Source organism: Onychostoma macrolepis, chromosome 22 (genome assembly GCF_012432095.1).
Source record: "Onychostoma macrolepis isolate SWU-2019 chromosome 22, ASM1243209v1, whole genome shotgun sequence".
Lineage (NCBI taxonomy): Eukaryota > Metazoa > Chordata > Actinopteri > Cypriniformes > Cyprinidae > Onychostoma > Onychostoma macrolepis.
In genome coordinates, this window is record NC_081176.1 from 37,023,800 (window position 1) to 37,095,888 (window position 72,089).

At 39.0% G+C, this 72,089-nt stretch overlaps 1 protein-coding gene and 1 pseudogene across 1 annotated transcript; one reads left to right on the top strand and one right to left on the bottom strand.

Moving 5' to 3' along the window:
* Positions 1 to 7,715: 7,715 nt before the first annotated feature.
* LOC131531079 (uncharacterized) lies at positions 7,716 to 12,102 on the top strand. The gene is made up of 6 exons (XM_058761626.1): positions 7,716 to 7,911; positions 9,197 to 9,403; positions 9,609 to 9,707; positions 11,127 to 11,171; positions 11,270 to 11,512; positions 12,056 to 12,102. The coding sequence occupies exons 1-6, from the start codon at positions 7,716 to 7,718 to the stop codon at positions 12,100 to 12,102; spliced, it is 837 nt and encodes a 278-aa protein (XP_058617609.1).
* Positions 12,103 to 12,783: 681 nt separating this feature from the next.
* LOC131529887 (cytolytic toxin-alpha-like) lies at positions 12,784 to 31,774 on the bottom strand (annotated as a pseudogene).
* Positions 31,775 to 72,089: the final 40,315 nt, after the last annotated feature.

Sequence of the window (72,089 nt, forward strand, 5' to 3'; positions counted from 1 at the left end):
CTAATCACTGCTCGGCAGTTTTCTTTTCTTCCATCAGTATGTCACATGCACTACATCTCTAGTAGTCCAGCATCTCTCCCCAATGAGCATCTCCCATCAGTTTAGCTGCACCCTACACTTGAGTAAACATTTAAAGAAATTACAGATGTTGACAGATGAACTCGAGCCTCCTTTGGACTCATCCCTGCAAACAAGCCTGCACCGGCCCTTTACGGGCCCACTTAAGGCTGCCCTCATTTAGCCTCCAGAAAGCCTAAGCACTAATGATGGTGAGATGAAGCTTCATGAAGCTTTAAGCTTTTCAGCCAAGTGGTTCACAAAAGGGTTAATTTCTGGAAGCTTCATTTGCTCACAATACCACCTGGTGGCCAAAGAGTGTAAAACAAGCAGATATATTACAGACAGGGGTGTAAAGTCCAGGGGTCAGAAAGTAAAAGTCCTGCCATGTGTTTATTCCACCCATGAACTCAGCAGCTGATTTCACCAGAGGAGGAACCAAGTCATTCCTTTCAAGACACAAACGAGTCTCGAGTCAAATCTCAAGTCCTCAAAGAGTTGGGTTTTACAGTGTGGACAGGTAACAGTAATAATTCAGAGAAAAATCCTCCACAGCAAAGGAAATGGATACATGCATGGCAAGCACACAGACCTACACTGTAAAACCATGACCCTCTTTCATCCTTTTCACCCACAGCTAAGTGATGTTATCTTGATTATGCCTTTGTTAGTAAGTACTATCCCCACCATGTACCTAATACACCTAATGGATGGTTATCCCAGTGATTCCCAAGATGGCGGCGCGAGTACATCGCGAGGCTCTGGGTCTCTCCAGATTTTGCAATTTTGCTGTATTTTTCTTACTCATCTCGGGCCTGTTCGTGCAGAACAGTTGTGCCTTTACATCGTACACCCGTTGTGAGCTTTTGGATATCGGTTTGCGAATTTCCGACACTTTTATGGACAATCTTCGACTCCTTCCTGAGATCGCTAGGACACCCGAGGCTATGCACCCTACCCGGCCGGGCGGAAGTGCTCGCAGGCGGCGTCGAGATCGTAAACAAAGGCGGGGGAAGCGTGGAGGACTAAGAGCTAAGGCTAACACCACACCGGCTCTCTTTACCCAGCATTTTCCTTGCCAATGTACGGTCGCTAGTGAACAAAATGAAGGAGATTCGACTCAGCATCACACACAGCAAGAAACTTTTGAACTGTAACGTCCTAATCTTCACGGAAACCTGGTTAAACAGCGGAATACCGGACACCGTTATTGAGCTAGCGGACGCCACACACTCGGGCGGATAGAACATTAGATGGCTCCGGTAAGACCAGAGGTGGTGGATTGTGCATTTACATTAACAAAGCTTGGTGCACAAACTCTGCTATTGTTGGGAGTCATTGTTCAGCTAACCTTGAGTTTCTCATGGTTAAATGTAGACCGCTTTATCTACCGCGGAGTTCACTTCCACCATTATAACTGCAGCCTATATTCCCCGGATGCTGATGCCAAGCTTGCTATGAAAGAACTTCACGCAGCCATCAGTAAACAACAGACTGATCACCCGAAGCGGCTTTTATTGTTGCAGGTGACTTTAATCACTCAAACTTAAAGTCAGTGCTACCCAAGTTTCACCAGCATGTTTCCTGTCACACCAGAGGAAACAAAACCTTAGACCATGTTTACACAAACATGGCTGGAGCTTACGTTGCGACACCCCTCCCCCACCTGGGACAGTCAGATCACCTTTCTTTGTTCCTCACCCCCAAATATGCACCCCTCATCAACCGTGTGAAGCCATCAGTGAAGACCATCAAGGTGTGGCCTGCGGGGGCAGATTCCACACTCCAGGAAAGGTTTCTACACACAGACTGGAGTATGTTTGCTTCTCAAGCCACCAGTGGCGCTCACACAGACATTGACTCCTACACCTCCTCTGTATTGGATCATATCAATATCACCATTGACAGTGTTACAACCCAGAAACAGATCACCACATATCCAAATCAGAAGCCTTGGATGAACAAGGAAGTGCGACTCCTGTTGAAGTCACGCAACACTGCCTTCAGATCAGGAGATGCACAAGCCTACAGCACATCCAGAGCAAACCTGAAGAGGGGCATCAAAAAGGCCAAGCACTGCTACAAGCTAAAGATAGAGGGACACTTTTCCAACTCTGACCCTCGACGCATGTGGCAGGGCATTCAGGCCATCAGTGACTACAAACCCACCCACTCCACCCCCGCAGCCACTGATGTCAACTTCCTGAACGAGCTAAATTACTTTTATGCTCGCTTTGAAAGAGACAACAGAGAAACTGCCACCAAGCTCAATCCCTCAGATGACCACCCACCAATCATACTCTCCTCCACAGATGTCTGCAAGGCACTGAGCCGGATCAGCGCGCACAAGGCTGCTGGACCAGACAACATCCCTGGTCGTGTTCTCAGGGCATGTGCGGAGCAGCTCGCTGGGGTTTTTACAGACATTTTCAATCTGTCTCTTGCCCAAGCAGCCGTACCAACATGCTTTAAATGCACTTCCATTGTGCCAGTGCCAAAACACTCTAGTCCGAGGTGCCCTAATGACTACCGCCCTGTAGCACTCACACCCATCGTCATGAAGTGCTTTGTAATACAGACTACTGTAATGCTTTATTAGGTGGTTGTTCTGCACGCTTGATCAACAAACTACAGTTAGTCCAAAATGCAGCAGCTAGAGTCCTTACTAGAACCAGGAAATATGACCATATTAGCCCGGTTCTGTCAACACTGCACTGGCTCCCCATCAAGCATCGGATAGATTTTAAAATCTTGTTAATTACTTATAAAGCCCTGAACGGTTTAGCTCCTCAGTACTTGAGCGAGCTCTTATCGCATTATAGTCCTCCACGTCCGCTGCGTTCTCAAAACTCTGGCCGTTTGATAATACCTAGAATATCAAAATCGACTGCGGGCGGCAGATCCTATTCCTATTTAGCACCCAAACTCTGGAACAGTCTACCTAACACTGTTCGGGAGGCAGACACACTCTGTCAGTTTAAATCTAGATTAAAGACCCATCTCTTTAGCCTGGCTTACACATAACGCATTAATACGCTTCTATTATTCAAATCCGTTAAAGGATTGTTAGGCTGCATTAATTAGATCAACCGGAACCGGGAACACTCCCCATAACACACGATGTACTCGTTACATCGTAAGTTGAATGGCATCTACGCTAATATTTGTCTGTTTCTTTCCTAGTCTGTTTCTCAGTCCGTATCCGATCAGATGGTGGATCAGGATGTCTACAGCCCTGATCGTCAGCGGAGACCAGGACACCCAGATGACCCCCAGAGATATATCCCTAGATATATCAACCAAAAATAACAAAATAACTAAAATATAATAAAATACCTAACTACATAATACTACTATTGTTAGAAATTGCAACAAAATTAAAATAGAAATATAAACTTTTGAACTGCGGGTTTCGTCTGGTCAGAGGAGAACTGGCCCCCCGACTGAGCCTGGTTTCTCCCAAGGTTTTTTTTTCTCCATTCTGTCACAGAGGGAGTTTTGGTTCCTTGCCGCTGTCGCCTCTGGCTTGCTCAGTTGGGGACACTTAATTTCTAGCGATTATCGTCGATTTGATTGCACAGATACTATTTAAACTAAACTGAGCTAGACAATGACATCTCTGAATTCAATAATGAAATGCCTTTAACTGAAAATTGAGTGTTTAATCTTATCATTATACATTACTGACACTCTATCCTCCAATTTGATACTGTTAAGTGCTTTGACACAATCTGTATTGTAAAAGCGCTATATAAATAAAGGTGACTTGACTTGACTTGACTTTGAGCGGCTGGTCCTGGAACACCTAAAAGACTCTCTACCATCCACATTGGACTCACACCAGTTTGCCTACCGTAGCAATAGGAGCACAGAGGACGCAGTTTCCATGGCACTGCACTCTGTGCTCACTCACCTGGACAATAAGAACACTTATGCACGTATGCTGTTTGTTGACTTCAGCTCAGCATTCAACACTGTCATCCCAACCAAGTTAATAGCCAAACTTGGAGACCTGGGCATCAATACCTCAATGTGTAACTGGATTTTGGACTTCCTGACCAACAGACCCCAGAATGTTCGATCAGGATTCACCTGCTCCACATCCATCACACTTAACACTGGTGTACCACAGGGCTAAGCCCGTTTCTCTACTCCCTCTTCACCTCCGACTGCAAGCCTGTGTATGGATCTAATTCCATCGTCAAGTTTGCAGACGACACCACGGTGATTGGCCTCATCAGTAACAACGATGAGACTGCCTATAGGGAGGAGATCCAGCACCTGGCCACATGGTGCACTGAAAATAACCTGCTCCTCAACACCACCAAAACGAAGGAGCTCATCGTGGACTTCAGGAAGGAGTCAAGAGGCACACACGACACCATCCACATCAATGGAATGGCTGTTGAGCGTGTCTCCAGTTTCAAGTTCCTGGGGATCCACATCTCGGCGGACATGTTGTGGAAAACCAACACCTCCAGCCTAGTCAAGAAGGCTCACCAGCGCCTCTTCTTTCTGAGGACACTGAGGAAGAATCAGCTCTCCTCGGCTATCCTGGTGAACTTCTATCGCTGCGCAATAGAAAGCATCCTGACCAACTGTGCCGCAGTATGGTGTGGGAGCTGCTCTGTTGCGGAGCGCAAGGCACTGCAGCGGGTGGTGAAAACTGCCCAGCGCATCACAGGGACTCCACTACCTGCCATCGAACACATCCAGAGGAAACGCTGTCTGCATCGAGCTCACAGCATCCTTAAGGACTCCGGCAGGCGTTTCAGGTGCCTCCGGACCAGGACCAGCAGACTAAAGAACAGTTTCTTCCCCAGAGCTGTCTCTTTACTGAACTCTACCCCCCGTTGATCCACTTCCTCATATATTATTAACTCTTCTCTCCTACCTCACATCTGCCTTATTTGCACTACTGAATGTAAATTTTTATCACAGTAACAACTGTTAACTTTTGTATCTTGCACTACCATACCTAAATTGGATTATGCTCATTTGCACTGCCGACTGTTGTTACATTATCAATGCTTACATTAACATTTTGCACCGTATGTCTAATTGTAATATGCAATCACTTCCACTGCACTTTTACACCTTGTTTATAGTAATAGTCATCTGTATATATATTATATTGATAGTACATATCACCTGTAAATTCTGCTTATAGTAATAGCCATCTGTATATTTATTCACTATACATATTCACTTGTAATTTCTGTATATTTATTCACTACACATATTCACCTGTAAATTCTGTTTATATTAATAACCATCTTTCTATATATATTTATACATATACTCAGTACATATCCTTGTCCTGCACTTATTCAACCATTGTATATACTGCACTTGCTACTATTGCACTTCTGGTTAGACCTAAACTGCATTTCGTTGCCCTGTACCTGTACTTGTGTAATGACAATAAAGTTGAATCTAATCTAATCTAATCTAATCATGGGCGTAACCACCATATACTTTAGTGCCATGATCAAAAATACCGCAGCAATTTTGAATAAATGTGAAAAAATATCAAGCTTAAATGGCTCAGTATTATAGCTAGGTAACTAGCATGATACCCTGAAAATAGGCTGAATAATGAACTGCTGGAGTCACAGACCAAGGAGTTCCCACACTTCCCACTCCATTGATAAGCCTCTATTCATTCGTTGATGGCCTGGCCTGTTTGTTTTTACGATCTGATCCGCGACTGAACGGATTTAAATTGACAAATTGATTTGAATGGAAACCTATCTGATCCGGTGCCGTGGAGCTTAATTCTGGTGGGGAAAAAACTTTTAAAAGGGGTCCATTTACTCTGTCATCAGTGTGTGTAGTTCTTTTTTCCGTCTCCCCCGTGTGTCGTGTGTGTGAGAGAGAGATCAGCTGATCCAGAGCTTCAGTCCTGATGCTTCACTAACATCTACTGATGCTCTGAATCACATCAGAATCAATCAGATTACTGCACAAATCAGACTCTGCCATCTCTGCTGCTTGTTTAGATGAGGTAGGGTTATTCTGCCTCACCCATGTCCTTGTCTCTGGGTTGAGTAACTTGAGGAACTGTTCTAGCACTATCTGGTCACCAATCTCCTCCTTTGTTCGACTCTTAGGATTCATCCACTTTTCATACAAGTCTCTTAGTCTTGCTTGCAGCTCTCTTGGAGTCTCATCTTCTTCAGCACTGCACGATCTAAAGCGTTGTCTATATCTTTCAACATTTATCTCAAACTTGTCAAGAATAGCCTGTTTGACGAAGCCATAGTTTAGTGAGTTGTCGGGCTCCATGGCCACATAAGCTGCCCTCGCCTTACCAGATAAGAGAGGTAACAAATGCAACACCCAGTCTTGCCTTGGCCATCTGCACGCTTGAGCAATACGTTCAAAAGTTGTCAGATAGTGTTCTATGTCCTCATCATGGGTCCAAGGAAGCATTCTCGGAGTTTGGAAACATGGCATTGCAGGTCCTTGTCCCTCAGTTGGATTCTCACCTGATGAAGCAGAATCATCATCCTGCAAGGGTTGTCGGTCTTGATGAACTTCCGACTGCAGCTGTGTAAACTGATGATGAAGCACCTGCCACTTATGCTCTTGGCGCTGCGCCTCGCTCCAAGCGATCCTCTTTGATGTTGCTTGCGTAAAACTTTTGCATCGTATCCATAAGTTGGTCGATTGTACTCCCAGCTACAACTTCACTTTGGTCTGGAATTATGCACGTTGATTCGGACTCATCTGGAACTTTAGACTCATCCCTTGCCTTTGCTGCATCCTGCTTCTTTGGCGGCATCTTCGTTTAAAAAAAATAAACAGTTTCTTCTGCCACCCAGCTTGGAAAAAAGGGTTTGTTGCACAACAAAACATGCAGCCTGCTCATGTACTAGCCTCCTACCCAGTCAGCAAACAAATTTGGCCCAGACTTGGCATTCATCCGCACTGGCATACAGCATGTGGGCCAAACATGGCCCGGTTCGGCAGAGATGGTACCGGGTTTAAGACGGCACACAAGACATGGGCCAGATGTCAAATGCAGTATTTGGCCCAGATGTCAAATGCAGATATGTGGGCCACATAAGTATTGCCGATCTTGACCCATATTTAAAATCCATTTCAAATATTTTTGAGTAAAATGCCAATGTTTTCCCATACAGAAAGGTAATATATTCACATAAATGTGAAACTGTTAAATATATTTTGAAAATATATTTTTAAAATGCATAACATAAAGCTCATATTGTGTTTAATGGTGTTTGCGTGTGAAATTATATTCATGCCTCATATGATATTATATTATATGTTATATTATAGAATAGTATATCCTGTTGTTTTATTTAGCCTATATAACTGACTTCAAACAATGTTTTGCATTCACTGCTTTCATATTCTCATTCAGTTTACAGTTTGATGTAGGCCTACTAAACAATACATGATGAAGTTTCAGGACATTTTATTTGACTTTTGTACTATTTATGTAAATGCTTAACTTTGATGTGTTTTAGGCCATGTTGGCCAATCAGAAGCCTGACAAAGTTTCAAGTAGGCGGAGATAACAGCGCAGGCTCTGACGTCACAAGCCAAAAACTCTGGTTTTGCTGTCTAACGTTACATGATAACACTGCAACCGGAGTTTTTAAATCTTCACCCTGGCAGGAGTTTTCAGAATGTTCGGTTTCAGTGACCTGCTGCAGTGTCTGCGTGAGGACGAACGGAACAAACCGCAGAGAAACGACCGCGACTATTACAGGCTGCCAGAAGCCACTACTCAGCTTGCTAAAATATCAAAGCTACTGATAGCCATGGAAAAGGGCTGCCTTCCTAATCTTCAAGGCAAATCGCTTGATGACATTGAGATTGAAGGTACGTCCATCTTAGTGTAGGTTGCACAGAGGGTCTTTACACTCACAGGGAGGTTTAAGGAAGCATTCTCGGAGTTTGGAAACATGGCATTGCAGGTCCTTGTCCCTCAGTTGGATTCTCACCTGATGAAGCAGAATCATCATCCTGCAAGGGTTGTCGGTCTTGATGAACTTCCGACTGCAGCTGTGTAAACTGATGATGAAGCACCTGCCACTTATGCTCTTGGCGCTGCGCCTCTCGCTCCAAGCGATCCTCTTTGATGTTGCTTGCGTAAAAACTTTTGCATCGTATCCATAAGTTGGTCGATTGTACTCCCAGCTACAACTTCACTTTGGTCTGGAATTATGCACGTTGATTCGGACTCATCTGGAACTTTAGACTCATCCCTTGCCTTTGCTGCATCCTGCTTCTTTGGCGGCATCTTCGTTTAAAAAAAATAAACAGTTTCTTCTGCCACCCAGCTTGGAAAAAAAAGGGTTTGTTGCACAACAAAACATGCAGCCTGCTCATGTACTAGCCTCCTACCCAGTCAGCAAACAAATTTGGCCCAGACTTGGCATTCATCCGGCACTGGCATACAGCATGTGGGCCAAACATGGCCCGGGTTCGGCAGAGATGGTACCGGGTTTAAGACGGCACACAAGACATGGGCCAGATGTCAAATGCAGTATTTGGCCCAGATGTCAAATGCAGATATGTGGGCCACATAAGTATTGCCGATCTTGACCCATATTTAAAATCCATTTCAAATATTTTTGAGTAAAATGCCAATGTTTTCCCATACAGAAAGGTAATATATTCACATAAATGTGAAACTGTTAAATATATTTTGAAAATATATTTTTAAAATGCATAACATAAAGCTCATATTGTGTTTAATGGTGTTTATGTGAAATTATATTCATGCCTCATATGATATTATATTATATGTTATATTATAGAATAGTATATCCTGTTGTTTTATTTAGCCTATATAACTGACTTCAAACAATGTTTTGCATTCACTGCTTTCATATTCTCATTCAGTTTACAGTTTGATGTAGGCCTACTAAACAATACATGATGAAGTTTCAGGACATTTTATTTGACTTTTGTACTATTTATGTAAATGCTTAACTTTGATGTGTTTTAGGCCATGTTGGCCAATCAGAAGCCTGACAAAGTTTCAAGTAGGCGGAGATAACAGCGCAGGCTCTGACGTCACAAGCCAAAAACTCTGGTTTTGCTGTCTAACGTTACATGATAACACTGCAACCGGAGTTTTTTTAAATCTTCACCCTGGCAGGAGTTTTCAGAATGTTCGGTTTCAGTGACCTGCTGCAGTGTCTGCGTGAGGACGAACGGAACAAACCGCAGAGAAACGACCGCGACTATTACAGGCTGCCAGAAGCCACTACTCAGCTTGCTAAAATATCAAAGCTACTGATAGCCATGGAAAAGGGCTGCCTTCCTAATCTTCAAGGCAAATCGCTTGATGACATTGAGATTGAAGGTACGTCCATCTTAGTGTAGGTTGCACAGAGGGTCTTTTACACTCACAGGGAGGTTTAAGGAAACATCTCTGAAATATGTCTTGTGTTCACTGTAGGATGTAGTGTCATTTGGCATGTTTCACAAAAGGGGTGTGATTGTGTTATTTGACTTCTGAATGCAGATGTAGATGTTTTTCATGTTCTGAATTTCATTTTTCATTGAAGATGAGATCAGAATGACGGATTCTGATGACAGTGATCCTGAAGAAAGTGATTCTGATGATGATGCTCTTGCTGGAGCTGCAGGAGACTCCAGTAATGCTGGTATGTCAACTAAGTTGTTGTTTCAATGTAATCAAAGTCAAAAATTATATTCTATTAGTTTCCAACAGAATATTACTAAAATTAGGGATGCACCAGTATTCTATTGGTATCTGTAGGGATGTGCCCAAATCCGATATACGGTATTCGGAAAGGTAATGATTTGTACTATGGTAACCCTAAAGGGAATACATACGATATATAGGAGATATACACGCAAAATATATTTCAGTGCTTTCTCTCACAATTATATTGTTGGGTAATTGTCCTGTATATAAATCGCAGCATCAGGGAGCCATTTTTAATATGCAGGACATTGAAATCACTTATGAATGTGCGTTTGATTTTTACTTCCACTTTTGAGATTTGCGATCACACAGCCTACATTCTAAAAAATGCTGGGTTAAAAACAACCCAACTGGGGTTATTTGGCAACCCAGCGCTGGGTAAATATTGGACAGAACAAATACAGGGTTATTTTGACCCAGCTGGTTGGGTTAAATGTTTTTAACCACCATGCTGGGTTGTTTTATTTAAGTCATCTATTGTTTAAAAATTATTATATTGCTGGCTTATAATGGGCTGGAAATTAAAAATCACACACAGAGTTACTATAGGCAACAGCAATAATCAAAATATGGACATTTATTATCAACCAAGAACACAAAGAACACACAAAATACATGACACATTGAATTTATTTGGGTGAATACGGCATAGTTTACTACATTACATACTTTTAAACTTGTTTAACACGCATTTTAGATATAAAAATTTAACATTTTAAAAGTAGCATTATAAGTCTATTTAACCATTCGCTGTAATCGCTTTTTACGGAAATAGCGCTAATTCTTATGCCGGTGTGTTGCCGATATCTCAGCCGGTGAAGAGCTGCTGTTCGCAGCTGCTGGCCTGGGTTGTTGCATAGGAGACAGGCTCAACCCAGCGGTTGAATAGAAAAAAAATAACCCAGCACCTGGGTAAAAATATTATAAACAACCCAATATAATGATCCAGCAGGCTGAACCCAGCACTTGGCTTAAAAAAATAACCCAGCATTTTTTAGTGTACTCTACTACGGAGCGGCACTACTTACCACACATTTCACAAGATTAGATGTTTGTCAGTGGTGCTCATGATCTGCAAATCATTCACCATTGTCCTATCAGTCATCTCTCCTTGCCTCTCTCTGTTTATGTGGTAAGTGACATTTTATGTACTGTAATGTAACAGGCAACTGCTAGCAAGTGGCTAACCATGTCCCTTTTGTGGCTCCGTAGAACGCATTATTCGTTTTCCGTGCCTTTCCGAATACGGATTGGCTATTTGGGCACATCCATAAGTCTCAACCTATTGGTATAGCCAGATACCAAATATTTTTTTTTTATGTTTCCTGATCATTATATGACTGATTTTCTGCAGGTGTTCAGAAGATGCCCATTGAGAGCACCACTGAAGTTCCTGAAGGTACCAGAGGTTTAAATTGCAATACCACCATCAATGTAAGTACATGAGCACACACTCATAGTGTTAGAACTCACTAAAGTATGTATTCTTCTGTACAGAGAGTGAGAGTGAGGCAGAAACTGAAAACCCACGGAGAGGGCAGAAAGTGGCCTGGTCAAATGCTGAAATTACAGCTGTAATGAAACATTTTAAGGGCCATATAACTAAAGGAAAATTGGCCACATTGACTGAATGCCAGCAGTGTAAGACTGCTGAGGATCCTGTTTTGGCGAGACGCAGTGCACAGAATATATGGGATTTTGTAAGAAATCGAGGAATTAGCTTAAAAAGGAAAACCCAGAGTAAATGATGTTACATTACATCCTGTGTCTCTTTTGATGCCATTCTATTTGATTGTTGTTATTGTTATTTTCCATAATGCAAACTGGTATGGCAGCAGTTCATACTGATATCTCACAGTAGAAATCGGTTTAAGTTCAACTGATAGTTTGTCAAAAAATGACAATTCTGTCAATTCCTCAATCTCTTGTTGATTTTTGGATGACCAGTCTCTCTACACATCTGCAACATTTATTGCGTCCTGCGAGAGTTAATCTCATGTTTACTATCCGTTTAGTGAGGTACTTACAACATGTGGCATGCCTTTTAATTTATTGTTTTTTTTTTTTAAGTTGGTAGATTTCATTTTTTGTTTTTAGTTTTTGTGTGGCATCCCTTTTTAATAGGAAGATTACACTATTTATTTACTTTATTATTATTATTTTTTTAAGTTGGTGGATTTCACTTAAGTTTTTGTTTGTTTGTTTATAAGTCACAATTTTAAGTTGTTATTAAAGTACTTCTAAAACACATTGATCCCTGTTGTGTTGTGTATTGTGTTTAAGATCTGGTGCTCTTTAACCACCTTAGTCTTGATAATGCAGCATATTGACACGTTTGTGTGTTGTGTATGGTCATGTACCAGTAAAACACATTGGTCCCTGTAATCCAGAGAACTGACATGTTTTGTGTATTGTAAAAGGAGTGTCCTCATAAATCGATAAGACCCTATAAATCCCAATTATGTAATAGGCGGGAACATTTTAGGAGGGGCGTGGCTGTCCTTGTTTACCACCAAAATATCATGTTGTCATATTATCCGTTCTATTGTGTGTAAAGAAAATCCAAAGTGGTATTAGTGTTCTGCAGAGTAAAACAAAATTTATGATAGTTTTATAATTTCTGTAGGACATCGGGAAAGGTGTGTCCCCTTAAACCACCATCCAACTGGTTTGGCCATCAAAGTCCTGCTAAACCACAAAAACCAGTATGTGTGTGTGTGTACCTGTTTTTATATTCAGCTGGGGCCTTAAACCTGAATACACACAGACTCGTGGGGACTCGTGTCACGGTAGGGACCTAAATTGAGGTCTCCATGGGTAAACAAGCTAATAAATCACACAGAATTAAGTTTTTTGAAAATCTCAAAATGCAGAAAGTTTCCTGTAAGGGGTAGGTTTAGGTGTAGGGTGATAAAATATACGGTCTGTACAGTATAAAAACCATTACGCCTATGGAAGTCCCCACAAGGATAGCGAAACAAGTGTGTGTGTGAGAGAGTGAGAGAGAGAGAGAGAGAGAGTGTGTTGTGAGTGTGTCATTAATCAAATCATCATTTATATGATTAAAGTTTTCCTGCTTGTTTTAGTGACTTACATTGTAGGAAGTCGTTCCTGGTCCAGTTGGTGACTGTGAAATCAAGAACAGAGTCACATTCAGTCAGTAAATAAACACACACACTCACTCACACACACAGTGCAGTGCGATTAATCAGATATCTTCAACTATGATTTTGGCTTCTAATAATTGTGAAAACAATATTATAAATATAAAATGCCTTTAAAACATGCTTTAAACAGACGAGCAATATTCTAAAATATGTTAGCATCATGCTAAGAAAGTGCTAAATACATGCTAATCATGTTAATCATAATGCTAATTGTGTTAGCAACCACCCAGCAACTGGCTAGCAACTATCATGAACACCCTAGTAATACCTTAGTAACCACCTAGAAACCACTGAGAACACCCCAGCAACCATCCAGAAGACTCTAGAATCCACCTATCAACCACTCATATTATCCTAGCAACCAGCTAGAATACCTTAGCAACTGCATAGCAACTGCCTATTAAGCGCCCATATTATCCTAGCAATGAGTGAATTTATTTCTGTGCTAAACTTATACTTAGCCTCCAATTCACACACTGGCGAGTAAAATCTAATAATTTATTAGCCATGGCTAATGTTAGACATCATTAAGATTTAGCCGCATATGTGAGTGATTTACTCGCATTGTAGAAGGTTGCATGGTTATTTGGTTATATTTGTAGTAAAAGCATGGTTCATTTTCGTGAGAGTATGATTACAGTCAAACACAGAGAAAGCATTTTGTTACCCACAATCCATTTCAAAATGTACAAGAACGCTTTATCTGGAAATGATTTGAATTCAACCTCTTGCGTAGACTTGCTGGAAAACAGTTTCACACTCATTTAATCTCACTCAGTCTCTGTCTTCTGGATGGTTGCTTTAGTGTTGCTAGATGGTTGCTAGGGTGTTCTGAGTGACCCTGGACCACAAAACCAGTCATAAGTGTCAATTTTTCGAAATTGAGATTTATACATCATCTGAAAGCTGAATAAAAAAGCTTTCCATTGATGTATGGTTTGTTATGATAGGACAATACAACTCTTAGACTGAGATGCAACTATTGGAAAATCTGGAATCTGAGGGTGCAAAAAAATCAAAATACTCAGAAAATCGCCTTTAAAGTTGTCCAGATAAAGTTCTTAGCGATGCATATTACTAATCAAAATTTAAGTTTTAATATATTTATGGTAGGAAATTTACAAAATATCTTCATGAAATATGATCTTTACTTAATATCCTAATGATTTTTGGCATAAAAGAAAAATGGATCATTTTGACCCATACAGTGTATTTTTGGCTATTGCTACAAATATACCCCAGAGACTTAAGACTGGTTTTGTGCTCCAGGGTCACATATGTTTCCTGCAGGAGAGTAAAATGTGTACATTGTATGGGGGTAGAAGGACTGTGTATGAAATATGTTGAACACACCTCGAGGAAAAACTATATAAAGAGTGTGCAGACACAGACTCGACAGATTCTCTGCAGAGTCTCTCGGCTTCATTGTCTCTGATAATAAAGTCTATCTTCTGGCATCAAAACCTCAAGACTTTGAGAGTGATTCTCACAGAAGCGGCAGAAGCCACCACATTCTTTGGCTGCTAATTAGTCACATGGAAGTTGTGTTTGGAACATCTCTGTGACTAGAGATTGATATGGACTACACAATACTTTTTTGGACATTGCTGTTTTTATATTTTTTATATTGTTTGGAGCATGTATTGTGTTTATCAACTGGACATAATCTCCCGGAGAATCTACGATTCACATACTCAAGGGATTTTTTGCTGCAGCTGCAATTCCACCCTTGCCAGGCTGCTGCTACCGAGGGGCTTCCAGAGGAAATAACATGGAAGGGGTCATCCATCCAAAAGGAATCTTTCCAAAATAAAGGACCTTTCACACTGAACGTGAGAATTCATCATGAATGTTCGGTGTGATGACGCTTTTGAATCGAAACAATAGATCCTTATGGGGCTATTCACACCAGGCATGAACATTCATGGCGCGAAAAAGCGAGGATTTTTCTTTCCGTTGCTCCACGATGAAACTAGCCGTCCAGTCAGATTTGAGCTTAGATCATGTGGCCAGAGCAGCTGCTGTTGCACAAAAAGGCAAAGAGTGGTGGCGCTGTTTCAAAAACCAGTGTAAACAAATAACACGGAAGAAGAGTATCCCGCAAGAGAGAAGAGTGGATGCTGAGCTCTTGTTATCATTGGTATCTGAGAACAGATTTATTCTCAGGTGTTCCAGGGCTTGCCAAAATCGCCAGCCCGACGTCCCGGGGTTATTGAGTTTTCCAGTCGGGCTACCAAAATGTATCACTGCCTGCCCGACGGGATACCTTAAATACAGGGCTCCCGCGGGTCCTTAAAAACTCTCAATTTACTTGTATAAAATTTAAGGCCATAAAAAGTTTTAAATACTTTAAATGATATAAGAAAAGTCTTAATTACAATTTCAAGAGGTCTTACAGTTGGGGACGGAAAGACAAGAATCGCGATACGGCTGGATTAAACTTCAAAAGGCAATGATGTCATTGAATAAATATGAGCGCTGCACGTTTCCAGTCAAAACGCGGCGCAGATGTCTTTATGTGAATGTGTCTCTGAAGGGAACCGTCTGTCCTCAGAAACGTGCTCTCTATGAGCGCGGTGCTGCTTTGTGTACAGCCGTTACCGGAGAAGCTGCTATATTTGCTCCTAAAGCGCCACCTCGTGGCAGAGAGTGAATTTGCATTTCCAGTGTACCTAACTTATGTTCAGATCAATGCGAATATTGACCCATGTTTTTATGCAGCAAACATAGAGTTAATGTGCCTGCAAAAAATCTAAACAATTAAAACAGTAATATTTATGTTTTAAATTAATATAATAATGTGTTTGACTTGTCCCTTTTCATAAAAATGGTTTAAAAGCTGAAATGCCACTTTATAAGATTTTTTTGTGTGTGTGTGTGTGTGTGTGTGTGTGTGTGAAAACTTGTATCTAAACTGTAAATCATGTCATTGTATGGCTTAAAATGTTACCATAGACATTGTCCAACTTCATTGTAATTGTGCAGCTCTTAAAAAAGTTCATAAATTGGCTTAAATTGATTTTTTTAAATTCTGCAGATACCCTGAAAATAGTGAAATAAAATTATTTCATTGATATTTGTGTATTGAAAATGTTTTTATTTGACATTTAGACTTATCTGATTTTCTATATTTAAAAATGTGTCTTTTTTATTTGGGCTAGTTAAATTAATTTTTGGGCTACCAAAATCTGAAGAGTAGCTGCCCGAAGGGCTACCAGGGGTTTTGACATTTTGCGAGCCCTGTGTTCTTAATATAATTTCTATTAATTCTCCACTGAATTATGTGATCTGAGAGCACTGTCCGTTTTCTTCCACGTGCGCGAGTGTTACGAGTTACTCTCTATAATGTAACGCGTTCACTCTCTAGATCTTCCGTATTAAAACAATCGAGTGAAACATTTTACACATGAAATATGAAAACAGACATATGATTATGACGATATATTTTCTTTATGTGTTTTGTATGCAGCTCATGATATCCTTTATAACAATAAAGGATGTTATGACAAATGATAAGCACTGTAGCGTTATTAAACATACAAAGAGTGCATGTCTGCCTATTATAGAATCTAAATCAACTATAGATCACAATCGGAAGTTATTACAAGCACTTGATGATGGTTTACAGTGGGTTTTAAGCAAATACATTAATAATTACATACATTGTTAAGTGTAGCTTGATGCTAATTGTACCTCTAGTTATATTTTAGGATGTATTCTTGTAAGCATTATAAATAGTTTGTGTTTCTGGTTTAGAACCAAACTTTATTTATGTTAATTTAAAGTGAAGTGACATGTGGCCAGGTATACTCCATACTCAGAATTAGTGCTCTGCATTAATCCCATCCTAAGTGCACACACACACCGTGAACACACACCCGGAGCAGTGGGCAGCCATATTGCTGCGGCCCCCGGGGAGCAGTTGGGGGTTTGGTTCTTGCTCAAGGGCACCTCAGCCGTGGAGCGCTGCACATTCACTCCCCCCACCTACAATCCCTGCTGGTACCAAGACTCGAACCTTTGGGTTACGAGTCCGACTCTCTAACCATTAGGCCACAACTTCCCCCTTTGGTTTTTTTTTAATTTAATGCTGTAAATTGAGCAGCAGACAATGTTAAATCCATATACAAGATACATATCTGAGGAAAAATACATTGCTGGTCGGCGCCACCTAGTGTGCAGGCGTGAATTAGCAGAAGATGAACAATCGTTATTATATGGAACCCTGTTGGTATACACGTGTCAGCTAGGAAAGAACCAGAGAGAGGGCGCTCACGTATACTGGTGTCTGGCAGTTGAGCCTCTGTTAGATTGTATTATGGTGGTGGTGAGAATAGCAATAGAGAATAGAATACTCCACAGCAAAGGAAATGGATACATGCATGGCAAGCACACAGACCTAGCAAAACCATGACCCTCTCTCATCCTTATCACCCACAGCTGATTGATGTCACCTTGGTTTTGCCTCACCATGTACACTGTAAAATTTTGGTTGCCAGTAAGACTGTAAATTTACAAAAGTTCTGTAAATCAATAATTACAATTGTACTGTAAAAATACAGCAAACTCTTGCATGCTGTAAAATTGTTGTGACGTGTGTAATCATTTGGTTAACTTATTTCATTTGAGTCCACTGAGAAGAAATATTTCTTAACATAAAAGTGCAAACACTTAATTTGTAATAGTAAAGTTACTAAAAACATGACTTTATCTCAAATCATGCAGTTTATCATCAGCTATAGCACACATGCATGTGCTAAAGCACTTAAAGAGATCATCACTGTATCAGCAACTCTACAGTTACTGTCTTTAAATAAAGCAGCAGAATTATTTATAAGGAGAGTAAATATTTAACTGAACTGTATTATTTTGCACAAGAGAGATCTGTTAGTTTAATTTAGTTTTGTGGATCACCGTTGTGGTGGAGGGTAGAGCCTGTGCTTCAGTCAATGATGAGCCACAAACACTGATGTTCTGCTGCTGTATTTAAAGACAGTAACTGTAGAGTTGCTGATACAGTGATGATCTCTTTGTTAAGTGCTTTACCTCATACATGTGTGCTATAGCTGATGATAAACAATTTGAGTTAAAGTCATGTTTTTAGTAACTTTACTGTTACAAATGACCACAAAACCAGTCTTAAGTCGCTGGGGTATATTTGTAGCAATAGCCAACAATACATTGTATGGGTCAAAATTATCCATTTTCCTTTTATGCCAAAAATCATTAGGATATTAAGTAAAGATAACGTTCCATGAAGATATTTTGTAAATTTCCTACCGTAAATATATTAAAACTTTTTGATTAGTAATATGCATTGCTAAGAACTTCATTTGGACAACTTTAAATGCAATTTTCTCAATATTTAGATTTTTTTGCACCCTCAGATTCCAGATTTTCAAATAGTTGTATCTCAGACAAATATTGTCCGATCCTAACAAACCATACATCAATGGAAAGATTATTTATTCAGCTTTCAGATGATGTAGAAATCTCAATTTAGAAAATTTACACTTATGACTGGTTTTGTGGTCCAGGGTCACATATTAAGAAATATTTCTTCTCAGTGGACTCAAATGAAATAAGTTAACCAAATGTTGACACCATCACAACAATTTTACAGCATGCAAGAGTTTGCTGTATTTGTACAGTACAATTGTAATTATTGGTTTACAGAACTTTTGTAAATTTACAGTCTGGCAACCAAAATTGCCAGTAAGTTACTGTAAATTTAACAGCAATTTTTTACAGTGTGCCTAATACACCTAATGGGTGGTTATTTATATATAAGCTGGTCAAATAATGAATATGCTGCTGTGTGAAAAGTAGATTTTGTTAGTCACACCTGTTAAATACAGTCCCAAACATAATTCTAAATGTTGATTGTTTGAACATCGCAAATGTTTTGAGGAAATTTAAAAAAAGAAATAAAGAATTCATAAAAATGTGCGGATGACACTTACTTGAATTGAGTGACTCTGGGCTGACAGTCTCACTGGCTTCACTCACTCCCACTTTACCCACTGTCCTGTAGCGGATCACGTACTGCTTTCCAGATACCAGTTCGGTCAGCGTGAAGTCTTCATCAGCTGTGTCTATGACAAGCCACTGTTCCTCAGCTCCAGAACCTGCTTTCACCTGCTTGTACTCCACTCTGTACTTCACTGTTTCTCCAGTTGGGGACTTCTGCAGTTTCAGGGTCACAGTTTGCTCCAGGACCTTCTTCACTACTGGCTGTGGCGGCTTGGACACGGGCTGGAACTGTGTGTCTGTCAGGTTCCCATTTTCATACAGATAGATGGAGGAGCCTGGAATGGAGGGATTGGAGATGCCAGAAATAATGAATCGGATGCTCTTCTCATTTTTATTGGCCTCTGAAAATCTCTTGAAGAGACATAAGTTATCTCTCATCTTTGCAATGACATCAGGATCTTTGAACCACTTTATATCTGACGTCACAGAAAGCAGGGTTTTTTCCCATCTAGCTCTTTAAACTTGTCAGATTCTATAAACTTTGTCAGGGTTGAAAGATATGGGTCTTTATATTTTAGAGATGTGAAGGTCAAGCACACTACGACAGTAATATCTGGATCCAGAAGGATGCCATTAAGCCCGTCTGAATCTTCAATGTTGATCTCATTCAGCGTCTTGCTGTGATTATTCAGTAAGTAAAGCTCAGACTTTGCATCAGCTAACCATTGGTTAAGTAAGTCAGCATTAAAAGGGGAGCTGCTGTGTATCTTCAGGATGTCTACCAGGGATTGATCCTCCAAACCTCCTCCTCGAATTGCTGGCAAGACCCCGGCCAGTTCTTTCTGGAGCACCATCTTGTAAATGCTAAATGAATCCTGAAATGAGTGCAGCCTTTCTTTGATGTCACTGAAAACATGTACCTCTGTTCTTCTGGACAGGTCATTGCATGTCCTCTCTACCTCCCCCAGCCTCTCCATCATATCTTCAGTGTTGGAAATCAAACGTGTGCTGACTTCTCTCACCAACCGAGCTGCGTTTGTATCCAGTAAACTTAGAGGATAGAGCCAGACTTTTATTGGCACTGCATTCTGTGGATTTTCCTTCAGCAGATTGGGGAGCTTCTTGTACACCTCTAGGGCCTCTATATACTTGGTGGGGTTCTGCTCAAGATGGACATCACCATGAAATGTGCAGGTGATATTCTCAGCCTTTTTATTATCCTCATCTGTCATTTTTACAGCTCCTTTTCCCTCAATGGAAAATTGAGGTAACTTCTCGACCAGGACATTCAGTTCTCCCTCAATGTCCTGCTTGTTTTCATCTTCTGCAAATGAGCGATCAAACACCATGAAGGCCTGAGCTCCGTACAGTACCGCCGTGACCACGTGAGTAGCAGTTTTCTGCTCAAACACCTGAGGGTAGGTGATCTGGCCCAGCTGAGTCATAGTGAGTTGCTCGAATCTTGAGGTTTCACTGTAATGCATCGTTACTCTGGACTGCTGGTTGGAGGATTTGGTGTTACGCAGGTACTTGGCAGATCCTCCCACCTCCACGAGCCCCCCCAAGAAACTGGCCTTCAGGGAAGCGCTTACATCCAGGAGACTGGACTTACTAGAGAGAGAGTCAGAGCTGCTGAACTTCAAATCTGTCATGAGCTGAGGATGACTGTCCAAATCTTCTCTCAGTGATTCCTTATCCCACAGAGTAACACCTGAAATGAGAAATGGTTTTGTCAGCTACAGTATGTATGAGGATACAGTGTACAACTGAAGTAAAAATCCTGTATCTGTAAGGCAATTTTAAACTAATGTAATATTTGTGTGCTTAATTTGATTGTGTCTCAAATTTACTACATAAGTATGTTTGGTAACACTTTATAATAACTTTCATTAATAAGTCATTAACAACCAATATATAATGCTTAACAGATCATTAGTTAGTCATATAGCTACAAATATGAGATTATGTGCGTGTAAACGTACTCATTGAACATTACATAACAATTAACAGATCATTAGTTTACATAATTAATAACATGTAATGCTTATATTAAATGTTAAACTTTCAACTCTTATATGATCATGCACTAAAACGTACTGATTAACAGCTTTATTTATTTATGCACACTTGAATGCTTACAAATGTTATTAAACTGGTTGTTTAAACTGATTAAAATTATTAATATATCATCTAATGCAGTAGTTCACAACCACGTTCCTGGAGCCCCCCAACACTGGTCATTTTTTATGTTTCCTTAATCAAGCACACCTGATTCAACTCATCAGCTCTTTAGACTTCAAGACCTGAAATGAGTGTCAGAAAAAATTCATATCAGACATTAAATTTTATTTAAATTCAAAATGTGCAGTGCTGGGGCTCCATGGACATTTACAGATGTTACCGTGGAAACTATTTCTGCTGTTCCATGAGCGCCAAATAATGTCAGACAGTGGATTTACACTTTTACACCTAATGGTTAGACAGTCAGACTTGTAACCCGAAGGTTGCAGGTTCGAGTCTCAGTACCGGTAGGGATTGTAGGTGGGGGGAGTGAATATCCAGTGCTCTCTTCTACCCTTAAGCAAGAACCGAACCCCCAACTGCTCCTCGGGTGTAAAATAAGGCTTCCCACTGCTCCGGGTGTGTGTTCAAATTCATAGTATGGGACTCTATAGTTGGTCTACACATCACGTCCTTCCCTTTCCTTTCCTTCCCTTCCTCCAGCCTGTCTGCTGTTCAGGTCAGTGCAAAAATTTGACAATTTTTTTTTGTAAATCGTAACTGGTAGATGGAAAACAAGTGTATTTGTATTTAATGTGTGTTCAAAAAAAAAAATCCCAACAATTCAGACAGTAAGTTAGTCTGTGTAGAATTGTTTATGGAGCAGATAATATGCCTATAATGTATCATTTTGACTCATAATTTTCTATAAATAAATAAAAAATATAAAATAAAAATGAATGCTGAAATATGAGGTTTATAATTTTATAAAACCTTTTTGTCAAAACTTTAACATTTGAATATATCATATCACCCAACCATTTTATTTAGTTTAAAATTACTTGGTTTTTGACATAAAACTTAGTGAAATGATTTTAGTGTGTGTGTGTGTGAGTACTTTCTGAACATTTCCAGCACATTTTAGCAGTACTGTGATAATATTGATAACCATGGACATTTTGGTCACTGTAATCATGATATACAATTTCGGTGTCAATTTAACTAATAACTATAGCTAAAATAATTCTGATTAAAAACTGATCTGTACTTTAAGATGTCTTGATGTCATGATTAAAGACTATTATTTTGAAGTTTATCCTCGTCTGCGTGTTCCTCGTTCCTCCCTGCTGTGTGCACCGTGACAAATTTAGGCTGAAGGGGTATATAATATATAAATCCTTTTAATAAGTTTAAGCTACTAATTAGTGTATAACATCTGTAAAATCATTTGTATATTTTTATAGAGTGCATAATTATATACAGTATAAATTAAAAGTATAATCATATTTGTAAGCATTTTAATTTACATCAGGGATGTGCAAATGGCTGCCCGCAGGCTGCATTGTCTTTTAATGCGGCTCGCTGGATCATATTAAACCCGGGTGATACATTTTAAAACATTTGAGAAGTAAGTTGCCGAAAGATTGCTTTCAGTTTATGATGTTACAGTTTTTCTCGATTGCTAACACACAATTCATGAAACAATTCACCATTTTCTCACAATCTCAAAACTACACACCAACTTGCGCAAACTTCAAACTTCCAGGTCAAAGTCAAACATTTTAGTCAAAAACATATTCTCTTTTGTCAGAATCTAATCTTTGGCCTCAGATGAAACACAAAGCTGTCAAATACACAGACTATTTTCCTGACTAGAGAACACTAGTGAGATCAATTCATAACACTGTTACAAAACCTTTTGGGAAACAGGAGACATCTTGCAAGTCAATGACTGTTACGGTATACAGCATAAATAGAGGGGTGCAGATACAGTAAAATTCACCAATAAACTTTAAATGGGTGGTTGATTCCAATTGAATTTTTTTAACGTTAGTTAGTGTGTAATGTTGCTGTTTGAGCATAAACAACATCTGCAATGTTGCAGCGCTGAAAGTTCAATGCAAACAGAGATATCGTCTTTTAAAATTCTGGAGGTTTCATGCCTACAAAAACGGCTGGTAAGGGACTACAACGAACTACTTCCCGGGTCTGATACGTCACGGACCCAGACAAACCCCGCCCTCGGGAACATGTAAGGAAGGGGGCGGGGCCATGTTGTGCTGCTTTAGAGAAGAGGAAGAGAAAACTAGGGGTGCACGTAAAAATCTATTCATATATGAATCGTGATTCTGTCTTCTAACGATTCTAATGGATTCACAAGTTTCAAAATTAATGATCTAAAACAGCTGTTCTTAATACTGTTCCTCGCGACGCCCTGCTCTGCATCTCTCTTTCTCTCTCTCTCTCTCATTCAGATCGTCAGATCAGCTCCAACAAACTGTTCCAATTATACATTTTCACATAGCTATGAGAAGCGTTATACATGGACATGTGTGCGGTTGCGGTACTGTATTAAAGCTTTAATCAGAATAAAACCGTATATTAAAAGATAGCATAAACAGTAGCATAATAACAGTGTATCTAAACGTATGAGACAACAAACAAACAAACATACCATTAAGAGCCGTGCTTGCACAGGTTCTGCGCGATCCTCTTCACTAATATCCTCTGCGTCTCAATCGGGCTCAAATTGATAAGCAATATAGACGACGCCATTGTTTACAATACAACCGGAGCACATGCCGCTGAGCTGAGGGGCGGGACATTTAGACGCACGCTCGGCGGTTTAGTGAATCACAACACACTGAGCCAGCTAACCAATCAGAGCCCAGCACGTATTTCTGAGGGAGGGGCTTCATAAAAACAGGAAATAATCGAGGCGTTTGTCAGAGAAGGGACGGTGTGGAATAAGAGTTAATCATATGAAAAATAATGCGTTTTTTAAAAAAACGAAGCATTAACACATGTTAGACTGCACCTCATAAACACAATCAAGCCTAGAAAAAAAACAGTAAACCACCCCTTTAAGAAAAGTTTACTTTCATTACACTATTGTAAAGTTATTTTACAGTAGATGAAAATCACTAAAAGAGAAAAGTACAAAAACCAAACAACTGAATATACAGTAAACACACATTGGAATATCCTGTCAGTTTCCGTACAGCAATAAATAAATAAATTCTGCATCCTCTGCCAAGTTGCATTACAGTATTGGTAATATCCTTAGTTGTTATACTATAACAGTTTCTTAGTCTTCTGAGAAAATACTTTCTCTGCCTCCCTCGAACAGACTCTCAGTTCCGCACACATACATGTGAGAAGTACTTGGCTACAAATCAGTTCAACAGTTACGAGTTTGAGGCTGTGTGCTACAATATTTACAGTACAAAGAATAGTGAAAGTTCTCTCATCTGAAGAACTGCTGCTATGTACTGTGATTGTAATGTGTAAGGCAGCTTTCCTTATGATCATTCCATTCACAAGAACATGCTCAACTATAGTGCTTTATATTTCATCAGGAACAAATGACCTTTGACCTCATACCTGTAGGGTTTGATACATAAATATAATTTAATTTAGCTCAAAGGGAATCATTTATGATTTTATAGGGAATTTGAACAGAATCACTGTTCTGCGGATGATCACTGAGTCGGCAGCGATTCACTGAACGAGCCGTACAACATCAACTCTGCACTGGATATTAAAATCCAAAATATAGTGAAAACACTATTAATAAGCACAGTAACAAGATCGGCAGATTAAGACATTAACTTGTAAGCACAAAACACAAGATACTTGTATAATATAAATACGACTTTATTTATATAAACCTAAGACATAAACTAATCTAACACATGAACACAAGCAGTCACACATTCATACGTTGCAGAAAGAGAGAAAGGATGAGTTTAGAGAATGAGAATGTGAAACACCAAGTTTATAGCAATATGTGCTATTGCATAGACCTGAACAACCATCAATCACTTAATTAACCCTCACATTGAGTTTCTCAATGAGGCTAAAATTTATATTAAATGCGCCAGTTCAGTTAGACCTGGAGGTACTTGCTTGCGTTGCCTTTGTGTTACAGGAATACCCTTCTGTCGTTGTCGTTGCAGGAAAGGGGTTTCCCAAGTTGGTGATTGGCTGGAAGTTCAGTAGTCTTTGAAGGGATGTCTTGGGTGTTGGCTGAAGATGTGGAGTTGGTCTGGTTGAAGTTTTGAGGCGGTCACAGGCTCGAGTTGAACTCGGAGACAAGGCGTGGCGGCAAAACTTAAACTGAGAACACGAAACTCGCAACGGAAAATAAACTAAAATAAAAGAAAGAAAGAATGTAACGAGACTAGGTGGTTTTTCTTCTCATCGTGGTGTTAAGTAGCAACTGGCCTATAGGCCAGAGCATGCTCAAGGAGCACTAAAACAGCGTCAAAACACGGTGGCGAGAAGAGAGAAGGGAAGAAGGGCAAGAAGGGGAGAAGGGGCGGTTTGATGGTGTCCTGAGTTTTTAAACTCGGCTTTTGGACACATCCCATCTGGTGTCTTGACCAATTAGATAGGCTATTATCTTAGCTAGGGTTGTTCCTTCCATCGTAAATCAGCATGTTATCAGTCACATGGGTTTCATACATAATATAGTGTTATGCCTAGCAATGTCCTTTTAGGATGATTTTATATGCATATGAAAAAGAAAGTCTCTGTGTAGTTCTGTGGAGACCAAAAGACATGTTCTTTGGACAAAGGAATTTCAGTCTGGTTCTTTGTCTTCTATGTGTGGGGGAAAAGTCAATCTAAAGAAGCTCGTGATTTCTCTCGTGGAACACATGTGATGGCCATCTCTTTGACCATTAATCTTGATTATTTACCCCAAATTTGATGATCTCCTTCCTGCGTTGTTCTTTTGTCTTAATGTTGCAAACTGTTCTGGAAGAGGCTTGTTGGTTAGGCTTGCTTCAGAGGTGAAGGACTCGTTCTGATCCTACATACCCTTATTTTTTTCTTTTCTCCTCCTATTCCTCTTTGTCTCCCACTACCAGGATTAATTTTCCAAAACACATAATCACCTGTGCGCTTGTTCACATCATCCTGAGATTCTGACTGCTGTGTCATCAGTTTTGCTACTGAAAGTTCACACATGGATAAATGTGTGCTATTTTTGTTCATTTTGTGTTCCCTGTCGATACTCCACTCGTACTGCGTCTATACGAACTATTGGTTCGTGCAGTGTGTAAAAAACGAACCAATGTGTCGGCAGCAGAGCTGCACGAGCCTATGGCGACGAAGCCCGCCAAAGCCCACCAGAATGGGCGGGGCATCTGGCTATATAAGCGGCCGTTTCGCCATAGGATCCTCAGATTTCTTCTCCTTCAGCGACGACGACTTTGCCTCGCTGATCCCGGAAGCCTGCTCGCCATAGACAAGCCTCGCAGCTGGACCCAGCGGCCTCGAACTGCTCGGCTGACTCGCCTTTTACTCCGCGTTCAAGCATCGCAGCAGTTCCGGTCCTGTTTGCTGCCGCCATCTGCCGAAAACTCACTCATTTTAAATGAGCAAATCGGCGTTGTTGCAAATGCCACGCCGTTATTGCGGCTCGTGCAGGTCTCCCCTGCACGCCGATGACGGCCACAGCGAGTGCGTTTCCTGTTTGGGGAAACCCCATGCAGACGCCGCGCTCGCTGGCTCTGATTGTTCTCACTCTGCGAGAACATCAGTCTCGCCTCTCTGCGTTGAAGAGCTGGGATTGGAGTGGTCTCCACCAGAGAAGCCATCTCGCAGCCGTCTTGACGAGTGGTTCCTGCCGGGGTGCCATCAGGCCCCTCCCCAGGGACCCTCACCGTTCTTCCCTGAAGTTCACGACGAGCTCACGAGATCTTGGCGCGCCCCCTACTCTGCTCGCCTCCGTACTTCCGCTTCATCCGCCCTCACTACAGTTGACGGCGCTGAAGAAAAGGGGTACGAGAGGATGCCTCAACTAGATGAATCAGTGGCTGCTCACCTCTGCCCACCCACTGCCATTGGTTGGAAAGCAAAAGCCTAAAAATAAAACACAAACATTTTCAAAAAGAGAGCAGATTTCCTCTTCCACCACTCATGAGTGCCCTGCCTCCGTGCAGTCAGTCACTCGAGTTTATCCAACCCCTTGCCACGTGGGCCGAGGCCTGGCAGGCCATCCCCGGAGTGTCAGAATGGATTATGGGGATAATAAAACGAGGTTATTCACTCCAATTCGCTCGAAGACCCCCGCGCTTCAGAGGCGTGGTCTCCACCTCAGTGCAGGGTGAGAATGCTCGCGTTCTACGCTCAGAGGTGATAACATTGTTGGAAAAAGGAGCCATAGAAAGGGTTCCTCCAGCTCAGAGCGAATGAACGGCCGTTACTTCCTCGTTCCAAAAAAGGACGGAGGCCTTCGGCCCATCCTCGATCTCAGACGCCTGAATCACGCCCTCATGAAGAGGCCGTTCAGGATGATCACTCTGAAACAGATCCTCTCACAGATTCGCACAGGGGACTGGTTCTGTTTTCTGGACCTGAAAGACGCACACTTTCACATCCAGATAGCCCCACATCACAGACGCTTCTGAGATTCGCCTTTGAGGGAGTGGCTTATCAGTACACGGTCCTCCCCTTTGGACTGTCTCTGGCCCCCCGCACTTTTACAAAGTGCATGGACTCTTTCCCCTCTACGACAGATGGGAATCCGCATTCTCAACTACCTCAACGACTGGCTCATTTTGGCCCAGTCAGAGGTGGAGCTACTCTCACACAGGACCCTCCTCCTCAGCCACTTAAAGTGCCTGGGGCTCAGGGTCAATTTCGCCAAGAGTGCACTGTCCCCCAGACAATGAGTATCGTTCCTGGGAACAGTTCTGGACTCGGCTCAGATGAGAGCGGTGGTAGCGCCAGAACGCGCTCTGGCCATTCAGAAACTTGCGGCCTCCTTCAAGAGCGGCACTGCTCGCCCCCTCAAAGCGTTTCAGAGAATGCTGGGCCTCATGGCCGCAGCATCGCGAGTGTTACAGCTGGGCTTGCTTCGCATGCGGCCCCTCCAACGCTGGTTGAAACCACGGGTTCCACACCACGCATGGCGTCACGGATGCCTGCATATCAAGGTGAGCCAGGCCTGTGTGACAGCCCTGGCCCCCTGGAAGAACCCACGATGGATGGAGAAGGGCGTGGCTATGGGAATGGTCTGCAACAGGAAGGTTGTCACGACAGACGCCTCCAACACAGGTTGGGTGGCGCTGTGCGAAGGCAAACCGACCTTTGGCCTTTGGTCAGGAGCGGAGAACGGCCTCCACATCAACTGCTTGGAAATGCTAGCAGCATCTCGAGCCTGCCGGTTTTTTCTGCCAGACCTAATAGGACGCCATGTGCTGATTCACTCAGACAGCATGTCCGTGGTGTCCTATATAAATCACCAAGGAGGTCTCTCCTCGAAGCGCCTCTTCATTCTGGTAGAGCGCCTTCTGGAGTGGGCTCAGTGCAATTTGCGCTCGCTAAGGGCAGCACACTTGCCAGGCAGATTGAACCAAGGAGCGGATATGTTATCTCGGAGCAATGTCCCCTCAGAGGAGTGGATGCTCCATCCACAGACGGTTCGGATGATCTGGAAGATCTTTGGCAGGGCAAAAGTAGATCTTTTCACCTCCATAGACAGCTCTCACTGCCCAACTTATTATTCGAAGGTCAGGGACGCATTGGCCCACGATTGGCCCAACCTCCTCCTTTATGCATTCCCTCTGATCGCCCTGATCCCTCAGGTCATCAGGCGGATCAAGGAACAAGGACACAAGGTTCTATTGGTGGCCCCCTTGTGGGAAAACCAACCTTGGTTGTCAGAGCTGGTTCAGCTGCTGACAGCAGCCCCCTGGCCTGTGCCCCTGAGACGGTATCTCCACAGTGAAAACCAGTATACCTCCGAGTTAGCGGTGGTTTTGTCCTTCCTGCAGGAGCTGCTGGATAAAGGACGTTCCCTCTCCACACTCAAGGTGTTCATAGCAGCTATAGCGGCTTTTCATGCCCCTATAGCAGGCCAGTCGGTAGGCAGAGACAACTCAGTTGTCCTTTTTCTGAGGGGAGCCAAGAGGCCTCCTTTTGAGCCGCTTCAGTCTACGAACCTTTGGTCGCTGTCGCTGAAAACTGCTCTGCTACTAGCACTAGCATCGGTTAAGCGAGTAGGAGACCTACAGGCGCTCTCTGTTAGCCCTGCCTGCTTGGAATTCGGGCCCAACGATTGCAAGGTCGTCCTGAAACCAAGGCATGGTTACGTACCCAAGGTACTTTCAACTCCATTCAGAGCTCAGGTCATCACACTCTCCGCGTTTCCTCCTTCTGAGGAGGACCGGGAGTTGTCCTTGTTATTCCCTGTCAGAGCTTTGAGGATCTAATTCGAGCGTTCTGCCTCATTTATGCGTACAGAACAGCTCTTTTTCAGCTTCGGTAACCGCGCCAAAGGGCATCCGGTCACGAAGCAGAGGCTCTCTAAGTGGATAGTGGATGCTGTTACGCAGGCGTACTCTTCCTTGGGCCTACAATGTCCCATTGGAGTACGAGCCCATTCTACTAGAGGCATCGCCTCGCCATGGGCCTGGTCTAGCGGTGTGTCCATTACAGAGATTTGTGTGGCGGCCGGCTGGGCCTCGCCGTCCACATTTGCTAGGTTTTATAACCTGGATGTACCAGCCTTACAGGCTAGGGTCCTCTCTGCTTAGATGAGCGTACATGTATACGTTATGGGAACAATCCTGACAGAGACTTCTTGACCGCAATGCGCTCAAGCTCTCTAGTTGGTTTCTTGCATACCTCGTCCTGGAAGTACTGAGTATGTAAGAGTCATAAGGAATGATAACCCAGGCCGAGCATAACCTCTATGAGTTTAGCTCGCTTAGCCCGGAGCATACTATTGAACTTCCCTGTGGGCATTAAATGCTTATGGAGTAATATTATGCAGTCGTTCCTCTGCCTTAGCACGGCATGATTGAATTGAGTTCCCATATGCTTTTTTATCAAGACGCAGTATGAGTGGAGTATCGACAGGGAACGTACTCAGTTACTGTCGTAACCTCGGTTCCCTGAGATACGGAACGAGTACTGCGTACTTTGCCGTGCCAGACAGCTGCACGACTCAGTCGAGTTGAGTTTTCTAAATGACAACATGGTTAAACCTGTGCAAAATGATGATGTTCTTGTCTAGAGTTTTGCAGAAAACACTGAGAAAATTGGATCATGTGTGAAAACAGGTGAAATGTGTTAAAAGTTCTGAGAAACGTGTCTTTGTTTCGAGAACTGTATGAATGGTTTGGAAAATTGGGCTAAATTAATCAGTTAGAGTGTGTTAGGAATCGAGAAAAACTGTAATACTATCTCCAACCATTTCAAGAAGTCTTAAATTTGGGGACAGAAAGACAAGAATTGCGATATGGCTAAATGTGACGATTAAACTTATTAAACTAAAAAAAATATGATTTAATTGAATAAATATGAGCGCTACACATTTTAAAGTCAGGTGCTGCTGCTTTGTATACTGCCCTTACTGGGGAAACCCTATTATTTCTGCCATTCCGAAAGCACCACCTGCTGGCAGAGAATGAATTTGGCATTTTCAAGTAGCCCGTCTGCTGTTTTTGTTCAGATCAATGCAAAAGTTGATCCATATTTTTAAATGTGAACCATTGGATTGACAAGAAGATAATGCATTCTAAAAATCTAAAGAAATTAATGCATTAATATACAGTATATTTATATGTTATTTAATTAATATAAAAACTGATTGATAATTGTTTAAATATAATAATTGATACTTTTGACTAATTTATTTTCTTAAAAATTGTTCAAAGGCTGAAATGTGAAGTGCAGGTCTTAAAAAGTCTTAAATTTGATTTTAAAATTCTGCAGATACCCTGTTATATTATGGCACCACTTGGAATAACTTTTTGAATAAGCACTTTTGTAACTGTCCTCTTAGGTTGTTTTGAGAATGTTCTGTAGGCTACTAATCAAAATAGGACCTCTGTACATTTGTTTTGTTTTTTTGCAGTTTTACAGACAATGAAATTGAGATGTTTAATAATATTATGGGGTAATATTGCTTGTCAACTGACACCAAAGTTTTCTGATTTGAATTGGCATAATTTAAAATCTTTAAAAACAAATTGCATTGATTATACTTTGATTCCCTTCAATAAAAGGAAACTGAGTAAGACGATGTAAAAGGTGTGTGGACGTGGACTAGTAATTTGGCCCCTTGGTATAAAGGAGAAAAAGCGTCACTATCAAAGTTGCCCATCCCTGATTTACATGAACTAATGATTTTGATAATCAATATAATATTCAATAATTTCATTAGTACACATTTAGAAGCACATTATCTCATACTTGTAGGTATTTGAATATAAAATTACTAATGAGCTGTTAAACAATATATAATGTTTGTTAATCATTTATTACAATCGGGTGAAACATGAAACAAAAAGCTTTTTTTTTTTTGTTTTAAGTAGGTAAAGCACCTGGAATGAAGGAATCCATGCGGCAGTCATACAGCATACCAGGAAACAGAGGTCTTCCCAGGGCTGCCAGTTCAATGGGTTTTGATGCCATGTCTGTAGTAAAAAAACAGCAAGAACAAAGAGAATATTTTTAAATTGTAAACCTCATAATAATTTTATCATTCTAAAATTCTTGTAAAAAACTTGTTAGTCAATATTTCTAAAAAGGCAGTTAAAGTCTGACACAGCATAGCATGGCATGTTGCCCAATAAGAGGGTAATTTTCAGATTCTGATGACAAACCTGTCAGCATCACCCACTCCCTCCTGTGATCTGATTCTGTTCCTTTGTGTGTCCTTTTATCTTACACCTTTAACCCTAACTGAGATAAAGTTGGTTTGACCTTGGATATTAGACAGATATTCAGCCGTGAAAAACTAAATAAATTTTTAGTTGATGAGTATAAATGTATATTTCTGTCAGGACCATTATTGTCAAAATGATTGACACTTAGCATACAGTTTCGGTTTGGTGGTCTGGTTCTGTTCTGGGCAAAATCTCCCTGCCCATCCATGCAGCCGGTCATGAATGAGCAGGGAGAGCAGCAATAATAACACCATAGGGTTAAAGGGATCCCTGGTTATTAAGACTTGTATGGCTTAATATAACGTACAAGATGTCTCTTACTGAAATATGTAGAAGAAAACCAATTAAAGATTTATGTTATTTAAAAAAATCACATTGTTTTATACATATTTTGGACTATGAGCGCCGTTATTCTGATGACATAACATGGTTGCACTTCGTGAGCTAGCGCTACCTGTTGCTATTTTTACCACAACACAACTCGGAATAAACTCAGAAAATAAAATACTGATATGATGACCACAGCTACTGAAAGAACGTACAGGTGGCGATGGATATACAGTAAGTATAGGATAAAAAAATATATTTTAAAAAATACACTGAAATAAAGTCCAGCAGTTTTAAAATGAACTAATAACGGGTCGATGCTGCTCCAATCCGTTGATGTTGTTGATCAAGATTAACTTGTCGCAGTCATAAACTTGTTTTAATAAATCACTTACGCATTAAATAATAAAGATACAAAACAGGTTAAGTTAAATATGCTGAATATATATTGCACAAATATTTAGAAAATGCTAGACTGTGAATAAGATTAGTTTCACATTTTGCATCTGCATAACATAGTGAATTATTTTAACATGTAATGATACAAAATAAAACCAAACAAGATTTGTAATGAATAAAGGATATTTATACACATAAGAATGAATGGTGTTACTCCACAGCACATCTCTTGTGCGTCTCACTCAGGAACATGCGCTGAACGCTCGATCTCGCTCTTCATGAATACAGCCAGGCCCGGATTAACACAGTGTAGTGCCCTAGGGTGACCACATTTGAAGTGCCCCCCCCCGTTAAAAAAAAAAAAATTCCATAAGAACAGGTAGAATAAGAAGAATAAGTTACTAATCAAAAGAAATCATTTAACAAAATTAGTTTCCACTACAAAGGTGGCACAGAAGAACACAAAAGTGGCATGCAGGTAAATTTACAGACATTTAGAGAGGCTCAGAGGTGGCATGGATGTTTTAAATTCATAACAATGTTGTGAGATTAATGTTTTAAATATAACATTTTGAATATAGAACTATTGTTTGATTGAAATGATTTAAATAACTGAAAGGACACTTTAAACATAAAAATAAAACTGCCAACAGGTGGCGGTAAGTCACTGATTAGTTTGAACAGCTGATTCATTCAGGAACGAAGCAAGTGACTCACTTTATGAGTGGGTAATTGAATTACTGACTCACTAGACCCATTTAAAAACGCAGGTTCATTCATAAATGAAACACCGCTATGTTTGAATGGAGATGCGCAGCGGCTCGGCTGTGACTGTTTGAAACTATGTTCCTTGACTAAATAGAGCAAAATCAGGCAATATTGTTAAAAGTCATACAATGTACATCACTTTATATAACTTATTGTTTATTGAGCTGTTGTATTAATTTAATATCACATTTACAAACACCTTTAATAATCTTTAAAAGCTGTTACTCACTTCAGCAATCTCACAAAACTCCATAATAATCAATGAAGCGCCCTACACTGCACAACGAATCTCTTATTGACACTATCTACACTTTGTTTGTTATAACGAGAGCATTTGTGAGCTTGCATAACTCAGCAATGAACAAAAGTATTTTGAGCAGTGAGTGGATTCTGATTAACATTGCATTCAAGGAATCATGTCTGCGATACATTACTCAATGCTGCACAAACAAGCAAGTAGAAATCTTTGAAGCTCCTCTCAGCGCAAACACAAATAGCCTGTGCTGATCGGGTTAGTCGCACAGGTGCTCCTAAATATGTTTTGATAGTCGCACACAGTAGCTACTTTTCAGTCGCCCTGTATAGCCCTGGCTATGTGTCATGATATTTTCTTCTTTTTTAAATTTACGCTTTCGCACAACCGCCAAGTTGATGCTGCCTATCCATTTGTGAATAAATATGCTCGACTCTGACTGGGGGGAGGGGGCAAATACACTGGGACCTGACCCAATCGAAATTCTTTATATGCGTGCATATATTTGATATTCTCTCTGTATATTGTATCATTAACTGTTCATTTTCTATGCATCTGTATCTCTTCCAGCAAAATAATATATACAAAACATGAAAAATATTTTAAAGGTCTTGTCATTATCGTAATCACTTGGTGCCCCCCTATTGGCTGGTGCCCCAGGGCACTCGCCCAATCCCGTCTATGGATAATCCGGCCCTGAATACAGCGCAGATAGCGACACAAGTTATGTGAAACACATAAAAGGTTTAAAGAAGATAATATTGACAAAGAACATTATGACATTTGAAAAGGTTTGGTGATTTGCCCTTCAGTCCGCCTGTGCATTTCTGACCCGCACAGCAAATGCAGTCTCAATCTCTGCAATGTTCTCGTTCGGAATGCTATTTCTGAAATGTTCTGACACGGAAAGCCTGAAACAGATCACAGCAGTATAGACACACACAGGCTATCAGTCATCAGCAACGAGGTAAACATGCCAGTGTGCATATGATTTAATATGAAGCATCTGTAACACATTATATGCTTGATAAGAGCAAAGAATAGAGATGAGTTGTTGATCATAATTAGCATGGCCATAAGTTAGCTTTGTACAGAAAGTTTCAAGTCAATTGCATTAATAATTACTATATAATATAAACTTAATCTTTCAGATGTTACGGACGTGACACAGCACTGAAGCGTCCTGACCTCATAAATCTAGCCCTCATAAATCCAAGAATCATCGCTGTTTAGACAAATTGAGTTTATTTACTTTTCAGACAGGCCTCCATCTTTCTACAAAATACTTACTGTTGACATAAATTAAAAAGTGCTCAGTCTTTGATCTCTCATTTAAAAACATGAAATACAGTCAAATTAATGTAATTTTACCTTAGGTGCACCCCTCATATGTGGTGGATAAACACAGCCATTTCCTTCAAATTTCTATTAAAGCACGTTAATGCAGTAAAATACAGACCTAAATGCACAAGTTAAACGGGGTTTTGTTCTTTTGGTAGAACGTTTTTTCATGGTAAGGATGACTTCTGCATGGAATTGCCCTGAAGCAGATGGTACAGCTGATCTTTAACCCTCTGGGGTCTGAGGGGGGTTTTGTAGGGTAACGTAGGGATGTAAATGGTTATAGGAACCCATCAGTATTCTGGAGTTTCACTAGCTTCAATTCACTTAGCGCAAATATAGCATTCAGATACTTCATTGTCCTAGACATAAGAAGTCCACACCTCAGGTTTTAAAGATCCTGAACAAGGCCACCGATTCAAACACTGCATTGTTTTTGTAAACCCACGAACAAGGTGTCAAATCATGCGCCTTATTAAAGAGAAGTTGCTATAATTTTTCTGTAAGCAACTTAACATTTTTTTTTTTTTACAGTCCATATCTCATATTTTCCTTGTATATTAGGGGTGTAACGGTTCACAAAATTCACGGTTCGGTGCGATACGACACAGTGGTGTCACGGTTCGGTATATTTTCGATATGGGGGGGGGCAATTGGTTACATTTACGTTTCTGTTTTAAACCACGAAGGCGAGCCAGTGGATATCACACAAGCACGCGTCTGCACCAGGGTTTCCACACGTGCAAACTCTGTGCAAGATTTATGGCGGTGAACGTCTTAATCTCAGTCAATTCACTATTTTTGATTCAGACTGTATTAGCAGAATGAATAACATATTAAATTTCAGTTTTCCTTTGATTCAGAATCATTATGCTTCAGAAGAATACTGAAGTTGGGTCTTGAAAGTTTCTAGTTCTAGTAGGCTTTCTTAATATGGATTACAAAAAAGGTTTTGTGCATTATATTTCCACTTGTAGCTATCTTAAAGTTGCTTGGGGTTTGTATAAAGGTGTGTTGATTTATTTATATTTATTAATTTATATTTATTTGGTTGTTTTATTAATAAAAATTCGGTTCAATTCAAGCTCAAGAACATTCAGCTGATACACCCCTGAAAGTTTTTCCAAATTAAATCCAGTTGACTGGAAGACATGAAAATTACTATAAGTTTTTGTACTACAGGGTTTTAAATGGGCGCACGCCCTACTGAATAAACACCGCTCTGATCCTTCACACCTTTATTTTCAATTATGAAAGTTTAAATGTCTTTCCACACAAGGCTTAATTTTATGATTTGTGACACATACTAACATTTTTTTTAATGCGTTTAGATAAAGGAGCCTGACCAGGTGCAGAAGGCAGCAGTCCCCATCACTGCTGTCGAGGAGGAAGAGGAAATGTCACGAGGAACCCACTGATGTTCTGATTGTCTTTGAAGACGAAGTGGTGATGTCAACCAAGTCTAGGGTCAGTGCTCTGCTGCTGTTTTTTCACTTTATGCCCTTATTTAGAGTACACTGACTTCTCAAAGCAACTTTACAGAAAAGGCATGTGTCTACATTACAATTTAGCCTGATCTGTACTATAAATACTATACTTTTCTACTTGAATAGTGTTGTATCATGTGCTTTATAGTGATGCTACATGGGTTGTACTCGCTTCTGTTGTATGCTGTATGTTTGACTGATTCACTGGAAGCAATATTGATGTGACGTATTGATACAATTCCTCACTGCTAATCATGATGTGCATTCTATTAAGTAGTATGGGTTTAATACAGGATATTTACAGTCTGATGTAGTAAAAAGAAAAAGTTGTATGAACATGCCCTCTGACCTTACCTCTTTTACTTTAATTAGCATAGTTTTACTCAAAAGTAATACATTTATAGTATATTGCTTGTCTTTGAAACACACACTCATAATTAATTTGTAATGTACTCGTAATACAAAAAAGTACACTTTAATATCAAGCATGTAAATAGGCATGTACTTGAAGTATACTTGAAGTTGTTCCAATTTAGCACATAAAAGTACACTAAATACATGTAAAGTTATACTTTAGTATAATTTAATTACAACTAAAATACACTTAGTACGAAAAAAGTTGTTCCAAAATAGCACACTTCAAGTTAACTAATCATTAACACACTTGAAGTATACTGACAATTAGTCTGGCTGCAAGTATACTTAGTATACTTTTTTTTCACTAGGGCTAAAGAATCATTTTTAGTATGTAAGTACAATATTAGTGCATGAAAATAGAGCATGTTAAGTACATTATGGAAGTGTACTAAGTGCACTTAAATAAAGTGTATTTTACTGCACTTTTTTCACCTGGTATTCTGTTCTTCATTACCTTGCTTGTGTTTCAGCTTTTCTTCTTCCAGCTCATCAGGTGTGTCACGATGCTTCTCAACAGATGCCATCGTCCTTCACTGACTCGCTGCTGTTGGACAGAAGAAAAAGGGTTTTAAAGCTCCTCTGTCATTAGACACTTTCCAGAAATAAAAAAGGATCTATTTGAAAATAAACAAGTAAATAAAATATAGCAGCATTTATAAAATATGAGTTATTAAATGTGTTTCTGTGGAGGTATTATTCACATTTAAAGAAACAAATAATATTGGCTGTTGTACACCAAGAATCTTGTAAAATAATAAAATAAAATGTATTGTTAACAGCAGTTGTTCATCACTAATGCTCGATCATCACTTAATTAATCACTTAATTATCTAATTAACTTTAACTCTGCTTCAGTGTTACTTTAACACTATTTAGATCAGGACCAAATGTTCTCTGAGCAGTGTTCAGTTAACTCTGGGGATTTTGCTGTGTAGGATCTTTAGGGCAAATCACACAGTAATAATGTGATCAGAAGTGTGCCCAAACTGCACTGTAGAGAAAAAAAAAATCATAATTTTACGGAAAATAATTGTTTCAGGTTGTTTTCTTTTATTTTAAATTGTAGTCAAAACTGTAAAATAATCTCTAAATGAACTACTCCGCTGTTATATTATGCATTATGACATTAATGACACATTAGAGTAATTCATTTTTATAAAGAAAAATTTTTATACAGTATTTTTTTCTGTTTTCTTAAATTAGATTACATTTATGTAAAATTACAATAATCTGTAATTAATACAATTAAAATAAAACCGTTAGATGTTGAAATGGTCAAATGACTGGCTGCAAAACAAAAACCATTTGTTCATTAATCACTTACCCCCATGTCGTTCCAAACCCGTAATATTGTGAATAAATATCCGTAATAAATATCCTTATTTAAATAAGCAGACAACACTGTTATTTTACAGGTATTTCCTGAATTATTATGACCAAACACCTTCACTATAAAAAAAAAGGTTAAAAAAACTGTTAAATGACTGGCAGCACTGGGTGCCAAACAAAAACCCTTAAAATCAGGGGCAGTCGTGGCCTAATGGATAGAGAGTCAGACTTGTAACCCAAATTTCGTGGGTTTGAGTCTCTGGTCTGGCAGGAATTGAAGGTGAGGGGAGTGAATAACTAGCGCTCTTTCCACCTTCAATACCAAATTCATCCGATCAGGATTTCTCTAGCATGTTTTGCTATAACAAATGTCCTTTACAAACACAGATATAGCAACCAGAGAAAAACTGATGTAAAAAAAGTCAGTTTAAGATTCCTTTTCCAGTAGAGAGAATCCAGAGTGAGACTCCCTCATGCCGAGTTCACACTGCAGGATTGTCATGGGATCACCGTTGTTTTCACACTGCGTGACTATCTGGGGTAGCATTCAGTCACTGCTGTGTTCACATTGCACGATGGATCGGTGACAGGAGGTTACACACTGCATAACTTTACAATAGGAAGAATTGCCGACAACTCTGTCTGGTGCGCAAACTACATCCAAACACACGCAAGAAGTGATAAGAAATAACGCAAGATCACGTTGATATTGTGGTCTACAAGTCCTTCCCGAACAAGCAATAACAAACATGACTTTGTTGTTAACAACCTACTTCTGCTGGGAAATTGCCACTCGCATGAACAAACACCGATTTGCCTCTGATTTCAGCCATTTGTCTGGGATTTCGCAAAACCTGTCGGCGAGTGAAAATCAGGGCTAAAATCGTGGAGTGTGAACTTGGCATCAGAGACCTTTGACTTTATCCTTAAAGGGGTCATCGGATGCTACATGCACTTTTACAAGCTGTTTGAACTGAAATGTGTGTTGGCAGTGTGTGTAAATAACCACCCTATGATTCACCCTGTGGTTTTTTTTTTATATCGTTAAATCATTTCCCCTTTCTCAAATCGAGCCAATCTCAGATGCATAGTCTGTAGCTATGTTTCCATCCAAAGATTTTAATTAAACTTATGCGCAAAACTGGAATATCTCACAAAACATTTGCGAATAAAGCACCGTTTCCATCCAATGAGTCAAATGATCCACTGCTAGTCAAGTTATCCCATCTCATAGCGCAAAGTCACATGACTTTTTCGATGCGCATGGAGGAATTTATTCGGTAAATGTGTTTCCATCATAGTTTATGCACATTTTTTATTATTGGATAAAATGTTTATCCTACTCAAATGTGCACATATGTTTTTTATGCGCATTTTTTGAATTTATGCGCCTCTTGGCATTTCCATCAAGTGTTTTTTTATGCGATATTCCCCAAAATGCGCATAAAAATAGGTGGATGGAAACATAGCTTGTGTGACGTCACACAAACCCAGGCCCTCTCACAATAGTGTGATTGACACTAGCATTTCAGCACAGACTGGACTGGTATCTTACCTTAGACCCGCCCTGAGTGAGCTGTCATCAGCATTGTTTCACCGCCGGAGCAGATGTAGACAAGAATGACTCCAAGCGATTGAGGTGTTCTGTTGTTGGATGTAATAATGAACATAGCAGTCGTCATTTACTCCCGTCATCTGAGCTGCTGAAGATGCAGTGGATTATGTTTGTTTTTGAAGGGAATACTCCCCGATCTACCTAATGCGTCTATGTTTACGCGAATCATTCGTGATCCAGCCTCACCTATAGAAGAAGTGAGTGTACCTTTTTTTATGACTCTTTGCAAATCGCCTTTCCTAATAACGTGCTAGTTAACAAGTTCCGTGGCTAAATGTGGCTAAAGTTTACCGTCTCTCAGAGAACGGTTCGGAAGAGAGGGGCGGGGTCAGCAGAGCTCATTAACATTTAAAGCAACATGCAATAAAACAGCTTGCTGAAAACAACGCTGTTTTTGACAGGGTAAAAACGGTGTTGTTTTACACTACCATTGATAAATTTTAACCAAACTATGTTTGGCTGACTTTTCATTAAGACCCTAAAGAATCATATCAACTTGTGGAAAATGGGCATCTGATGACCCCTTTAAATTCCTTCACCACTTACTGATTAGCACAGAGACTGCCTTTACCTATTTAAAACACATCAGATCATCCAAAAATGATGCTAAGAGGACTTATAACCAGACACCATTCCATTGCATTAGTCCATATCATGTTTGTAACTAGGGCTGCACCCAGGGCCTAAAACTAACTTTTTGCCACACGTGCCAATGGCCGGTGACGTGATAAAATCACTTTTAAATAAGATTTTTTTACCGGCCATGAAACTCTTTTTGCAAAAACAGGCAGTCATTACTACTACAATGACTAAATATATTTACAAGAAAAGACTTTACTTACAAGAAAAAAAAAAATAAAAATACAGATTTATTGATTTATCTTCTTTTTTTTTGTCCCTCAAAAATTTTGAGATTCTTGTTCGGCAAACAGAGCAGGCCATCGTGTTACACCTGTTTCACACATACTCAGTTTGCAGTGCGAATGTGGTGCGTATTTTTTCCACACCCATGTTAACGGATTACAGACAGGCTATTCAATTAGCTTCATTTGAGGGTCATATCGAACTGAAAATTTAAAGGGGGCCGTCCCGATCTCTTTCTGGGGGGGACCTATAACATTTGAAATTAAATTGAAATCTATAAAAGGTTAACAATAGTGCTTTCTGTCAATCGATTAAAAAAAAAAATCACACATTTTTTGTAATTAACCATGATTAATCGCATATTGTCATAATTTCACACTGAACCTCCAAATTAATGTAGAAACAACATAAAGTTAGTATATTTTAAATATGTTTTTAATGGCATCTTTTTACTAAGTAGCCTATTACTAATGAAGTATTGATACCAATACTGCTACTGCATGGTCTCTCTATTAAATGCATTTTCCCTCAATTTTCCCTATTAATTATAGCCATTCAACATTACAGTATAATTGAAAGCCATTATTTTTTACATTTAATAGGCTCTGAAATAGTAGGTGATTTTAAAATAATCTTCACAAACTATAAATTGTATATGCATAAGCTATACAGATTAATCTTTATTCAGTGACTAGAGCAGCAGTCCCGGCGCCATGGGCGGGCAATGGGGGGCCTGGCCCACCCTGGACGAGCCTGCTGAGTAAAGAAAACACTGTACTATTCAAACATCAGTTATTATTTATTTACCCTTGCATTGCGAAAAAGCGGAGATCTGTCTCCTCCAGGCTGTGCATGGTGCGTCAATCTGAAAGGAGGCGGGGTGAAGTTACCAGCTTTTGCTGGTGATAAGCGGTCTTATTAAGCGAGTCATTGAGTCATTCAAACGATTTTTTCAAACGGCCGATTCATCAAGAATGAGGCAGTTGTTTATGAATGGGTCATTGAATCTTTGACTCAACCGATTCGTTCAAAACGCTGAATCATTCAGTAATGAAAACACGGTTGAGTGTTGCTGTGAGATGAGATGAGGTGAGGTTCTGCTGTGATCTTTGAACTATTTTCGCTGCTGAAACAACAAAAACAGTCAATATTGCGTCTAAAATGTAAGTGACTTAATATTAATTACTTGTTTAGTGAACTGTCATATGAAATCAGTGTCACATTTTCAATCGTGATGGTATTCATTCAGCACTCTTGGTCGTGTGATGTTGCTTAACTGTATCTTGTTATAAAACTCCACATTTCTAAATTTTACCGCAGTATTGTTAACTGAGTTTAACTCACTTTGTTAACACACTCTTAACTCACTTTGTGTTTGCTGCGCTCATTTGTTTCTATTTCTCCTCGAGAGAGGCAGAGCCTTGTTAGCATCATTACATTATGCACTATCGATCGCCATTTAGACTAAATGATGAAGAATCATTATCGCGTTTTGGTGATTGTTATTGGCGTTTTAATCAGGCTAGGCTACTTGTCCGGTCGGGCAAGTAAAATTCTCTTTCAGTTGGCCTTTTAAAAAATCCACTTGTCCCGGATAAGCGGACAAGCGTTGATGTCGATCCTGCGATGCAGGCCCGGAGTGGCCATCGGGAGAACCGGGAGAATTCCCGGTGGGCCGCTCTGCCCCGCTCAAAAATTGGGCCGGCAGACTCTGCTTTATTTTTTTAAATTTTTTTTTACATACACAGAATAACGTATACGTGTTTAAGTTACTGTGTGACTGATAACTAAGCTAATAACACGAGATTTTAATTTAACATTAAAATATGACGTTTTCTGTTGTCAGAGCGCGCGCGCGCTCTCTTTCTTCCTCTACACAAGCGCGTGTCCCAGGTCGTTGCCATGGAGACAAACAATTAATGCTGTGGTGTGAGTTAGCGAGAGTGCATTAATCGCGGGAAGAGTAAAATGAATAGTAAAAAAAAGATGCCTGGAGGAGCTGAAAAAGCCAGGTTAAAAAAAAGAAAGGCATTGGAGGATGACGCGCCAAATGTGCCAAACTGACAAATATTTTTTCAAGAAAACAAACGAGCACAGGTGAATTGTCGACTCAAGGTACAGTGATAGCAACATTTACAGTTATGCATTTGGCAAACGCTTTTATCCAAAGTGACTTACATTGAAGGAGTTTTTTTTATTTAGTTTAGGTTTATTCTATTGATTGTCTGTTTCATATAAATGTAAGTGATTTTAGCCTGTTGACTTATTTTGTTATTGTGGTTTAATAAAGATAAGCCTGATGCTGAGGGAAGTGAGAAAAAGAAAGAGACAGGGACAGAGACAGAGACATTGATCTTCATTGAGACAACAGCTGCCAGGCAGAAGGTCCCTGACAAACAAGCAATTAGTGTAGATGAGGAGAATGATACGTTTGATTATTTTGCTCATCCTCAGTCAAAGGACCTTGACATGTTTTTCAGTTATCATCCTCAACAGCCACAGAAACATCCCATAGCAAAAGTTTATAACAGAAAGGATGGAACCAACCGCAAGTGGTTGACATACAATGAACAAACAAATTCTCTGTACTGTTCTGTGTGTTTGGCATTTGCACCTGTTGCAGGTGATAGTCCTTTCATAAAGGGAGGTATGCATTCATGGAAACATGTTCATCAGAGGATTGAGGAACATGAGAAAAGTAATGCCCACAGAGATAGTGCAGATGCTTACTTTCTAATGGCTAAAAAGGCAGATGTGAAAAGCCTATTGACTGGCAACCAAATGTCTTTACATTATGAACAAGTAAAGAAAAAGCATCTGGTAATGGAGCGCATAGTAGATGTCATAAAAGTCATTGGCAAATGTGGACTTAGTTACAGAGGAGATCAAGCAGATGCTGCTTATACATTGGAAAACATGGCAGTCAATCATGGCAACTTCCTAGAGTTGATAACACTCTTGAGCAAGTATGATATGTGCCTTCAACAGCACTTGAACACTTGTATTGAACAAAGCAAGAAGCACCATGAGACTGGGGCAAAGGGCAGAGGCTCTCTTGTGACTTTCCTGTCAAAAGACATCATCTTTAAAGTTGTGGATATCATCAGACAAATTATAAAGAGCACAATTGCAGATGAGGTTAAACTGGCAGGCATGTTTTCAGTCCAAATAGATACCACCCAAGATATAACCTCAAAAGACCAATGTGCAGTAATTTTGAGATATGTTACAGATGCCATCCATGAACGATTGGTTACTGTGGTAGACTGTGAAGCATCAACAGGAAAGTATTTCACAGAGATGCTCAAACAGACATTACACAAGCTTGGTATTGACATTGGCACATGTGTGGGCAACTCCACTGATGGTGCAGCTAACATGCAGGGACAATATCAAGGGTTCTCTGCATTTCTCTCGGAGCAGTCTCCTACACAGATTCATGTCTGGTGTTATTCACATATTCTGAATCTGGTACTGGCAGACACAACAGGAAGTGTTGTAGAAAGTACATCTCTCGGTCCTCTTTGGGTGTAAACACATGCGGTGATATATATGATAACCACGGCTTATGTTCATTTCAGACATTAAGAACCAAATTTTGTCTACCAGCATCCGCATATTTTGTCTTTCTTCAGTTACGTTCTGCTCTCAAAGCGTATGGAGTTCCTTGGGCATCTCCCATCTCCTCTCATCCTATGCAAGATTGGATTGCACCATCTGTTGGTCGGCCGTCTGTTTCTTTAATATATAATAAGATTATTGATTGCATTACAAAACCTCTTTCTATTAAAACTATTTGGAATAGGGAATTATCTGACCTTAATTTGTCTGTCGACTGGGAGAGAGTGTGGTCTAATCTCAGTTTAACATCTAAAAATCTGGCTCATCGTCTTATTCACTTCAAAGTCATTCATAGAGCATACATAACTCCTTACAAAAGATTTAAAATGAAACTACAACCGAATCTCAACTGCCATATATGTAATACTACATCGTCAGGTACTTTTCTGCATATGTTTTGGGAATGTCCTGTCGTCATCAGTCTATGGACACATGTAAACCTGGTTTTATCATCCTTATTGCAAATGGATTGGTCTGTTAATCCAAGTTTGTGTCTTCTTAATGATGATTCTGGTCTCTGTATAACTTCAATGCAAAAGAGAATGTTGTTTGCTGGTTTTACAGCTGCGAAGAAGACAATAATACAAAACTGGTTTACACCGCACATGTGTGGAAAAACATATTGGATCCGTAGCCTCCTGCAAATAGTGACTTGTGAATGTACAACAGCACGAATCAATGGGGCCAAGCCTTCTAATAATTTTTTTAATTATTATTATTTTGTATTTTTATTTATTTGTTTATTTTTTTTGGATGTTATGTATGAAAAATAAAAAATGTTGATAACAAAAAAAAAAGAAAGTACATCTCTCTTTTCATTGCTTAACGATGTTGCAGTTTTTCTCAGATAATCGTATAAGCGTATGCAGAGGTGGGAAGAGACATGTAATGACAAACGTCACAGAAGACTGTGCCCAATAGGGGGAAACCAGGTGTTGGGCTAAGGACCAAGCTCTCACTAAGGTCTTTGGGTGTTTTGGTAAACCTCAGGATGCTCTGTATGTTGACCTGCTGCTGACTCTCTCCTCTATTGAGGAAGATACAAGTATTAAGCCAACAGTGAGGGTCAAAGCAAAGGGATACATCGAAGCCCTTCTAAAGTATGAAACAATCCTCACTGCTCAAACCTTTCTCCGAATTTTTGAGCATACATCCCCCCTCTCCAAGTACCTGCAGATAAAGGGTATGGATATTCTAGCAGCTCAGCATCTGGTTGAGGGGACAAAGGACAGCCTTAACAAATTTATCAGAGACTTTGAGGGATTGAAAGTAGCAGCTGATGAGTTTGTGGGCTGGGCCAATCAAAAGCTGCAAGAGGAGGATAGCATTGAGATAGAAGTGCAGACTGCACTTCCAGAGAAACGGTTCGAAAAAAGAAAAAAATGCCTGGAGAGCTTTCAGAAGACACCCCTCTAGCATCACCAGATGCTGGCTTTGAGGTCAATGTACACAATGTCATTCTGGACACTGTGGCAGGTAGCATACATAGAAGGTTTTCAGCGAATGCAGAACTTTTCTCAGATTTTGACCCTAAAAAACGTTGGCAAAATTAGGGCAAATGGACTCCCTAGGTCAGCTCTCCAAGAAATCAGCAAGTGTCTGCTTAAATTTGATGATAGAGCAACTGTTGGCACATTGCATGCTGAGCTGTCTGGCTTGGCATTTCAGTGGGAGAGACTGAAGAAGTCCCCTCTGGAGGGTTACTTTGTAAGGACAGGTAGTGAGATGCTTGTAGGAGGTGAGGAGGATACAGGTGGACCATTTTTTATGGAACCAGAGGTAGAGCTGGAGAACAGGACTTGTTCCTGCTGCAAAAACTGTGCCATTTGTGTGTATCTCATCCTCTCACAGTACAACCTTCTCACTGATGCCTACCATGTAATTGGTTTGGCTTATAAGTTTCTGTTGACAATCTCAATCACTCAGGTCGCCTGTGAGAAAAGCTTCTCAACACTGAAATTTGTTAAGAACAGGCTAAGAAGCTCAATGTCTCAAGAGAACTTAGAGGCATTCATGCTAATGGGCACAGAAAAGGAAATCCTCATGTCTATAGACAATGAGACAGTAATAAACAAAGTTGCAGAAACCAGTGCACTGCTTAGGCGGTTGTTGATGCTGTAAGGCTTTGCCATTTTCAGTTCTGAGCGTAAACCAAAACTTGTGAAGAATGGTAGAAGGCCTTTCTTTCTTTCTTTCTTTCAAGATGCTTACTGATTTTCCATTTAGTTATTGATGACTGCTTGGCAGCTTTCAATTTTGAATTGAACTTTTTTTATATAATGTTACAGTTGTGTAATTTATTAACACAGTTAATGTTTCATATAATTTATTTCATTATTTTATTTATTACATTGATATGGATATAAAAGTATATTTCTTACTGCACTACTTTATTTTTGTTTGAATGCAAACCATTTTTTCATAATGTAACAGTTGGACTCTTTGTTGCAGAAAACTCAGTATGTGATTTGTTATTGATATTTATGGCCATATTTACATTATTCATATTTTTTATTGAAACATGTCAAAAATAAATATAACAGGATAGTAAGAACAGATCTGTCACTTCATTTATCCAGATTCCACCACGGTGGGAGGGGGTTGGATGGGGATAGGTGGTGGGCTGGTCTTGAGCATTACACTCCCGGGCTGAAAATAGATCCCACTCCGGCCCTGCTGCGATGTGTGTTTAGACTGCTTCAGTAGGCTAGGTCCAATCTTTACGACTCCTCTGTTGTATTGCGTCAGTGGAGTGGTACGTCAATTCTTCCTTGTTTTTTGTCCATTTAATTCATAATTAATGATATTATGCATTGCAATGAGGTTGATCTCATTCGTGCCCCCCTGAAAAAATGAAATGCCCGTCCGTGAATTTGTGTCTGGCACTGGGTCTGTAGAGCAGTCGAGTGATTTCTCTTTTTCTTTTGTTCCATGATTTACATCAATGACAGACTTCAGCAGGTTTTACTTTAAAAGCAGCGCTGTCTCTTTAAAACCTGATGCACATGGCGAGTGTTCATTTTAGGCCCTGGATGCACCGATGCTGAGCTCATGTACTCGTAAAAACACTCCGATACCAAAGACCGATACCCCGTGACGTCATCGACAGAACTTTCAGTGCACAGAGACTGGCAGCAGCGACAGAATGTCAGGCTCGGCGGTGTGGAAATATTTCAACATTAATGATGATAATCCACACATGGCAGACTACAAACTTTGCTCCGCAAAAATATCAAAAGGGGGTACAAAAAGCAGTACTTATAATACGAGTAATATGATAAAGCATCTGAAAATGAAACTCAAAAGTGAGCATGGAGAATTTGCCGCTAGCAGTAACGTTAGCACTCAGCAACCAACCCTGCAGCAAACCTTTGCATTACGAGAGAAAATGACGAGATAACCCGAGAGCCAAACAAATCACAGAGGTGCTTACCCAATTCATTGTTCTTGATGATCAACCGCTTTCAGTCGTTGATAACATGGGATTTTGTTGCCTTGTTAATGTTTTGGAGCCAAAGTACGAGATTCCCAGTCGCCGCCATGTCACAGATATTGTATTGCCACAAATACATGACGCAGTGAAAAAGCATGTCGTGAGCATGTTGCATGACATAAAAGCAATTAGCTTTACAACTGACATTTGGAGTTGTAGTATAAACCCTGCTAAAAAAAAACAATAGAAGCCCAATAGAAACCATCACAGAAATTCCAATGGTTTCCATTAAAACACCATTATAAACCATTAGCTTTTTCCAGTAAAACCATTACAAACTTCCTTTTTGTAGTGTGTTTTGGGCATTTTTCCAAAAGGATTTAACATCCCACCAATCCATCATATACCAGTAGACACCATTATAGTTTCCATTAAAACCCATACAATTCCCATTATAACCATTAAAACCATTACATTTTCTATTGTGTTTTGGGCAGGGTTCTATTGTTTTTTTCAGCAGGGAATCCATTGTCTCTCATCAGCTTAACGGCACAATGAATAGATGGCGATTTCAGTCTACAGCAAATCATGCTTCATGCAAAGCAATTTCGAGGCCCACATACGGGTCTAGCTATAGCGAGCGTATTTGAGGCAATGCTTGCGATTTGGGCAATTCCCAAAAGTTCTGTCCATGTTGTTGTCCGTGACAATGCCAAAAACATGGTGAAGGGCATGGAGGAGGCCGGAGTTTCTAGTCTTCCGTGTGTGGCACATACTCTGCAGCTGGCCGTCACAGAAGGTCTGCTGTCACAGCGCAGCGTTATGGAGGCTGTGGGAGTGGGGCCCACTTTAAACACTCCAAACTGGCATACTCTTGGTTACAGGATATTCAGACACAGCTCGGTCAACCAATAAAAAGACTTCAGCAAGACGTGCAGACTCATTGGAAAAGCACATTCTACATGGTGCAGTCTCTGATTGAGCAAGAACGGCGATTGGAGTATATGTCTGAAAACCAGTGATGGTATAGTGTCGCTACTAGTTTAACTACATTTCTCAGTAGCGTGTCGGTAGCGTCGCTGTTTTCTGAATCAAATAGCTTTTCGGTAGTTAAGCTCTTTTTTTGATCAAGTAGCGCGGTAGCGTCAACAAAAGCTAACGTTACATTTTCCAAAGAAAGCATTCTGAAACTCGAGCTCAAATCAGAAATATAACAGCTACGGATCACTGATCCTGGATCAGTAAGTGACGCCACAGACACTAAAGCTCGTAACGCTATTGGCTCCTCAAGCTGTCAGTCAAACCTCATTATTCCTCCCGCCTCTCTCGTCAATGAAGTGCGGCGCGCAGTTTAGAGCATCTCAGCTTGTTTGCAGTCTGAAGGTAAATAAAGAACTGTTGATTGAATAAGTACAGCGGTTTCTTTACTCAAAAAACACTATTTATAAAGGCTAATGCTTTTTTTGTTGTTGTTGTTTGTTTGTTTTTTGTTTTTGAGGAGCGGAGAAGAGTTTCTCTATCATTTGTTGTCGAGTCACAGCCAAATAGCTCGTGCAAAGTGCTCAATCTTTCATAATATGATACTTTGGCCAAATAACAGAAAAAAACTGAACGCCCACATAATGACAGAAAACTGGGAAACGGGACACGAGTAAAAAAAAAAAAAAAAAAAACCTTCGCTGGTCAAAAGCTTCGTATTTGAACTTGATTTTGGTGAAATGTTTATATTAATATCTAATGACACGTGCAACGATGCAAATAAACAGAGCCTATCTGTAGGCCTAAACATCTATATGGTAACACTATACAATACGATTTCATTAAAATACATTTGTTACAGTATTTATTCATCTTTGTTAATGTTAATGAAAATACAGTCGATCATTGGTAGTTCATGTTAGTTCAGTGCATTAACTAATGTTAACAAACAACTTTTGATTTTAATAATGCGTTAGTAAACGTTGAAATTAACTAAGATAAATGCTGCAGAAGTATTGTTCATTCTTAGTTCATGTTAACTACACTATGAATGAGGCATTTTTATATATCGCTTTATTGTGTATTGCTGTACACCCAAAGCGCAATCATGTGGGGGGTCTCTCCTCAACCACCACCAGTGTGCAGCATCCACTTGGATGATGCGACGGCAGCCACAGGACAACGGCGCCAGTGCACTCACCACACACCAGCTACAGGTGGAGAGGAGAGAGAGATAGAGCTAATCAAGTGGATGGGGATTATTAGGAGGCCATGATTGACAAGGGCCAGTGGAGGGGATCTGACCAGGACACCGGGGTTACACCCCTACTCTATACGATGAGTGTCATGGGATTTTTAATGACCACAGAGAGTCAGGACCTCAGTTTAACGTCTCATCCGAAGGACGGTGCTTTTTTGCCAGTATAGTGTCCCGTCACTATACTGGGGCATTAGGACCCACACAGACCACAGGGTGAGCACCCCCTGCTGGCCTCACTAACACCTCTTCCAACAGCAACCTAGTTTTCCCAGGAGTCTCCCATCCAGGTACTGACCAGCTCAACCCTGCTTAGCTTCAGTGAGTAACCAGTCTTGGGCTGCAGGGTGATGTGGCTGTGTGTTAACTAATGTTAACTAATGAACCTTATTGTGAAGTGTTACCATTTATATAAATGTATCTGTATACAATAAAGCCACAATACCAACTACCAGTAGGAGGTTTCCGGCCAACAGCAAACATTTATTTTGCCTATGTCACAATATGAGGTCAATCCGGCCCTGTATTTGATTCTGATTATGTTGCCAAATTGGTTTGGAACAGCTGCTGAATAAACAGTTAAACTGAACATGTCTATCTGCTTGACTGACAGTTTTATTGATCACTGAGAGAGCATTGACTTGGTATGATGTTGGTTCAATGTAATATCTTTTATTTTTTTTAAATAGCTTGGATGTAGTAAACTACTTTTGCCATGTTGCTGTAGCTTAGCTTGCTACATTTCCTACTGTGCTACAGAGACTGTTGCTGAAACAAATGGATGAGGACCACAGAATCAAAACAATGAAGAGCACTTTGCTTGATGCTTTGCAGAGGCGCTTTTCCAACAAAAACCTACTTTACTGCATTGCAAGTTTACTTGATATGAGGTAATTAATATTTTTGCGCTCAATTTTAAATTAATTAATTTAGCTAAAATTATGATTATAAATTAAGTTATAATAGATAAGCTTTAATTTGCTCAATAATAAAATGTAAAAGATGGTGAGGTGATAGATTCAATTAAAAAAAAATGCAAGAGTAATTTAAATTTCTTCTTATATTTTTTAACTGCATGGAACAAATGCTAATGTCATCATTGTTTTTTGTTCAAGGTATAAAGATCGATTCTTCTCCAACACAGACACTGCCAGGCAGGCCAAAGAAATGTTGATACTGGAGCTGCAAAAAAATGTCTGTGGGAGAGACGCTCACACCTGAGACACATGCCGCACCAGCTGATAAAAGGTCTCACAGCGACAAGCCAGGTAGCAGTCTGGACAGTGTTTCTGAAGAAACTGCAGATGAATGTGCATCAGCATCTGAGAGCAGAGCTCCAGCAGCCAGCACCATACAGCTGGAAGCATACCTTGGAGAGACCACTGTGCGTCGTTCAGAGAAACCCTTCATGTACTGGGCAGTTAATAATCTGTGATTTCCTGCTCTGGCACAAATGGCACAGCATATCTTTCAGCCCCATGCAGCGGTGTGGAAAGTGAAAGACTCTTCAGCTCAGTGTCACACATTCTGACGGACAACAGAAGCAGGCTTGTAGCTGAACATGCAGAGATGCTTCTGTTCCTTAAAAAAAACCTGCCACTTACTTTTGAAAAATAATGCAAACTGATTGACGGCCTTTTGAACTTTTCATCTTACAAAAATTATTGCAAAGTAAAAACATGCTGTACAAATGCTCTGAGGAACATCCTTAACTAATGGCTTATGAACACTTACAATTATTGTTGTTCACAATGATTAGACAGTTCACTGTTATATTTCACTGTACACGTTTGATTGTTACACAACAGTGAACATAGCTACACAGTGTTATGTTATAAACATTTGTTCAGTGAAATTAGTTTGTAGCTTTTTGACAACTTTGTGACAGGTTGATAAAGAAATGTTTTTTATATTATTATATATAGCACTTTATTTTACAGTACGTGTACTTCCCTGGCACATACATGGTAAATATCTTGTACCTACAGGCAAATGAGTGGTAATCTGAGGTGTATGTACATGGTAACAAATAAGAAACACGGCTGTACTTAACCGTCGTACATGCATGGTAATTAGTTTGTACATACAGACAAGTGTGTGTAAGAACGGTCACTTACAGGTAGTGCCCGTACATGGTAACTAATTAGATACTTTACTGTACTTACTAATGTATATACATGGTAAATATGTAGTACTTACGGACAAGTGGGTACAAACAGGCACGTCCTTACAGTATCTGTATATGGTAACTAATAAGGCACATACTGTACTTGGTATATACGGTACGCTTGGTAAGTCCTAACCTTATCTAATAAAAAGAGGACTATGGCAAGCCGTTTTAACTTTTATTCATTCTCAGGATATGACTTCTTGATATCAACAATTCAATTTTCACTAGTTAAAATGTTCATTCTTGATATCAGGAATTAGATTTCCACTAGTAACAATGTTAATTCTTGATATCAACAATTACATTTTCACTAGTTAAAATGCTAATTGTTGATATCAGCAATTAAATCTCTACTAGTAAAAAATATTATTCTTGATATCAAGAATTTATATCATGGTAATGGCAATAGGCAAGCCGTTTTAACTTTTATTCATTCGCAGGAAATGAATTCTTGATATCAACAATTCAATTTTCACTAGTTAAAATATTAATTCTTGATATCAGGAATTGGATTTCCACTAGTAACAATGTTAATTCTTGATATGAACAATTCAATATTCACTAGTTAAAATGCTAATTGTTGATATCAAGAATTAAATTAAAGATATCAACAATTTAGTTCTTGATATCAACAATTTAATTGTCACTAGTGACAATGTTCATTTCTGATATCAAGAATTAAATTGTTGATATCCTCCCAATTGTTGATATCAGAAATACATTTTCAGATATCAAAAATGAACATTGTCACTAGTGACAATTAAATTGTTGATATCAAGAATTAAATGGTTGATATCAAGAATTAAATTGTTGATATCAACAATTTAATTCTTGATATCAACAATTTAATTCTTGATATCAACAAAGCCAGTTGATATCTGAAATTGCCCTTGCAACTAGTGAAAATAGAATTACTGATATCTTAAATAACATTTTAACTAGTAAAAATACTTTTACAGATATCTAGAAATGCCATTTTTACTAGTAAGAATAGCTATGGTAATGAGCTAATGAATATTAATGAGTTCTGGTTTTCCCATAATCCTTACGTCAGCACTGGCCAAAGATGGCGGAAGAACGTCCAGCAGAAACGGCTCCTTTATTTATTTGTTTTGTCAATGAAGCATGAAATTATGGCTGGATTTATTTATTTATTTTTTGTTAATTGTTTAAAAAAATTTAATTTTATCCTTTTTCTTTTTATTGGCCACCAAGTCCTTCAGATAATTAAAGGAAAAATGAACAAGGCATTAATTTAGCTATAAAATAATGTAGTTTTTTTCATATGTTTATTTTTGGTTTCATTACACTTTCTTCTAATACATCAAATAAAAATTACAACCAAAATGAAAAATAAAACATAATACTGCGTCATACAAAGTTTTAACGTTTTGCTGGAATTTATTATTATTTTTTTTAAATATCGTTGTATTTAGGCCACTTGGACGAGTCTCATATTGCGTGCCCAAATTCGTGCCGACGAATTGTTTTTTTTTTTTTTTAACTGTAGCCTACATTTTGATGTATTATAACACCGACATGTTTAATGGCCCGACATATTTGCACTCTCTGCCCAATTCGGCTCGGATTTTCTTGACCATTGGGACCAAACGTGATACACACTGTAATGTCCTAATACTTGTATTATTTTTCATATAACATGTTGTCCAGCTGTTGAAGTATAGGTGGACAAGATGAATGATAAAGTCTATTGAACCCCTTTGTCATGTCTGTCTCAGCCATTTCAATGTTACGTCAAATTTGACACTGCACTGATACACTCTTCTGAAAGTTAAGACATGAACAATTGTAGTGGGTTCGGAGTGGAAATGGACAACGATTTAATAAGAATTATGTAATCTTGCAAAGGATTTTTATTTTTTTATTGGGGGGGGGGGGGGTCGTTTTATAAAGTTAATTTATAAAAACGTTTGGAGCACTTTTTGTTTGTTAAATGTAAGTTGTTGTTTTTTTTGTTTGTTTTGTTTCTTTTTTTAAGTAACGACCAAGCGGCCAGCGGCACAGTGAGCTGATCATAGCCTATGTTTGATCATAGCCTTCTCAAATCATCAGAACTTGCCTAAAATAAAATCTATAGAAATAAACAGTTCAAGCATATCACAATGTTAGTTTAAATGTTTGAACTATATAAATGTGTGCTAGGTGCATATCTAATCGTTTGTGGGAAGAGTGGAAGCTGAAGCGCGCTCTGCAGGACACGGAGGCGCCAGAGAGGTCACTTGCATTTTTTATTGATAGTGGAAACAACTTAAAATATGCTGTAATTTTTGCTCATAAAGGTAAGAGTAACATTATTCGGAACTGTAAAGGGTCTACTTTCATTTGTGTGCATTCACAATATCAACAAAAGGTTGTGCTTTCATAAAATAAATAGGAGACCTGAGGATGCGCTTGCCGTCTCGTCTTGAATAGGAGCGCTTCACAATGATGAACCGAAACTCAATGAATTAAATCACAAATATGATAAATATATCTATAGAAATCTTTAAATTACTACTTTAAAACGAAATAATTGAAATCGAAAACAAAAACTCTTTCATTATGTAATCTGTAAAGATGCATTTCTGTCTAAAGGCACATCCAATGAGGAGATGGCGAGTCATTTTTCATCACAGTCTAAAATATAAAAATAAGGAAAAGCCTAAAACAGGCCCGATTATATTTTTTTCTGATTTTTATGTTGCTCTGCTCTGGATTCCTTAAACTTTAAAGGATTTTCTGCAACGCAATTTTGTCTGATATGTGAAGTATTTATTAGCCTATTTTTTTTTTAATCCATGCAGCAAATGCTTTAAAAACAGCTTTAAAAATGACTTTATTGCATTCCAGAAGATTTTAAATAACTTTTCACTTTAAATATTATGGGTAGCTTGAATGTAAAACATTGTCATGAATTCGTTGTATTCCCGTTTGTAAAATAGGCTACAAATTGCTGTAGTGGAACCCAATCTTGTGAAAGTGCGTGTAGCACGATTTCTATTTGACGTAATGTTTATAAGCAGAAATTGACTTTGGCATGCAAAAGTCTGATACATTCATTATTAATGGCATGGCTGGTTCAGTCGACAGAAATACGGGACACACGGGCCTATAATCTACTGCTGAAATGTTTCATGGTACGCACAGTGCATACAGCCGTACACCTGCAGGCGCCACTGATCTTGCCCAACTGGTTCATTGCTTATTATCATTATTATTATTATTATTATGGATGATTCCTTATCCTGTGGCTCCCTCTAGTGAATGAAATTAATATCACAGCCTTCATCTTCCAGTTGAAATGGCTGATAGTTTAGAATTTGATTTCGGCTATTTGAAAACAGTGAATACATTGAATTCTATTTACAGTAAGTGAAAATTGCATATTTTCTTAGCAATAGATTATATTTACACTATTTAATGATTGTAATATTTTCTTGCAGTAATAGTAGTTTGATGCTGTTTGTATTACTTATTGCAAATAGTGGGCGATATCTGCACCTCAGTATTGTAGTTGGCTACATTATAAAACAGTATACAATAATAACGTATTGAGTGTAAATGATAATTTGTATTAAAATGATTAACTGGATGCCGCCCCTGCAACTAACCCTTTATAACCAATAACAAGACATTATTTTCCAGTTTTGGAATATTTCCTTAATTTTTCTTGAAAATAAATGCATTTCCGATGTGACACGGGATGTAAAAAAGAGAGTAGAACGAGGTCGGCAGAAGGCGGAATCGAACCCGCGTTTATCGCGTCAAAAACTTCCTGCTTTACGCTCTACTACCTGCGCCACTGGAGCTGACAGCATTCGGAAGTTTTTTGCAGTATTCTAACTCTACGACACGTTGGTAGGCGGAGTTATCATGAGTAGTCTCTGCCTAAATGAAGACAAAATAATTATTAAAAATAGCCTACAGGAACGTTTTATTTTCATGAGAGGGCAATCGAATGTGCCGTTCTCTTTTGGGCTCTGTACGTTGTCGTCTATCCACCATAAACATTTATAAAGGGCGGCACTCGTCATTAAATTATGCACATATCCAAAAAGGAATTCATTACTATGCACATATCCAAAAAGGAATTGCTATAATTTAATTCTTGATATCAACAATTAGCATTTTAACTAGTGAAAATGTAATTGTTGATATCAAGAATTAACATTGTTACTAGTGGAAATGCAATTGCTGATATCAAAAATAGCCATTGTTACTAGTGGAAATCTAATTCCTGATATCAAGAATGAACATTTTAACTAGTGAAAATTGAATTGTTGATATCAAGAAGTCATATCCTGAGAATGAATAAAAGTTAAAACGGCTTGCCATAGAGGACTGTTTTTCAATTGCTTGTGTAGGACTGTTAATGTTAAATTGCTCTCCACAACAGTGCTCACAAAGTTTGAAGAACTGGTAATTCCTGTGTAATGTTTATGGTGCACTTTATTTTACAGTCCTATTTCCATATACTTACTATGCAAGTACTGGTGTATGTACCTATTAGTTAATGTACAGAATAAGTCATGCGGTACTAAAGTTGGGGATATAAACATGGACCAAGGTACTTGTTGAGTAATTGATGGTAGGTGCCATTGCAGTTTGGATCTTTGGAGGTTGTTTGGGAACACGGCAGTAACTGTGCAGCACTGTATAGTGTTAATATTTAGCAGGCGCAGTCCTTTTAAACAGGGATTTAAAGTTATAAAGGACTGAAGTTATAAAGTCCAGTATGGTGAGGACACTAGACTCAGCGTGACCATGAGGATGAAGAGTGAAGATCTGCTGTGTGTGTTTGACTCAAGAACTCGTTTTCTCTCGTGTGTGTGTGTGTGAAGTGTGAGAGAGTTATACTGAACTGTAGTTTACTACTGATGTACTGCAGTTTAACAGCATTTAACTGACCTACAGTTTTTCATTGTGAAGCTCAGCAGCTCATCACAGTAAAACACGGTGAAACATGGTGAAATGATCCATTCTTCTAATATTTCTGTTTACTGTATTTGAGGGGAAAAGATAAATGATTTGCTGTATTAGTTCTTAACTGGTGAGTTTGTCAGCACTGCAGAAATATGCTCATCATCAGAATCAGTCTAACCAGGACCGTTTCAGGACAACAAATGAAACCGGTTTGACTCTGTTTAGAGCTGCAGGGGTTTACAGAAAGCAGATTTATGTGTCTGATCATGTTTCAGGGTTACATTACTCCAGATGAACGTCTCCTCTTCAGAGGTTTTGATTGTGTCACTCACAGATTATGTGTGAATTCATTATAACGCATTACTATGATATAAAGCTACTTTTCCAATCCCATATTTCACAGATCTGTGTTTAAAAGTGAACAAGCTATATTCATGGACACTATTGTTGCAGAGGAAGTTTTCTGTATTTATATTTCTGTAACTCTGTTGTGTTACACTTACAGTGAACTGAAGTGAATAAGTTAATGAAGCAGAAATTCTGCTTGTTTCATTGAAAGAGTCTGAGTTCATCACACAGACACAGTATTACATCAAAACTGCCGAGTGAAAGTTTCTCTCAAAGAGTGAAGAGTGCATGTTTGAGCATCACAGACTCAGAAACAGTGATTTCACAGCATGTGAACAACAATATCAGAACGAGCAGCTTTCTGTGATTCACTTGATCATGTTTGATCACCACATGAAGAGCTTTAAATAAAACCATCAAAATAGCTTCAGCGCAGCATTAAAGAAGCAGGAACTGATCAATGAGACATCATGAGACGACACTCAAACAACGAAAGAAAGATGAAGCTCTCACCTCAAATATACGTGTAGATCTGTCTGCTTCCTCTGAGCTGTCGTGTTGAACAGCAGATCTGAAATCTCCTTCACTTCTAGCAGAACGAGAGGAATGACGGTCGGTCTTCTAAACTCTCATCTGATCAGACAGTTAACATGAAAGCTTTGTTCTCAGGAAACTGAACTAGAAGTAGTTTCACAAGTTTATGACTACAGTATATGCTTTGAACGTCAGAAGTGTGCAAGATATTTATAGTGTTGTGTAATGTTTGATGGGACAGTGATGGGTTTCCACATTAAAAGGTGAATTTATGAGGTGAATAACAATCATAGCTTCATTATTTAATCTTTAATATGTGTCAGTTTTCTGTTTGACATAAGATTTTTTTTTTTTTTACCCCATTGGCAGATTATTTTGCTTGTTTCAAGCAGAAACTCACTTCATTTTCACTTGATTTTTGCTGAAAACAAGACAATTATTTTTACTTGTCTAGAAAATCCTTCTTGATTTGAGAATTTTTTGATATTTTGACTAAATAGTAAGAAAAGCATTTTTTGCAGTGTGGCTATTTGTTTGAATTACATTTTAACACATTCAAATAGCGAACAGTTATTTATTGTAATACTATTTCACAATATTACTGTATTTTGGATCAAATTAATGCACCCTTGATAAACAGAAGAGACTTGATTTAAAAACATTAAACATCTTACCAATCCTAAACTTTTGAATGGTAGTGTATTCAAGTAACTGGTAAAGTCATTAAATAATTGAAGTGAATTTCTTAAGTTGTACTTATGGTTTAACACCAAAAGAGGGTTTGTGCTGGCGCGAGCTGTTAGTAAATCTGGCCCTTAAGCTTTTATTCTCATTTGGCAAGCTTCAAGATCCTGTCAGCATACCAAGGAAGCCTTTCCAGACAGTTTTGGTGCTGCATCCTGATGTAAAATGAGAAAGTGCTGTGTGATCTAAAAACAAAAATAACACAAAGTTATTCACAAAAAGCCATGTTTGGCCTCTAAGTGCATTGACCAAAACTGCATCAGGGGCGCAGCTTCTGAACGGCTGCTGGGTAATGCAGCATGAAGCGGTGTCTCGGCCACAAATGTAGGTGAGGAAAGAGCTGCAGAAAAAGATCTGGCTCTTTCTGCTGTTTGTATCTGTGATGTTGACAAATCTCACAGCGTTGTACTTTTGTCTCAATGTCTTTATTCATATAGGGCCAGTACACCACTTCTCGAGCACGGCGTTTACATTTCTCAATACCCATATGGCCTTCATGGATGAGCTCAGTCATTTGTTGTCTCTTTGTACTAGGAACTATGATCCTCCTTCCTTTAAGAAGAACTCCGTCAATGACAGAAAGCTCATCTCTAAAATGCTGATATGGGCTTGGCAGCGTTTCGTCTCCAGGTGAGTTGATTTTATTAATTACTTCCTGTAATATGTTGTCACTTGCTGTTGCGTCTGCAAACTCAACTCTCTTTTGTCTTGACACAGGTATCTGGCTCACTACACAATCCACGTGAATTTGAACATCATTTTCCGTACTGCTTTTACCAGTGTGACACAGGCTGGCTCTGGTAAGAGCATCGGCCACTACCAGTAATTTACCTGGAGTGAACTCAAACGTCAGATGGTACTTCTGTAAGCGCAACAGAAGACGCTGGATCAGCCAGGGCCTTTGTTGAAATCGCAATAAGAGGTTTGTGGTCGGTCTCTACAATCACTTCCCTGCCGTACACGTATTCATGGAACTTCTTGCAGCCGAAAACTACGCCCAATGTCTCCTTCTCAATCTGTGCGTAATTCCTATCTGCTGCTGTCATTGTGCGTGATGTGTACGCTACAGGAAACCACTCAGTTCCATGTTTTTGGAGTAATACTGCTCCACGTCCATCTTTGGACGCATCTGTTGACACTTTCACTGGTTTCTCAGGATCAGAAAATTTAAGCACTGGCTCCATTATTAGACTGTTCTTGAGCTTCTCCCATTCTTGTGCATGGTGGTGCTCCCATTGCCACTCACTCTTTTTCTCCAGCAAGCTACACATCACTTTTGTGTTGGCAGAAAGATTGGGTATGAATTTACTCATGTGATTGACTATTCCCAATGCTCTCTGTAACTCTGTTTTGTCTTTAGGTGCTGGCATGTCAGCTACAGCTCGTGTTTTTTCTGGGTCTGGCTGTATCCCTGCCACAGATAGCTTATCTCCAAGGTAAGTGATTTCTGTCACTCCAAATTCACATTTTTGTCTGTTTAGTTTCAGCCCTGACTTTTGCGCTTGTTTCAACACTTCACAGAGTCTTTTGTCATGCTCTTTTTGTGTTTTTCCCCATATTATTATGTCATCCAGGAATACTCCCACACCTTCCATACCATCAAACAGCTGTTGCACTGTCCTGTGAAATACCTCTGGCGCTGAACAGATACCAAAGGGTAAGTGAAGGAAACAGTGCCGCCAAAGGGTGTATTGAAAGTACATAACTTAGCACTTTCTTCATCCAGGACAATTTGGTAGAAACCTGACGATGCATCCAGTTTAGAGAAATAACGTGCACCAGACATTATGCTTGTTATGTCAGTCTTTGTTGGCAACTTGTAGTGCTCTCTTTTGATCCACTTATTTAAATCTCTTGGATCTATGCAAAGTCTTAGATCTCCGCTTTTCTTTTCCAGAATTACCAGTGAATTTACCCACTCTGTTGGCTCCTCTATTTTCCTTATTACTCCTTTCCCGATCAAAGATTGTAATTCTGATCTTAGCCTTTCTTTCAGGGCAACTGGTACCTTCCTGTCTGGATGTATGACTGGTTGGGGATCTTCTTTCAGTTGTATCTTGTGTTTGCCTGGTAGACAACCCACACCTTCAAACACATCTTGGTACTGTTTAACTATCTTGTTAACACTCGTAACTATCCCATCCTGTTTCTCAGCTGCGTCACTCTGTGTAACTGCTTTACTGTTAATCACATGCACTCTCTTTATGAGCCCCAAATTTTTACAAGCCTTCAGCCCAAGTATAGGCTGTCTATTACTCTCGACGAGTACACACATCACATTCACAGACTGTCCTGGTTTTGCTGTCAGTGTGATCCTACACACTCCCTTTGTGGGAATCGGCTCATCATTGTAAGTTCATATGCTTATTTTCCTGTCATGCACTTTTGGCTTTTTTCTCAGTCTGTCGAATTCTCTTGTTGGCAGAAGGTTCACTTGTGCGCCGGTGTCCATTTTAAAGGGTATAGTCACTCCGTTAACATCTAGATGAGCTATCCACTTGTCCTTGGTGCTCGCTTCCTCCACCACAGCCTCCACAAAGAACTGCTCGTCCTCATCATTGCTGTCGCTGGTGTCCTTGACTCTTTCTACAACTCAAACATTTTTTTAGTGAAGCAACATCTTGCAAAATGATTTTTCCACCGCACTTGCGACAGTCTTTACCATAAGCCGGGCGTTTCTGTGGTGCATGATTGGAACCACATTGATTACAGTCCTTTTGCCATGGTTTGTAGTGTTTTTCTTTGCCTGTTTTCTTTGTGTGTTCACGCACGACATCCATTGCTGCTGCAGGCTCACTTTCTGCGTCGAAGGATTTAAGTTGTACGTTCGCTCTCTCTGATGCTTGGCAGATGCGAAATGCCTTATCCAAAGTCAACTCAGTTTCCCCGAGTAACTGTCTTCTTAGTTTCTTGTCCAGGATGCCAATGACTATTTGATCCCTGATCATCGAATCAGACAAACTCTCAAAGTTGCACGATTGGCTTTTCAGACGTAAATCTGTCACGTATTGTTCAATAGTCTCTCCTTCTTTCTGCATGCGAATACGAAAAACATAGCGTTCGTATGTTTTGTTTTTCTTTGGTGTACAATAGTCCTCAAACTTTGCCATGACAACATCGTACTTATCTTGCTCTGCCTCAGAGAACTGGAACGTGTTGAAGACATCTATCGCAGATCGGCCCGCCACGGTGAGAAGCAGCGCAATCTTCCGGGAGTCATTATCCCTCTCCAGCCCAGTCGCTAACAGGTACAGCTCGAAGCTCTGCTTGAAGGATTTCCAATTAGCGTGGACATTTCCACTCGAATTCAGCTCGTTTGGCTGTCGGATGCTAAACTCTTTAATCGATTTATCCTGGTACCATGTTTCATTTATCTTTTACAGATCACAGACACAGGCACTCTGCTTAACATGCTATGCGCATTGTTTATTCTCTTGCACACATAACTTGCATTCCTCAAACCATTAGTGCCCCCTAGTGGCACTCATCAGTACAATAACCTTACTGCATATGGAGTTCAGATTGAGAAACTAAGGTTTTCAGCTCAATCATAAGAACTCTTTTTGTTTCTGTCTCTGTTTTTCTCCTGTACCCTGAATGCCTCATCAGTGGACTAAGAAATAACTTCATCAACATCACCAAGTTGCAACGCACTCTATGTTTTAAGGAGAATCGGACTATTGGATTTTTTCATCTTCTGTCATCATCGAGGACTTCAGTATTCGGATTCAGTGCATGCTTTGGTTTAGAGACGAGTATTCGTTCAACCAGACAAGTTTTTTTTGTCCTTTATTTTGACAAATGATAAACGTGACAGGTTGTTTTGCAGTCAAAAAGACTTTGATTGTTTTTCATGCACATGCTGTAGTGATCTGTGGATTGTCTTTATTTATATAAACACTTAGTAATGCCCTCCCCTAAATTATTTTGTGATTTTTGCCTTTTTGAAAAATTTCACTGGGACGGTTACACTGCTTTCCCAGATAGAAAAAATCATTTGGGCCAAATCTGGTCCAGACCCATCGGACGTTCTGGACCAGATCCGTGTAACGGACTCGGGCCGGTGTCTTTTGGCACAACGGCCCAATACCGGCATGGATCCGTTTTTTTTACCAGATCTGGACCAGAACTGGGCCAGCTCCAGACCAGATGCGGATTCCTTTATGGTGATTTGGCCCAAATGTAGGCAGGATCTGGTCCAGTACTATACCGGATATGGGCCAGCTCATTTTTGTATTATATATAGATATGTATACAACTTATTTGTGTGTGTATGAAGGCCTATATATACAGTATATATATATATATATATATATATATATATATATATATATATATATATAGGCCTTCATACACACACACAAATAAGTTGTATACATATCTAGAATTCAAACACAATTTGTTTATTTGTACAGTGCTTTTCACAATACATATTCCAATGCAGCTTTACAGAAAATGCATTTAAAAAGAGTATTTAAAAGTTACAAATAAAAGAGTAATGTCCATATGCCACAGTATTTGTACAGTTCCCGGATAAAACAAATCATACAAGTAGATAATGACTATTTAAGTAGAAATGATAAATACCTTTAAAGCAATGATTACAAGCATCTTACATAATACATAATTAAATATCTTTTTTTTTCTTAAGGTATAATACAAAGGTCTTAGACAACAAAAAGTTTAAAGAACTGATTTAGATGTACAGACAATTACTGTCCTGAACACTATTAAAACAATATTCATATTAAAACAATTGAATTACTACACAAAACATATTTTACTACACTACATCTTTTCTTTTGATAATTTTTGCATCAAAAGCAAAATTAAAGTTAATTTAAAACTACCCCAAGTAGTATAAGTCTCTACTTCCAGTGCTTACTGTACATACTATTCAACAAGCTTAAAACAGTGCTACACAATGAGAATGAGAAGAATCTGAATAATTACCACAGGGAAATTTGATATCACAGGGAAAGGTCTTACAAATGTGTGTCACCATTGTGTGCTTGAGTTGGTTCTAGTTGTTCGAGTCTTCTGTAATGCCGTTTTTGAGGTAAATGCGAGCCCTCCATCTGACTCCACAGCTTAAAGACAGTTCCCCCCTTTTCGTTGTCTCTAAAAAAAAGATTAAATATCTTTTTAATATTAAAATATTAATATATTAAATATATTATACACACACACATACATACAGTACATATATACACAAACACACAAATAAGGTCAAAAGGTTACATACACCTTGCAGAATCTGCAAAATGTTAATTATTTTACCAAAATAAGAGGGATAACACATTTACATATTGTCCACAAGAGAAAAAAATTGTTGAATTTATGAAAATGATCCCGTTGTTTACATCCACTTGATTCTTAATACTGTGTTGTTCCCTGAATGATCCACAGCTGTGTGTTTTTGTTTAGTGATACTTGCTCATGAGTCCCTTGTTTGTTCTGAACAGTTAAACTGTCTGCTGTTCTTCAGAAAAATCCTTCAGCTCCCACAAATGCTGTGCTTTTCCAACATTTTTGTGTATTTGAACCCTTTCCAGCAGTGACTGTATGATTTTGAGATCCATCTTTTCACACTGAGGACAACTGAGGGACTCATATGCAACTATTACAGAAGGTTTAAACGCTCACTGATGCTCCAGAAGAAAAAAATAATGCATTAAGGGGGTGAAAACTTTTTGAATTTGAAGAAGGGTAAATTGAACTTATTTTGTCTTGTGGGAGTATCTTCTGTAGCTTCTGAAGGGCAGTACTAAATGAAAAAAATATTTAGGCAAAATAAGAAAAATGTACACCTTCATTCTGTTTAAAAGTTTTCACCCCCTTAATGTATCGTGTTTCCTTCTGGAGCATCAGTAAGCTTTTTCACTTCCAGTTCTTGTTGATTATATAATTATAAAATGATCATACACAAAATTAATAGTAGTTATTATGATTGATGTGGTTTGGAATTGGTAAAAGTGCATATTGAATCGCCTAATAATTATGCACGCACTGTATATGCTTTTCCACATCATAAATGTTATCCATGGTTAGCATTTTTTAATTTTCCTGTAATCGAGTAATTTTGTGCTGCTTTGTGTGTAACAAAGATAATGTTCATTCTGCTTACTGCCCATAGGTGTAAAGTATAATAACTGATATAACAGAGAAGAAAAGCAAGGGGAACCTGTGCCACCTGTTTTATATATTAAAAAATACACAACTAATTGCATATTACACATATGTTATGAATGTATTTGTTTCATTTAGTATTACAAAGCAAGGAAGGCAATGTTTAAGCCTTAAGTCAAGTCAAGTCACCTTTATTTATATAGCGCTTTTACAATACAGATTGTGTCAAAGCACTTAACAGTATCAAATTGGAGGATAGAGTGTCAGTAATGTATAATAAGATTAAACACTCAATTTTTACATAACACATTTTACACATAAGAGTCACAGTTTATTAACATGCTCCACTGTGGAAATTAGTGCATGGGACATCAGTGTCATACACACTTCCTTTAATCACCGACTTGAGATGAAAAAGGGTTTGTACCCAAATGACACACAGACTATAGCATTGCTAGAGGACTATGACTGTCATAACAGGTATATTGTTCAGGATGAGTGTGAAGTTATTTGAAGGAGCATTTCTCCAGAAAGCTGCAAGCCTCAATCGGCCGTAACAAACAGTATGTTCTGAACAGCACAAGTTGTAACATTATCAGGCACTCATTATCATCGATAATCAGTTATAAATTGTGGCATTCAAATAGCTTGAATAACTCAAACTCCACTGAAAACTTAAAAAAAAATTGGACTCACCTTACTATTTGACAGTCCCAGCTCTCAGGTGGAACCTGAAATTGAAACAAATCGTTATATAGTGTTGCTGGACAATTTCTCAGTTAATTTACCCAATTAACAGTTAACAGAAATAAAAGCATATTTTGGCAAAGATTTTATAAATAAAAACCATACCAAACAATATAACACACGTCTGTCTCCTCAGTGGCCCTCTGTTTCTATCATTCAGGATGTGCCTGAAAGCGTTCTGCCTGCTTATTCAAGGGGACCGGGCTGGTCAAAAGTTTGGACACATTACTGTTTTTAATGTTCTTGAAATAAGTCTCTTATGCTCATCAAGCCAGCATTTATTTGATCAAAAATACAGAAAAAAAAAAAAAAAAGAAAAAAAAAAAATATATATATATATATATATATATATATATATATATATATATATATATATATATATATATATATATATATATATTGTGAAGTATTAAAAATAATGAAATGAAATAAAATAATGGTTTTCTATTTTAATATACTTCAAAATAGCTGAAAGCAATTTTCAGCATCATTACTCCAGTCTTCAGTGTCACATGATCTTCAGAAATCATTCTAATATTATTATTTGCTGCTCAAGAAACATTTCTGATTATTATCAATAATAATAATAATAATAAAAAGAACCATTACTGATAACTGAGCACTAATAAAAATCCAGCACTAAATCAGCATGTTAGAATGATTTCTGAACGATCATGCACTGAAGACTGCAGTAATGATGCTGAAAATTCACAGGAATAAATTACATTTTAAAATATATTCAAATGATATTTCACAATATTACTTTTTTTATTTTATTTTTGTTCAAATAAATGCATGCAGCCTTGAGGGTTAGCACTTAAACGTTAACATTGCCAGCCCATGACTAATTATCAGGCAGCAATCTTAAACATGAAATTTTAATTGAAGCAGTCAAAATTACTAAAGTTTAAATTAAGTAATTAATGTCCCAAAATGATCAATAACTCATTTTCGACCAAAAACGAAATTATGGTGTTTTGTCTTTGCATGACGGTCGTGGTTTCAGCTCAGCTTCACCCACGTCCCGCCTTTTTGCCCATTTTCGATTATCCAGGAGTGACGCGCGGTGACGCACTTCCAAGATGGCGGCGGTCGGCTCCGCCCACTTTAAGCTTCAACATTTTTTTTTATTTTTTTTTATTGAATATCAAGAAGAACATACAGAAAATGAAATAACCAATGCCAGGGGTGAGTGCAATTAGAAATACAATTATTAGTTACAAAATCATGAAAATATTATGAAAATGACACAATAGGCCCTTTCGCACCGCAGGAACCTTTTCATAGTACCCGAACTAATTGTGGAACTACCCACTTTTTTGGCGTGTTCGCACCGCGGGAACTAGGAACTGTTTTAGTTCCCGGAACTCCGTTTGGATATATTTGCGTTATATTTCGCAAGAATTAAGAACAGCGATAGATGGACAGACGCTGAAGTGCAGGCACTTTTGAACATTTTGAACTCCTTTCCGATCTTTCAATCGCTTGACGTATAAGTTACGTCGACATTCCATGTCCGTTATTGTGAACCCCGCAAGACACAACAACATCACAGCTCCGATCACAGCGTCCTCCATCCTCCTGTTGTTAACGTTGTTCTTCTTTGTTTTCGTTGTTGAACGCCGCGCACAAATAATGTCGCTGTCGACCGGCTTATGTCACTTCTTAGTACCCACTGTCGGTGTGAATGCAACCCTTTAAATGGTGCTGGGAAATAGTTCGCGCAAAATCGTCCCAGTACTTTAGTACTGTACTTTTAGTTCTGGAACTAACGCGGTGCGAAAGGGGCTACTGAGACAGTTTTGAGGGCTTTGGAACTGTTGGATGTAAGAAGAGTGTCCAGATAAGATTTAATGTCCTTACAGAAAACAGGAAAGTATGGCTTAACACCTTGAAACTTACATTTGTGTAAAAAGAATTTTGCAAGAGAAATGAATAAGTTTATCAGATAATATTTGTCCTTGTCTTCTTTAGCAAAGTTATGACAACCAAATAAGACATCTTTATATAACAAAAATAAACTCTGTGAAGAAAAAGCATGTACAAAAAGCATGGAAATCCTTAAAAATAAATTTGTATATGTACATTCCCAAAAAAGATGGGACATAGATTCATCTTCAGCCTCACAGAAGGAGCATAAAGAATCAATATCTGGAAACATTTTTTTCATATAAAGCTTAACAGGGTAAAAAAGATGAAGTAATTTGTAGGAAACCTCCTTAACCTTATTAGTTATTAAATATTTAGATGACAAAGTCCACACTTTCTTCCATCGAATGTTATCGTATAGGCCATTCCATTGGGATATAATATATGGGAGAGAAGTTATTTCAGCCTGAAACAATTGTCTAATTCTTTTGTTCCGACCGGAAGAGGGAGATAAAAAGCAAGTCGTCCCAATCACGGTATCAAAAGGATGAATCTTTGACAAAGAAAACTGGGATCTAGTGGAGCCCTTGAGAAGAGTTCTGGCCCCACAGGGAATGGCGTCCATTACAATGGCAAACTCTCGAGGAGTGACAGGAATATTATATTTATTTAGGGATTCAGAATAAGAATATAAGTAACCATCAGAGTTTAATAACTGAGAAACTAGAGTAATATTATTATTGACCCAATTTGGGAAAAATAAGATTTACTTTTATAAAAAATATCACCATTATTCCAAATAAAATAACTGTGAGGACTAAAATTATGTTTATAAATCAGATGCCACCAACAACTGGGTCAAAGTTTAACCTGCATCTGGCTTTATCATCCTTACATATAGACACACCAAGATAGGTCACCTGTGATTTAACTGGGATACTGTAAAGAAAAGGAGAGGAACAAGATTTAATAGCTAATAATTCACATTTATCAAGATTTAATTTTAAACCGGAAGCTTTAGAAAAAACATTTAATAAGTTCGATAGCGACTGGAATTTGTGATTCATCTTTCAGAAACAAAGTAGTGTCATCGGCTAGCCGACTAATAAGTATATGCTTATTGGCAACATTAATACCTTGTAGATCACTACTTGAAAGGGAGGAGGAAAGAAGTCAGATGAAGCTTTGGCCCAATAGTATTGAATCAAAAAGGAAATTATTTTTTTTCAATTCATCATGCTTAAGCAGAGAGGAGTTCATTTTCCAATAAGAAGCTCTAAAACTAGTATCTGAGTGTCCTGTGGATAAAGGAGTAGAGAGGAGAATAGTGTGGTGGTCTGTTAAAGGCGAGGGAAGGATACTAACTGAAACATTAAAGTTTTTAAAGGAGTATGGTACAAGCCAATAATCTAAACGAGAAAGTCTTGAATGATTGTTGTTACTCCATGTGTAAGATTTAACATTTGGAAACTTCTCTCTCCAGATATCGATTAAATCGAACTTCTCCATGAACATTTTCAATTTTGAATTAGAGGAAGCAGACTGTCTGGGAGGAAATCTATCAAGATTGTTATCAGGAGCGATATTAAAATCTCCGCCAATACAAATCAAAGCATCTGGAAGTGTATTAGACCATAACAACATTTTTTCTCCTATCTCTCCAAACAACAAATTGTTTTCTCGAGAGGTATTATATCCATAAATGTTAATCAATAATATAAAAATATTATTAACACAAATTAATAGTAAAAGAAAATGCCCCTTAGGATCAATATAGTTCTGCAAGACTGAACCAGCAAAATGGTTTTTCATTATCATTACACCAGCAGAATGCTTGGAACCATGAGCCATCCAAACCTCATTGCCCCATTGGTTTTTCCAAAAAGTAGAGTCATTGAACACAGAGTGAGACTCCTGAAAAAAACAAAAATCAGTTTTAAAGGATTTAGCATACAGAAACAGTGCTTTGCGCTTTACATTGTCACGTAGCCCCCTGGCATTGAGAGAAACAATTGAGATAGAATTTTCAGTTCTCTGTCTTCTCTGTTTGGGCACAAGAAGACCATGTTCATTCCCAACAGGACTGGTTTGACTGGCTTACTGTGATTGATTTTCTTTGTGTTTTTGGTCTACCATTTTGGCTGTAAAACAAGAAAATATCTATTGACCCCATGTTTAATTAATGCTGTTGGTTAAACATATAAATTAAGACAGATATATTTAAGTTCATTCACCAAAAGATTCAGGTCAGAGGATTTGATGAATAAATACTGATTGCAATTTTCTACAAACCTTACCTGGCGAGGGCTCATCATGACAAGAACTCGCTGACCCTCACTAGCAGCTGTTCAGTTGACAAAACTGAAAAAGGCCATCATGCAAACTCTCTGTTTCTGCCTTACAACAGAGCAAAAAGAATGTGTGAGTGAGTGACGGAGTAAAGGACTAAGATGAAGAGAAATAGGCAAAGAAAGGCAGAATTGTGCGTTTAAGTTTAACAAAATGAGAGGAAAAGTTTTTTTAGAAAAAGCTGTATCAAGCTATATTAATATGAATTATTTTAAACATGAGTCTATACCGCAGCTATTTAACATTTAATGACAGAGTAACAATATCATCAGAATCAATTTTCATTTTTTTTAACATTTAAAAAGACTTATAATAATTGGAATAAATTTTCCAGCTGATGAACAATAAAAACAGCCAATCAGAATTCACCTGACTTTAAAGAGCTTGAGCATTTAAAGTGGCAGACAACAACTTAACTGCAGCGTGTATAATAATAAACTGAACTTTATCATTTGTTGGTGTGGATGCTAAAATACAGTAGTCCTCATTATAGTATATATAGTGATCTGATTTGGCCAAATTAATTGAAGATTTGATTTGTCACGTGACAAGTTAAACTAGCATTTCCAGACTCTTGCTTAGACAGATGTGTTCAATAAGAATCAACACGGACAGCGTAAGACTTTGTTGAGGGCTCTTCCTGATGGGGTTCGTGGGATATGTAAAGCAAAGTTTAAGAAACATCAAATGCTGTGCAAAATGTAACAGCCGTAAAGTTCAGTCAAAGGGTTAAGACCAGCACAGACGTACCACTGGGTGTTCTGCATCCAGGCGATAGTGATCGATTGCTTCAGTCTGTTGTGCTGCTGAGAGGTTTGTGTTTGTAGCTCCGTGTACCTTCGCTTTTATTGAATCTCTACTTTACTTTCAATCCCTTTTGTCTAAAGTGATAATATATAACTTAATTCCCACCATATTTCTGGTGTTATCTTCCCCTCTTTTCGAGCCTTTTCAACAGCGGGCCAAAGTAGCCGTCTTCTTTCCCGATCAGGCGCGATGAGTTCCTCCGTGAAACGAAGTTGATTGACACGCCGTCCTCGCAGCTTTCCACACTCCGTCCCTTGCCACTCGAAGAAAACTGAATAATGATGGGTCGAGGACGTGAACTATTTTGGAGCCCGATTTTGTCTGCTAGGCTGTGGCCTTCCTCAGCGAACGTAGCTTCACAGATACGGATGGACTCCGCTCTCACATTCTCTCGTTCCTTCTCAGGTACACCTTGCAAACGCAGATTCCAAAAGTTTGTCAGCAGAGCTCAGCAAAAGACAAATTAGCAGGACGCCATCTTGGACTCTCCCCGCCGACATTAGCTAGGGTTGCAGCAATTGATAGTTTTCACGTGATGTCACACCCTCATAGGAACGCCCACCTGGAGGCAAAACCAAGCCTGCGTCCCAATGTGCATACTATCCATCCTAAATTCTATGTGATATTAGTCATTTTCAATACTATTTAGGGTAGATAGGGTGGATAGTATGCGCATTGGGATGCAGGGCAAGCTTTGCTCCACTGTCCGCCATTTATTTTTACGCAGACTGCATCAAGTAATAATGTAGTAAAACGCAGATATTAAAAGGTGAAATTCAGTAAACACCTTATTGAAGATGTATATTTTGTACAGGCAAGAAGATGAAGCCAGAATATAAGCACAATGTGCAAAGTTTCATGTTAAATGGCTTTCCATAGAAAACCAAACAACACTGAACCGTTAAGCGGATTGCGTTCATATTCCGGCCTCATCTGCTTGCCTATGTAAACTATGCATCAGTAATATGGTGAATTTGATCTTTTAATATTACCGTTTTAAATATATTACAGTATTTTAAGTGTTTTTACAACGTTTTGTCGCACTGTTTATGATTGAAATTTTGCCATGGGTGCTTAATATGGATTGCAAATGGCCAAAACTTGCATTTTGTTCAGAAATACCTTTTTTTTTTTTTCTTCTTCTTTTGAGAGGTGATCTAAATATTTGCGGCTGGGAAGCAGATGAAAAATTGACACGCAAGTGCTGCAGTTCTATGGATGTTTTGCCCTCTCCAAGTCTTCCAGCCAGTCACGTGACTGAAAGCTATGAATAGTCGGTGTTGTTGACGGTTACCGGTGTGAAGCCACAACGCGTTATATCACTTGCCCACTGCCCCACCGTCGTTTTGATTTTTTTATAGTGATAATTTTGTTCAGTTAGAGAACAGACACTACAATTAAAAGTGAATGCGACTGCCGAACAGATTTAATTTATAGGTGAGGAGAAGCTCACAAGAAGAGTGAGGTGAGACGGACAAGACGATGGCAGAAGAGTTTCAAAACGAAATGCAAAAATGCTTGTTTTAAAAATATTTTGGATTTTGAAAAGCATGTTGACT

Bases quoted from the DNA above. Each gene is read 5' to 3' on its own strand.
- LOC131531079 (XM_058761626.1), top strand. From the start codon at position 7,716: ATGTTCGGTTTCAGTGACCTGCTGCAGTGTCTGCGTGAGGACGAACGG. The intron at 7,912-9,196 runs GTACGTCCATCT...TCACCCTGGCAG, and splicing joins TGATGACATTGAGATTGAAG to GAGTTTTCAGAATGTTCGGT. The intron at 11,172-11,269 runs GTACCAGAGGTT...TCTTCTGTACAG, and splicing joins CACCACTGAAGTTCCTGAAG to AGAGTGAGAGTGAGGCAGAA.